Below are 72,089 nucleotides of genomic sequence, written 5' to 3' on the forward strand. Positions count from 1 at the left end.
TAAGCATACATCAACATATTTACAGATGGGGAAAAATAGAAATGCGAGGTAGTGGTGTCTTTTGCCAAGGTATAATTGCATGTGCTAATTATACTGAAACCCCCTTCGTTCACGACAAATTATCAGAACGGTTGAAAAAATAACAAAATAATCAAAAATGACAGAGAATACTGGAATTATTTAATATTTAGTGTGAAGCCCTTTAGCTTCAATCACACTTTGACATCTTCAAACTGCATGAGGAAATTAAATTTCAGTTTTTGCTAGGTGATCTTATCCATTCTTCCTGAAGGGCATCCATAATGCTCGCTTATTTTAGGATTTCTGGCTTTCGAACGTTCCTCTCCTAGAATATTCCACACATTTTCAATAGGATTGAGATCTGGGCTTTGAGCAGGCCAATCCATACTAATAACCTTTTTCAGCCTTGAGGAAGGTTCATGACCACCTTAGCCTTGTGACATGGGGCATTGTCCTGCATGAATATGTTGGTGTCGCTAAGTTGAATTTCTCAGCACAGGCAAGACATGATCTTTTTCAAGTTGTTTATAAACTCCTGCATTTACCTTTCCGTGTAATCGCACCAAAGAGCCCACACCATCTCCAGATATCATCCCTCAAACCATGACACTTCTCCACCGAATTTAACACTGTCTTAAGGCATTTAGGCGCAATTTTTCAACTACTTTTCAACGAACGTACCTTTTCCCATCTGAGCCAAATAACATAAACTTAGAATCATCACTGAAATGCACCATTTGCCATTTTTCTCGAGACCACAACAGTTCGATTGCAAAGGTAAGTCGACACTTTTTATTTTTGGAGCTGATCAGTGGCTTCACTGCAGGTGATCTTGCTTGTAGGTTAGGTTCAAACAAAAATGATGAGACACAGTTTTCGAGATAACGTTTCTTCCGTACATGCTCATTTCCCGAGAAACAGAGCAGACAGTTTAAAATCTGTCCTTTTTAACACTTTACCATAGCACGATCTTCTCTCTTGGTGTTTTTCTTGGCCTTCCTGTAGACTTTCTTGCTTCACTCGAACCACAATCATCGAAGACCTTAAGAAATACCGTGAACAACACTTTTTGACTTGTTAACAATCTTGCAATAGGCCCAATACTAAATTATCCTTCTTTCGAAGCTTAACATCTGCTGATGCCTGGGGCTCCCTCACTTCCCTCTCTCCCCTGATCCTCTCCCCGGTCTATCATCCCCTCTCCTTCTTTACTCCTTCATCCCCTATCCCCTACTTCTCCCCCATCCTCTTCATTCCTCTCCTCTACCCCTTATCAGCCCCCGCTTTTCTCCTCCCTTTCTCTCCCCCTCTTCTCCTACCCCCCTCTTCTCCTCACTACACCACATGACTTGACACATCACATCAACATATGATGTGCCATACCAATACACACACCAACTACTACATACTAATACGTTACTAATACATACTAGTACATACTAAACTACACCAACCCTATACATACACACGTCCAGACCCCGCATACGCACTTATAATCTCTCTCTAACACACACACGACCCTATACATACCAATACGTACTAATACATACTAATACATACTAATACATACACCAAACCCATACATACGCACGTCCAGACCAATCTTACGCACTAATACTCTCTCATACAACACACACACACACACACCACACACACCCTTATACATACTAATACATACACCAAACCTATACATACACACATCCAGACCCTCCCCACACTTTTAGCTGGCCCTCAACCCTTTTATTCAAACCTATTATCTCCCTTATTTCGCTCTCGCGTCTCATGTTTGATCTTTGACCTCTGGCCGAAATCAGATCGCCATGTTGATTCGTTAGCTACTGCACGCATTTTTTTTCTCTCCTTTTGTGTTTTTCTCTCTCTGTGTATCTTTCTGTGAAGAGCGTAGGCTCGAAACGTTAAAGACTTGTTTTATTTTATTTCATGAAGATGTCGATCAAGACAGAAACAATTGTATGGCGGTTTTTTTGACTATTTATTAAAATGTTTATTTTGATTAAGTATTTCCTTGTTGTTTTAAAATAGTGGTTTTGTCTATATATAATATATAATATATATATATATATTATATATATATATATTATATATATATATATATATATATATATATATATATAATACATATACATAGTTAATCCAAACAAGAAAGCACAAAAAAAAACAAACAACGCGAGGATGTGGAACAAATATAGTATTATTGGACGCTCAGGAAAGATCCAGAGAAGGGAAGACAGAGGAAATAAAATCGCCAACGGTACACATGCATATATATATATATATATATACATACATGCATATTGATATAAGTGGACTCTCTTGTCATAAATGAGAGGTAATGATTCTGCAACTGTTTATTGAACAGTCTGCACCGATAATTTGTTTGTAGTGATCAAATGTGTGCTGTTTGATGGCATGAGTTCTCTTTGTCTCTCATACAGAGGGACAGAAGGTTGTAAAAGACGATTAAGCTTTAGAAAAAAACAAAAAGAAAAAAACCAACGAATAATATTGATTGGTTCAGAAGTTGTATTATTTATTTGTTTTAATCATTTGCCATGTTTTAATCATTTGCCACCATGCGGACTTATTTCTTTTGTAAAGCCTAGTACTTATTCTATCGGTCTATTTTGCTGACCTGACAAGCCGTGGGAACATAAACACATCAACACTTGTTATCAAGCGGTGATGGGAAGACAAATACAGACACAAAGACACATACGGCGGGCTTTGGTCAGCCTGACGCTATAGTAGAAGACACTTGCCCGAGGTGCCACGCAACAGGACTGAACCCGGTGCCATGTGGTTGGGAAGCAAGCTTCTTACTACATAGCTACGTCTTCTGTTCTACTATTCGTTCTACTATTATTTCGTCTTTTTGCTGATTTCTCTTAGCTTATGAGAAGATTTGAGGTACAGGGATAGCCAACATCCCATATCATACAGACCTGGTATTACTTAGCTCAATTAGTTATTTATAATAACAACAGTGGTTACCAATGTACTGCATGATCGATATGTTTTACTAGTTCAATAAGATAAAAGAGAAGGAAGAATAGAATCGGAAGCGATCATAACATTAAAAGGCTTTCCTAAATAGGCCAACTTAATGCTATAGATATTCTCATTAGATATGTGACGGGAAAGAGTAAGTAGTGAAGGAAATCCTGTAAGTTTTTTTTAGAGAGGAAGGATTAAGTGTACTTAAGGTTCCCTGAAGTAAGAAAAGAAAACGTGGATGAATCAGATGGATTTGGGCAAGGGTTATTCATCGCTTGATGAGGAGTAAAGGAATGGTCAAGGTGAAAGATCTGAAGAAGGGGTCGAAGTGGCTCTAAAGCAAATCCGGTTATAGGTTCATAGGTAAATACTTACTCGATGTGTTATATCTGGAGACATTTTACTATTGTGATTATTAACCTGTGAAGCAGTCATCACAGCGTATCACAGTTAGTGCTCTTGCTGCAAGTGACCACTCAGAGATGCGGATGTTATGTAAACGATCTGATAGGGCAGATGTAACATCTGTAACTAATGAGCTGACTTAAAGTACGAAGGTATTAGGTAGTATGGTTCAATAAAACGATTAGTATGATGACTGGAGAAAGTCACTTTCATTAGAAAGTATTAATCATATGATCCTATGAGGGGCAGAAATTGCGATAGAAAGAAATCAGGCTTTTGTAAACAAGAGATTACAGTGTTTGTAAGTTGGTGAATCTGTCAAGGATACGAGTAGGTGAGGATATTAATGGATTCTTAATGGTGCAGCCAATTGAAGAGTTTAAATTATTTTGCTCCTGTGGAAGCAGCGTCAATGTGGAAATAGTGTGAACGTCAAAGAGAGTTGTGGATATTAAAGGCACGAAGCCCGATGACTTAAGAGAAAAGTCTTCAATTTTGCACCAATATTCTCAAATAGATGATTGTGGTTGGATGTCTCTGGAGATTAATAGAAAGATGAGATAGATTTAAATATATGAGTAAAAGACATTAAATCATAATAACTGGAAATATTATTATTATTCAAGAGAGAGTTGTCTTGATATCAGATATAAGTTAGGGAGATAGATGTAAAAATTGTCTCTCAAAGTGTAATAACATGAGATATGTCAATAGAAGGTGCTAGATTAAACCAATGTTGATTTGTGGTTGATATATCTTTGTGTAGCGGAAGTAATTATCATTCTTATGGCGTACTTTCACCTTATTTTACGAAAACGAGAAAACATTTACAAGAAAAGCGTCTTTTCCAGAACAACTTTGGTCATAAAAGGACGACCTCTGTCAATTAAACTTTCATTTCTTCCACTAAAGCATCATCTGTACATTTCTCTAAACGCCAACAACAGTAGTACCCAGTAAAGTGTTCAGATACTTAAACTCAGTGATTTTAGAGTTCAATATTAAACAATAACACTGAGGATAGTTAAAGAAAACTTCACACATGAAGTAAGAAAATCCAGTGAAAAATAACGTTTGCATTCAGCTTACTAATCTAAACTTGGACGATCGTAATACATACAGGCTGACCTGTCGAGGAATTTCTTAGATATGACACTCAGAGCTCAGTCAAAATGTCACAATTTATTCATACACTTCTTGTGATTTTGTGTTTGTTTTTGGCTTTGCCAAGCTTTTGATATTTCTACAAAGAACTAGACATTGGTAAAATAAATTATTCCATTGATTAAACAAAGCTTCAGTTACTGGGTGTCCTGTTCCATAGTGCCTTTCTTTTCTTCCTTCCTTTCTTTCTTTCTCCTTTTTTTCTTTCTTTCTTTTTATCTAATTTCTGTTTATCTAATTATCTTAACTATCACAAATATTACTCATGTGATTAGAATATAGTTATAATTAAAAGTACGACAGAGAAAGAAAGAAAAGGAGAAGAAGGTGGACGTTATAACATCCGGGAATTAATATTGTTTCCTTTTATATCTCTACCAGATGAAAGGAACTAAATATCATAAGCGGAAAGTGTAACCTCTCGAAAGAGCTGTTCTTCACTCCTGCTCCAGAGCGTCGGTTGCGGGGTCACTCCGAAAAGCTCTATCTGCGACGATTTCATCTCATTCGAAGGAGAGGGGCTTTCTCTGTCCGGGTTGCGGATCCGTTGAATAAGCTGCCGGACGAGATAGTGAAGATACCGACGACCGCTCGGTTCAAAGTCTCTCTTGACCAGAAATAGCCTGAACTCTTTGCATGAACACCACCCTTTACATAACTCCATGTCCCCCTACATGACCTTGCTTTTTGCTTTTTGTGCCAAAAAATTAACTTAACTAACTTAACCTAACTAAATAGTTGGTTCATTTCTCAGTGAGCGTAAATCACTATTTTTACGGTAGATTTACATATAATCTGTCGCCTGTTTGTTTCTTTTTTATCGTAAGTAGAATCAATGAGATTGTATTTTGTTCATGTTAATATTAATCCCTCGGAATTAGAATTATTTTTCTGCTAAGTACTTTTCATTCAGCGGTCAAAGAAGAATTTTTGTGAGCAGCATTTGTTATTTGTATATTTTAGCATTCTGCTATGTTAAGTTGTCCCGTCATTAATCTGTTAGCTTGGTGCAGATTTTGGGCGTTAGATTAATGTGTTGATTACTAATGTTTTCCTAATATGTTTTTGTCAGGAAGGAATCGATTGTAGGCAGACATGGAGTGGGATGGACACCAACAGGTCTAAGAATATCTACGGCGTTCTCGAACTTTCTAAATTCTTATTACGCCAATAATATGCAACTCTCGCTGATTAGAATAAAGTTTCTAAAATGGATCCCGAAATCTCCAGGGCAGCTTTGGTCCACTGGCAGAATGGCTGTCATGTTTACAAGAAATTTGGTTTCTGTCTTAGGTCAGCTTTCACCTTTTTTTTTATCTAACGTGTATAGCAATTCTCCGGCTTTTGCGTTTTGAGTTCAAATTCCGCCGATGGCAACTTTGCATTTCATCATTTTGGAGTCGATAAAATAAGTACCAGTTGAGTCTTGGGGTCGACGTAATCGACTTACCCCCTACCCCTAAATTACTGGCCTTGTGCCAAAATATGAAATCATTATGTATAGCTTCAGCTGCTTCGAGATTCATTGTTTCCCAAACATTTCTAGATTCTTCAACAATATGTATATTTGAAGGTCCAACGAAGCTGCAAGGTAATAGACAAGCACTCAGCTATGAGTATATTGCATCTTATAGCAGAAAAATCCGTTACTTAATTAAGTGTATTACATAATTTGTTCCATTGTCATCTGCATAATCTCTTATCACGCTCTGTACTCGACTAACACTTTTCTCTGAAGTATATATATATATATATATATATATATATGTATGTATATTGAGTTCTAACACCAGGTTATTGATATCGCTTTTGGTAAGCGAAATATGTATGTCTGTATGTATATATATATAAGACAAATTAGAATAAAAGCAGTAACCTCTCAAGCTGAATGACCACTTATTAGAACCTATCAAATATTGTAGTTATACTAACGTAACAGGAAACGAATGTTAGATAATCTTACAAGTATTCGTTTTTATATTTTTTTCATGCTTTCTAATATGAAACTTTCATTAGTAATAGGCATCTTAAACTCATGAGACTAATTTTATTCTATAAGCATTTTTAAAAACCACTTTATAGAATTTCTCTCCTCGCCTTCATGAAATTTCCAAAGACGACGCTAATTTGGCCATAGGATAAATATTATTACAATTTAACCTAAGGCCAGTTTGATCATACAAACCTACCTTCAAATTCTTCCACATATGAATAGCTCACAGCTTTTTTATATCGGCAATAAACATGTTCAACGGATCTTTATTTAACATGTACAGTGTTTTGATTAGAGGGAGATGTGACTTCCATTTTTAACGTGTCTATTGACTGCATAGATATTCCTTCTTTGACTTGCGTTGTTGAGGATAGTATTTTTAGGAACAAACTGCAACATTTTCGATTTGGATTATGAATTCACGACTTATATGATATAATAAAATGAAATGTGGCACATATGGATTACTTAAATGAGAGCGAGTATATGATTGATTTTCTGTGTTAAATCTAATTAAAAAGATAATATAGAGAGGCTGATCTCTGGTCTGGGACGCGAAGTGCAGCGACGTGTTCTCCAGATCCAACCTTACTACATCGTCTGTAAAACCGGATGTCGCTGCCCGTAATGCAGAGGAGATAAAAATCATTAAATACAAGGACCTAGCCGGCTGCTATCCGTTTGTGCCGGTCGCCGTCGAGACGTCAGATGTTCTAGGACCCCGTACTACCGATTTCTTCCGTAAAATAGAGATAACTGTGGGATGTCGGAGAAATGAACTCCGTGAAGTGGAGTGGCTGCTACAACGAATGTCGCCGAACATTCTCCGCGGTAACTGTGGAATAAGGCTGACCCCACCATTTGTTCTGAGATAAGTGATCCATTGCCCCTTCCATCTTCCGCTGCCTTACTCCGCCATCTTTTTTTCCTTTTCTTTCTTTTCTTTCTCTCCTGTTTCTTTGTATTTAAATGTTCTAATAAAATAAATATGTTTTACAATAATTGTAAGACAAAAAAAAAAAAGAGGATAATGTTTATGCCTTGTTACACCCTAAGTATCAAATGGTCTAGCTCACTTAACTGCAAATAAGGAATAAGAGTATTGTTCAATGAGCATGTGTGTTTTTAGCTTTCAGATATTGCTCAGTTGAAAGGCGGCGAGCTGGCAGAAACGTTAGCACACCGGGCGAAATGCGTAGCCGTATTTCGTCTGCCGTTAAGTTCAGAGTTCAAATTCCACCGAGGTCGACTTTGCCTTTCATCCTTTCGAGGTCGATAAATTAAGTAACAGTTACGCACTATGGTCGATATAACCGACTTAATACGTTTGTCTGTCCTTGTTTGTCCCCTCTGTGTTTAGCCCCTTGTGGGTAGTAAAGAAATAGGTATTTCGTCTGCCGCTACGTTCTGAGTTCAAATTTCGCCGAGGTCGACTTTGCCTTTTATCCTTTCGGGGTCGATTAAATAAGTGGGTATTAAAGAAATAGATATTGTTCAGTTGAAGTTCTACAATCCAATGGAAAATGTAACTCATTCATTCCAACGACTATGGAAGCATAAGTATCATTAAAATCTCTTCATATATTTTCATTTAGACTCACGTCTAATGATCTTTAAATTACCAAAAATATCCGTGAAAACGTGATTCTCTCGTTCTGTATAATTTATATTGCCAAACAATAATATACCTGTTAAGATACGTATGAGTTATTAAAGCGGCTGTAGTAAATGAATTTTTGACATTGCATTGATTATCTCTGTCTTCTGTTTTTCAAATTGTATTTTGCTCTCCGCATTCGTAATAGCTGACTCCGAGCTGTGTGCAAAATTCTTCAAGTTGTGAAATTTCTGAGTTTTATATAATGTTATAAATTTTTGTGTTTATACAAATATGTATGCATGAATATACATATACATGTGTATGTGTGTGTGAATCTCTCTCTCTATTTTCTTTTCTTTCTTTCTTTCTATACATAGATACATACATACATATCTATTATATAAAATCCATTCCGTCTCTGTGTGTGTGTCTTCTAGGATCTCGGGCATCCTCCATCCGATTGCGCTCAAATTTGATATGTAGATACCGACGGTATCAGGGCGTGTATAAGTCTTGAAAAAAATTACAAAATTCGATTCCAGGTGAGAATGCGATCGATAATGCCATGGGAAAGTGCATCGTTTTTGTCCTGCTTTTCTTCCGTCAAACTGTACATAACTGCACCTTCCATTTTTTGTACTGCTTAAAGGCACGTTTCTTTCCTGCCAAGCTTACTGTTTAAACCATGTTTGTGTTCTCCCAGTCAACAGCCTTATCACTACTGATACTTTAAACTCTTCGGTTGCATATTTGTGTGAATAAAATCGTTTTTCTTTGGAATAAAAAAAAGTCTATCGTTATTTCTTCTTTTGCTGGTGTCTCAAATTTAGGCTAAATCAGTGTTTCTCAAAAGGGAGGCCTATGGGACGTTCGGACAAGTTGGTTTGAGAAAATTTGGTTTAAATGTTTGACAACACAGCACCGTCAATTGGACGGGGGTGGGGCTTTTGCTCGCATTATATATAATATAATATTATATTATATGTGGAGGCGCCATGGCCCAGTGGTTAGGGCAGCGGACTCGCGGTCGGAGGATCGCGGTTTTGATTCCCAGACTGGGCGTTGTGTGTGTTTATTGAGCGAAAACATCTAAAGCTCCACGAGGCTCCAGCAGGGGATGGTGGTGACCCCTGTTGTACTCTTTCGCCCCAATTTTCTCTCACTCTTTCTTCCTGTTTCTTGAGTAACGCTGCGATGGACTGGCGTCCCGTCCAGCAGGAGGAACACATACGCCACAGAAACCGGGAAACCGGGCCCATGAGCCTGGCTAGGCTTGAAAAGGGCGCATAAATAAAAAATAAATAAATATTATATATTATATAAAATATAACCCCTACATTCATACATACCTAAATACATGCACAGAGGCTTACAAGAACTCATCATAAAATGACTCTAAACAGATGCTGTGGCAATGTTGCCATGTCCAGGTGGCAAATGTGCAAACTTATTTACATACTAAGAAATCTCGACGTAAGCCAAAATGTTTCCACATTCCAGCCACGATCATCATTTCCCTCTCGCAGGCAATGCGTGTCAAAAACAACGTTTTTTTACGTAGTGGGGTGTAATATGGGAAATTTGGCTGCTAAATCTGGTAGCTGGAAGTACCCTCTAGAAGGTACTTCTAGTAATAGAAGTACCATCAAGAAGGTACTTCTATTACAAGGTAGGTTCCCTTGTAATAAGCTATTAATAGTTGCATCATGGTTAGAAAATTGCTTGTATATTTATTTGAAGTATCTTACACAATATTTGATGTATTGAAGAGGGAAAATATGTGTTCTGGATGAAACACTGATTTTCCATGAATGGGTATGCTGTAAGTAAGAGATATTTCATCTTGTATCTGTGATTTATAATTACTATATTTGATGAGTATGTGTTTGTTACACGCCTGGAGAACCCATACACACACTCGCTCGCGCACAATACAAATTGAATGGGATTGATGGGAAAAAATGAAAAGAAACAAAGACATGCTTATAAAACTATTCTGATAATTTCTTTATTTCGTTTTGATTGCAATAATGATTAGTCTGATCTGAAGAAGGCTCTGTTAAATACGTTAAATACGTATTTGATTTTCACAATTTTATATATATATATTTCTTGCAAATGTTTCCGAAAGAATTATCATGACAGAAAATTATGCATGCGTTATTTTTATTCTAGAATCACAGGAAAAGCATTTTAAATTATTTAGACAAAATCATTTATATATAAACAATGAAATATATATATATATATATATATATATATATATATATATATATATATATATATATATATATATATATATATATATATATATATATAGTGAAAGTGATTGTAGTAGAAAAAAAATATTTATTAATATATTCTCAAATTAAAAATTATCATCGTATGGTGAAATGAAAATTCAGTCTTGATTTTTAGGAAACAGTGGGGATTATAGAAGTTCATTTTAGGTGTATTTATTTTCCAATCTGGCAGTTGGCTTTGAGTGGCCAGTCACACACTTGTAGATTCTTGTTGAAATGCAAGTTTCCGGGACAATCTTTTCTGTAGGAAAGGTTCCAATCGCACTGGTAAAAATGTCTGCAGCTTTGTGGGTCAGGGAAAAGACCGGATGCCTGAGGACACGTGAAGTCTATTGAAAAAGAAAATAAAGAAATATATATATAAACACAATATATATATGTATATATGTATATGCATATACATGTATATATATGTATGTGAATATATATGTATACATGTATGCATGTGTGCGTATATATATACATAATATACATACATACACATAGACATACACGTACATACATACATACACACACACACACACACACACATATATATATATATATACATACATACATATGTGCATACACATACACATATACACACACGTTACACAGACACATATGGATAGAAGCACATTGACACATTTTATTGACTGACTACTTAAATCATACATCTTTTTAAACCGACGATTATTCAAGCATATTTAAATCATTACTTTTATATAATTAAAAGAGACTGACTACATAGCAAGTCTGTAAATCCAATCTTGAAAATTATTCATCGATCTGCTTTGCTGTAAGGAACCTCTAACTTTTTTTATTTATGGCAGTTGGCTTTGAGTGGCCAGTCACACACTTGTAGATCCTTGTTGAAATGTTCGATATTTTTTCACTTAGGTAAAACAATTCAGCCGCACCATTTACATTTATAAATGCTAAGGATAAACTCTCTCTCTTTCTCTATCAGATACACAAACACACACACACACACACAGACACACACACACCACACGCACACACACACACACACACACACACATACACAAAAACACCCCCCCACACACACACACAAACACCCCACCACACACACACAAACAAAAACACGTATATTGTCTAAATTACTGCCAGCACTCCATCCAAACCTTGGGTTTCATGCTGATAGAACTGTTTTGCTGCATTTTCACGTAGTGTAGGAACTAACATTTCCAATACGTGATAAGGATTAGATATGAGTAAATACTGTTGCAGCCTTGTATTCTGAAAATCAGTTAGTCCACATGCTGTTGAATGAAGCATTTGGATACTCTGAAACATATGCCCTTCCCTCGGGTGACTTCCTAGTGTCATCCTGTTATGTCGCACGTTCGGATGACCTCTACTACGCTACTCTGCGGTGCTCTCACCGCTACTCTTCTACGACGTCTAGACTTCTTCCTCTATATCTACGTATTGGGCTAGTCTACTATATCGTCTGGGGGCGTCCACACAACACATCCAATAACACCAGTGTCCTATGAGTAATTGTTAACAACAATCTAAGCTGGAGTTCCCACGTAAACAGCAAGGTTGACTTGGCCTGCAAGATATGCTCCTGGATTCTAAGAACTTTCCGCTCTAGTGATGCCCATCCTTCTTTACTCTACTTTTCCCCGATCCCACCTTGAATACTGTTACCCACTGTGTTCTCCCCACACGAAGCAACTCATTATGAAAGTGGGAGCACTCCAGAAGTCAATAACAAGAAAGATAGACGGCATGACAGCCTATGATTATTGGGGTCAACTAAAAACACTTAATCTCTACTTTCTCCAACGTCGCCGGGATCGCTACATCATATGTGTGATGTGGAAAATATTCCATCAATATTGCACCAATGATGTTGGCATCAATTATGAAATCCACCCAAGACTTGGCCTCCGTGCTATCCGCCCACTACAAAAATCGAACTCAGGACAAATAACAACATTACGCCACAACTGCTTTGCCTTAACCGGTTAAGTTCTTTTTAATACCATACCAATATACGTCATAACGGAAAAGGATTTCATCAAATTCAAAAGTTCACTGGACAAGTTTCTTCAAAAAATCCCGGACCAACCTCCTACAGCCGGATATGTCTCCAACTATAATAACTCTTTGCTAGAGTGGTTCATGGTGCTCCATATATGACTAAAATATTTCGCCAGGTGGTGCTATTAAGTTAGACATGGCCTGGGCCTATACTGGTAAGACCTATAAAAGTTATCAAAGTTAACCGCCCTCATGATATAAACCTGAAATGTTTTACATTTATCGAACAAACCCCATTGTCTGTTGCCTCACTACTCGCACAAAGAAGGGCAGCTTAAATGACCACGAGCTACGTTCTTTTTTTCTGTCCCCGCCCAAGAAATGGAAAATGAAACCCATATATATATGATTATTTAGGCGGTATAATCTCTTTGAGAAATGGAGGATAAAATGATAAGAATAAATTTTAGAAATTTTAACAAATGCTTAAGTGGAGGACTGGCAGAACTGGTTACAGCAATGGACAAAATTCCTTGTGTTGTTTAGTTTACAGGCGCTAGCGTGGTGGTGTGATAAGAAGTTTGCTTCCTAACCACACGTTTCCTAGTTTAGTGCGTGGCACATTCGGCAAATGTTTTGTACTATAGCATCGGACCGATCAAAGCCGTCAAAGCTGTGTAATATTTTATACATATATATATATATATATATATATATATATATATATTGATGCATAGTTGTCTTTGTGTCTGTGTTTGTCCACCACCAGCATTTCTTGACGACCGCTGCTGTGTTTACATCCTCGTAACTTAGCCGTTCGGCAAAAGAACCCGGTAGAATGATTACTACGCTTTAAAAAAATATAACTCCTGGAGTCGATTCCTCAGACTAATATTCTTCAAGGCGGTGTCACAGCATAGCCGAAGTCTAATGTCTGAGACAATTAAAAAAATAAAAATTAAAACCACTAATCGGATTCAGTAGATATATTATCAAATAGGAAATGCAAGAATGAATAAAGTTTCAGTACTTACTCGTTTGGGGGGTGATAACTGCAAAAGAATAAGAAAAATACAAGCACTATTTTAGCAATTGTTTAAGATGTTATGTTCTACGTATTTAAATAAAATAAATGCGCCCTTTTTTAAAACATAGTCAGGCTCATGGACCCGGTTTCCCAGTTTCTATGGCGTATGTGTTCCCCAGTTGAACGGGACACCAGTCTATCGCAGCGTTACTCATTTTTGCCAGCTGAGTGGACAGGAGCAACGTGAAATGAAGTGTTTTGCTCAAGAACACATGTCGCCCGGTCCAGGAATCGAAACCACAATCTTACGATCATGGTGCTGACACCCTAACCACTAGCCACCCGCCTCCACTCTACGTATTAACATTTTATAAATTGCATATACAAGGGGGTGTTAAAAATTTCCTGGTTTGGGAGTAAAAGAAAACACAGGAGGATTTACACATTTATTGCAGCAGGCCTTCAGTTTTTTTTATGCTCAGTAAAAGAACTGGGATCGTTGGGCTGCCAACGAGGCCTGTCGCAACACTTAAAACCAAGAAATTTTCTGCATTCCCATGTATATGCGTGTGTGTCTGTATGCGCGTGGCCATGTGTGTTGCGTGTATAAATATATGTATATACATTTATATAGATACATATACATACGTACGTACATACATACATACATATATACATATATATATATATATATATATATATATATATATATATATATATATATATATATATATATATATACATACATACATATATATATTATTGATATGCATATATGTATATATATATGTATATGCGTGTGTGTCTGTATGCGCGTGGCCATGCGTGTTGTGTGTATAAATATATGTATATACATTTATATAGATACATATACATACGTACGTACGTACATACATACATACATACATACATACATATATATATACATACATACATATATATATATTATTGATATGCATATATGTATATATATATATATATATATATATATATATATGTATGTATGTATGTATGTATGTATGTACACATACACAAACATATACATATATGAAGTATTATTATTAAGTAAGAAAACAGAGAGATTCAATGGATAAAATTGATTTATTAATTAACATTGCCTACAATTGTTACATATGTGTATATATATATGCTTGTGTGTGTGTGTGCGTGTGTGTGTATGTATGTATGCATATATGTATGTATGTATGTATGTATGTATGTATGTGCATGCATGCATATGTATGTATGTATGTATGTATGTATGTATGTATGTATGTATGTATGTATGATGTATGTATGTATGTGTATGTATGTATGTATGTATGTGCATGCATATGTATGTATGTATGTATGTATGTATGTATGTATGTATGTATGTGTATATATGAAAAGATTGATTGCAAAATGCAATAGGCACCAAAATAATGTTTTTGTAGAAGTTGTTATTAATCTATTGTCCATGGAAATGGGAACTTTACTACACAATTAGTTTTTTGCTCTACGAATCATATCTCCAGCTTTTTCGTGTTAAAAAGTAACCTCTTTCGTAAAACGCAATGAACTCTTTCGTCACAGAGCGAAATATATCCAACTGGCCAATCAGAGTGCGCGATTTGTCCAACATTGCATGTTCATGAAATCATTACATACATGTGGGAGTTCAGTCAAAAGTCGAGCCAAATTTGAATATTACAGTAGAATATTGAAAACGGTAAGTAAAGAAGCACCTGGAGGCGCGTGGCTAGTGGTCAGGGTGTCAGCACCATGATCGTAAGATTGTGGTTTCGATTCCTGGACCGGGCGACGCGTTGTGTTCTTGAGCAAAACACTTCATTTCACTTTGCTCCAGTCCACTCAGCTGGCAAAAATGAGTAACGCTGCGATAGACTGGCGTCCCGTCCAGCTGGAGAACACATACCTCATAGAAACTTGGAAACCGGGCCCATGAGCCTGGCTAGGCTTTATAAAGAGTGCATTTATTTATTTTCAGTAAAGAAACAGGATTTTTTTTATTAACCCTTGCATATGAATGTAATCGTAAGCGTTAATATTCTAAGTTGACCTATATATAGTTAAACAGTTGATGGCTAAAACAAAAGTAAAGTATGTGTGAGTGTGTGTGTGCATGAGCGCACGGTACGGCGCGTGTGTGGTATTGGTGTGTGTATATATATATATGTATATATATATATATATATATATATATATATATGCACATGTGCATGCGAGAAAAAAGAGCGTGTGTGGGTGTGTGTGTGTTTATGTGCAATGTTGTATTACATAATGTGTGTGTAAATCCGTCTATTTGCTCCATTGCCCCCAATCTGCATTCTGCGCGCGTGTGTGTGTGTGTGTGAGCGCCCGGCATGACGCGTATGTGGCGTGAGTATGTATATGTCTGTGTTGAGCGTGTGCATGAGAGAGAAAAGAGCGAGTGTGTGTGTGGGTGTGTGCAATGTTGTATTGCATAATATATGTGTTAACCTGTCTCGTTGCTCCATTGTCCACAATCTGCGTTCTGCGTATGTGTGTGTGTATGTGTGTATAAGCGTGCGGCATCACACGTGTGTAGTGTGTGTGTGTGTGTGTGTGTGTGTGCGCGCGCGCGCATGTGCATGAGAGCAAAAAAGGGTGCGCGTGTGAGTGTGTGCAATGTTGTCTTACATAATGTTTGTGTAAATCTGTCTGGTTTTTGTATTTCCCACAATTTTTGCACTGTGTGTGTGTGTGTGTGTGTGTGTCTGCAAGCATGTGTTTGTGTGTGATGTACACTATCTTGTGTACAAATGCCTGTATGATTGTATCTGCATGACCGGTTGCTCTAACCAGTGTGTTAGCGTGTGTGTACGTGTGTGTGTGTGCGTATGTGTGATCTACCTACTGCCCCAAATTACTTATTCACAATGTCAAACTTTAATGAATACCCTTGTATGATGGACAGCTTGGATTTATTGCGTTTTGACCAAAAATCAATAAAATGCAGTGATTTTCCCATGAAATATTGCTTACTTAGATTTTAGCTGAATGTGGGATTTTCATATATATGTATATGTATGTGTGTATATCTGTACGTATGTATTTTTGTGTATTTATATGTGCATATATGTGCGTATATATGTATACACTCACACACATACACATAAATATATCTTTAATTAACTCAATGGCACTCCTAAAACACACTCTTTTTACACTGAAATTGTGTTTGAAACTATTATGGATTGAGGGAAATATTTCCGTCTACTAATACCTTTAATTCATCTCGTACTCCAAACTCAAAGTTGTTCTGAAGTCTATGGTGCGATAGCAATATCTAAACACAATTTGAGTTGTCTCCCGTTCTTTATAAAATGATTAAAATACTGTCATGGAGCTAATGTAGTATTTTCCTCATAGCGTATGATTTTTAATTAGAGTGTTGATACTCATTTAATTTGGCATATCTGTTTCCATACCTTGTACCATTCTTGCTTAAAGAATTTTTATACATTAACGTTAAAGGGAGATAAAATGTTAAAGTTATTTGTATATGAAAAGTTAGTGTATTTACGATAAAATAAATATAATCTATTTTATAAGACCTTTCTATTTTTGTTCGAATCAATCCTTGAGAATGGTGGAAAGGAATTTTTGTTTTGTTTTAGAACTCTGAAGGAAATTCATTGAAGGAATCTAAATTTGAAATATCGAACAAGCTTATCAACACATTAAAGTTACATGCTTTTGGAATATAAGTTTGAAGTTAATTTTTTGATTAGAAAGAATGATAGCAACAGGGCACGGTAAATTTTCCGAACGATACAAACGACATAAGTGAAGCGAAGGGGGGGGGGGGGGGGCTGCAACTTGGAATTGAAGTAATATTTGGATTTTGATTGAATCGGGTCTTAAATCACACACCATCCTGCATCAAATTATGAAACATTCAAAAGTTATACTAACCTTCGCAGTAATTCCCATCAAAACCAGATGGGCATTTGCAAGTGACTGGGTTGGCATTATAAAGGCATGTTCCTCCGTTACGACAAGGGTTTGTTAGGCAATTCACAGCTGGATTCTTTTGATCACAAAGCTTACCAGACCATCCATTAATGCAAGAACAAGTGAAGTCATTCGTTCCATATCTGCTACAGCCGCCGTTGTTAAGACAAGGATTCGGCTTACATGGATCACTTTGAAATTCGCATCTCTGTCCAGTCCAGCCTTGTCGACAAGCACAAACAAAGTTGCTGCCCATAGGAAAGCATTGTCCACCATTTAAACAGGGGTTTGTTGCACAAACCGTTACCAAACTCTCACAATTTTTTCCAGTATATCCAGAGGTACATGTACAGGTGTAATTATATGACTCTTGTACATAACATTGTCCATTATTCAAACATGGTTTTGAAGCACAAGGATTTCTAATCGTACAATCTCGACCCCCAAATTCTGGAGGACAGTCGCATATTCTTGTGTTTAAGTTACATGTTCCACCATTTTGACATTTTGGAAAGCATGGACTTGGAAACTGGCATATATTTCCGTAAAAGCCAGTTGGACATATGCAGTTAATTTGATTGTTTACCACCTGACATGTTCCGCCATTTTGACAGAAATTTGGATTAGAACCACAAGCATCTCTACTTGAACAATCTATTCCTAAAAATCCTTGAGGGCAATTACATCTTCGTGTGACTACGTCACAAATTCCTCCATTTTGACATTGTGGATTGCATTGGTTCGTCATCCGGCACCTGTCTCCGTAAAATCCACTGCGGCATAGGCAGTTAATTTGATTGTTTATCATCTGACAAGTTCCACCATTTTGACAGAAATTTGGATTAGAACCACAAGCATCTCTACTTGAACAATCTATTCCTAAAAATCCTTGAGGGCAATTACATCTTCGTGTGACTGCGTCACAAATTCCTCCATTTTGACATTGTGGATTGCATTGGTACGTCACCTGGCACCTGTCTCCGTAATATTCACTGCGGCATAGGCAACTGATTTGATTGTTTATCATCTGACAAGTTCCACCATTTTGACAAATATTTGGTGGGCAAATTCGTTGGTCACATCGTTGTCCTGTGAATCCAACAGGGCAAAGACAAGTGAATTGAATTCCATTTGGATAGCATGTTCCTCCATTTTGACACGGTGAGGGTTGACAGGAATTAATGGAAATTCCACATCGTGGACCAGTAAATCCAGATGGGCAATTACATTTCGGAACCATGTTAGCTGTAACACATCGACCACCGTTTAGGCAAGTCACTGTGCGACATTTATCTTCAATTTGACAAAGATTACCGTAAAAGTTAGGAGGACATTGGCATACAAATGAGGTACCCGAATTCACACATGTGCCACCGTTGAGGCAAGTTATTGAAGAACATGCTGAAAGAACTAGTTTCAAAAGCAAAAAATAGAAAAAGAAAAAATTAGCAGGTGATCAAATAAAATTGTTAGGAAATAAAAACTGTTTTATGAGAGTTATTAAAGTACCATTACAAAAAGACTTAATTTTGTAAATGAGTTGCAAGTGAACGTGATTTTTTTCATTTTGAATGAATCAAAACTCGAATGTTAAGTTAGCATAGTTATGCCTCAATATAATTTTTACTGAGTGATATATCAGAAGCCAAAGTAAAACTGTCAATGCAAAACTCATATCATCTCATGTAAAACTACTAACTTAACGCACATATCAATAAAACGTTAAAAACATATTAAATTCAAATATGCTTGATATAGCGTCAATTGGTAATATAAATAAAGTTGTATTAATATTATGGTTATATTATTAAGGCGGGGAGCTGAAAATCGTTACTGCGTCGCGCAAAATGATGAGCAGTATTTCTTCCGTTTTTACTTCTGAGTTCAAATTCCGCCACGGTCGACTTACTCCTTCATCCATTTGAGTTCGATAAAACATACACCATTTGAACACTGGGGTTGATGTAACTGACTTAACCCCACCCCCGAAATTGCTGGCTTTGTGTCAAAATTTGAAAGCAATTTTATAGCTGTACTAAAATTAGAGTTATTACTATTCTATTAATATTATAGAAATGAAGTATTAATATTGGATTCAAATTTTGGCACAAGGCCAGCAGTCTTAGAGGAGGTAGTAAGTCGAATGCATCGACTCCAGTGCTCAGCTGGTACTTATTTTATCGATCCCGAAATGATGATGGGCAAATTCAACCTCAGCGGAATTTGAACTCAGAACGTAAAAACGGATGAAATGCCGCTAAGCATTTTTCCCGTGTTCTAAGGAGCCTGCCACTTCGCTGCCTTACAATCAGCTATAATGTTAATACCATTTAAGGCGGCGAGCTGAAGTATCGTTAGCATGCCGGGCAAAATATCAAGCAGTATTTCGTCCGTTTTCACATTCTCAGTTCCGCCGGAGTCGACTTTGCCTTTCATCGTTTCAGGATCAATAAAATAAGTACCAGTTAAGCACTGGGATCGATGTAATTGACTTATCCCCTCCCCTGAAATTGTTGATCTTGTGCCAAAATTTTAAACCTATATTATCGTCGATGACTGTCAACTAATTATCTAAGAGTAGTCGTGTGACTATATTTCCTTAAGTTCTTGTTAAAGATGTGAGCACATTTAAACAGACAAAAATTAAAGCACTTTCGGACCTTTTTACCTAAAGTTGTTATATACACTTTGTAAGTTAACACGAAGTGTTCTAAGTGAAAGTTTAGTTCTGAAGATTCATATGAAATTTTATTGCCTCATGTGCGTCTAATTTTCCTTTGAAAATCAGGTTACAGCGCTCAATTTTATTATAAGCTGATGGTAAACACGTCGAATTCGCCTTGAGTATGAGAACAGATGACATATATTGAATTAAATCTCACGTGCTTCTTAATCAAAAGAAAAATCAACCAATTTTTTTCTCTTAGAATTAGATAGTGTAAAATTCAGAAACGACCTTCTCTCTAAATTACTAGAATCGCGTTATATTACGTCTTCCTAAAAAAACTGTGTGTAAATAATATTGTTAAAGCTCTCAGTTACCACTTTGACATCTGTTTCCGGTAAATCCAGTGGGACATTGGCAAATGAAATCATTGACGCGATTGATACATGTACCTCCATTGAAACATGGCTCTTTTTCGAAGAAGCATGGTCGCATCTCTAGAAAAATAGACAAACATTTAGTGATGTTCCAAGAAATAAAATGAGTATTTCAAAATATATTAAGTTTTTCGCTTTCCTTTATTTTAAATCGGTATCGCGCTATGAGGTTATCTCTTAATAGGAAATAATTGCATTGGTTTAGTCCAAGAAGGGAGTCAAGCTATTTACTTCCTACACCTTTTGTAACGGTGGTGGTGGTAAGAAGTTTGCTTCCCAACCACATGGTTCTGGATTCAGTCCTACTTGCATGGCATGTTGGGTAAAAGTCTTCTACTATAGCCTCGGGCCCACGAAAGCCTTTTAAGTGGATTTTGTAGAAACTGAAAAGAAACTTAAGGAAGGTCATCGTATGTGTGTGTATGTATGTGTTTGTATCTGTTAGTCCCTCACCACCGGTTGACAACCGGTATTAGTGTGTTTAAATTCCCGTAACCTTGAGGTTCGGCAAAAGAGACCAATAGATAGTACCAGGCTTAAAAATAAAATAAGTATTTGGATCAATTAATTCGACTAAAATTCCCTGAGGCGGTCCCACATGCCTCGAGGTACATGGCCACATTCTAAAGACTGGAACAAATAAACTTTAAAAGAAAAAATATAAATGGTCACCCAAAAAAAGACTAGATTCCAACACGAACAAAATACTCCATTTTTCCGTGCTGCTACTAATTATAACTGACTGGGTTATCTAATTCTGTAGTAGTGACATACAATAATTCAAACTGAAGCAGTTACAGTGAAGCTTCATGACTATAAATGAAGACTAGATATCAGGTTACAAAATTCTGAGAACTTAAGAAATATCTTGATACTCTATCGTCACAATATGTTGTTGCTTTCAGAGAGAACGGGCCTCTAACCTTTTCTATTATTTTTATGTTAACGGATACAGTTAGAGGATGTTAATACAGGTAGCGGATCTTTTCAGTTTGGCTGCATTTGATGAAATTTTAAAGTTTAAGGAAAATTTTAAAATTTGGTGTATTGATGTAATTTTCCACGTTGAATCTCAGGAGCTAATTCACTTTTCCAGAAAAATTGTTTTAAAAGCGATGCAGAGTTTGATCATTTTTACACAGTCAGACAACAGTGTTTGGAAGCTATCCAACAGGGTTTGTCAGCTGTAAACAAATGAAATATTGGCGGAATTCTATTTTACGCCTGCCATATAAACCCTCATAATTTTTAAATGGTTTGGAATTTACACACGGGAATTCATAGAATTATACACCCCGCCAAATATTAATGCGTGATTTAAGGCATATTTAGCTATCATTTTCAGCACATCTCACAACTATCTCATATCTCATGTGTTTTGAGCATTTAATATGCGAAAAATGACCACGTGGGTAAGCGGTTTGGCAACAGCTTGGCTTATTACTATGGAAACAGGTTCCTCTATGTGTGTGGCTTTCGATCAACTAAAAGTACCCTAAATTTGGAAAATTTAAAAGCTATTAAATCTTTACTTGTTAATTTATGGCGAAAATGACAATCATACAAAACTACACCAACATACCGAATATGAAATCAATTGGAAAAAAATTTAAGAAATTAAAAAGTCGCAGCCAAACAGAAAGAGTCCCCAGTAAGAGAAAGAGAAAGGATTGGAAGCAATATCTAAACCGAGAAGTCTAAGTGAGAAAAAGAGAGAGAGAAAGAGACAAAGAGACCTGCATAAATGTGCTCAAGTGGAGATTGCAAAGGGCTAGAAATTTTAAAACAGAAGGAATTGTTTTCTCTATTCATTGACTTGTTTGGCCTCTGACTAATGAAATGTTAATTTGATTCATTCTGTTTTCTTCTTCACCTTTATAACAGTCAGAGTAAGGTGGTCATTGAAAGATAGATAAAGACTAGAAAATTTAATAAGTAAAGATTGTTGTTAGGTGAGCAATTTTTATTGGATGCTATCAAGATATTTAAGAGAGTATTGTATCAAACTCGGTATGGAAAGCCGATGAGGAAGGCAGAATTATTTTACGGTTTAGAAAAGAAAACCAGTTTTTGGAATGAAGCATTGATCTGCGTAACTGTAAGTGCATTATTTTTAGAGAGTGAAGTTTTAAGCTGTGCGTTGTTCCAGAGTATGGGGTTCTTAAGAAGTATAGTATGCTTCATGTCACTATCGAAATGCTAACGACATTTCTGTTAATAATAAAAGGAATTACTAAGGTTGTGTGTAAATAAGGCTTTTGTGCGGAAGTCAATCACAGTCTTCAGAGGTAAATATATTTCTTTTTTACAAAGCAAGCAACTTGATGCCGTCTCAATTTTTTTTTATGCTTTTATTAAAGGAAACATTATACCAACTGAATTATCGCAAAGTTTTTTGCCTTTATTTCCTCCTACCGAACGAAAATCTTAGCTCATAAAATTTAATAAATAACTCACTTTTTTGACACTGTTTGCCTGTAAACCCATTCATACAGTTGCAGATATAACCATTAAGATTCGAAGTGCATGTGCCTCCATTGTAGCACGGTTGTGCATCACAGTAATTTATACCTAGAGAAAATATAATATTATACAGTATTTAGAAGCTTTATTTTGTTTGTTTGATACCGAGAACTGAAAACCATAGCATGCGAAATGAACCATCGAAAATGTGCTTCTGTCTGTTGATTATTTTGCTTTCAGACTTTCTTTTCGCTTTCTGTGTTTGATTTTCCTAATAGACTCTTAAGTGGCAAGTTACCATACTGATTTGGTATTAATTTCATGTAAATATAGGTTATATTTCCTGATAGTAATTTGTCAATATCTGACCCAAATATCATCTAAAATTGAATATCTCTGCTATAACCGGTTTGATAGTTTTCCTTTGATTTCTGACTTCTTTGGGCGTCTGAATGGTGTATTCCACATAAATTAAAACTCTTCATCTTAGCACTGATTCTGCTTTCTGTTCTTTTCTTTTCTGTAGCTGAAATATTGAAGTTCTGCTGTTCAGAACTTCCAGTTGAACCTTGCCCCACTCACATCAATACGTTATACACATCTTTATTTTCCTGTCTCACTCTGTTTCTCTTCGTTAAAGCCCCACTGAGCATAAATTGTAGTTATTAAAAAGACCACGTTCCTATCCCTTAAATCTATATTAAGTCCACATTTAGCTCACTTCCTACTATCAAAATTTCACGTTAACAACACTATTCTTTATTCCATTCTTCAAAACTGAGATGGCCGTGTAGCTCTAGCATTCGTCTTCCAACAAATAATTAAAAATGGTTAACATATTTATAAGAAATTTATAAAGAAAAAATCATCTTGTATATTTCCAATGAGATTTTATTGAAAATTCTTGGGATATTCCATATTCCATTTTGCCAGCTGAGTATCTATTTCTAACTTCATGTTTTACTAATATATAAAATAAAAGAATATATTATGAAGTTCACATCGCTTGCCGTTAAAATCCCACATTGTAGCGACACTAGAAGTCCTTGGCGAGATTAGTGCATGGATCGGCATTTAGACATGTATGGGCGCTACACATTTTGTTGGCTTGTTCAAGAGAAGTGGGTATATAGGGAGATTAGTTATCAATAAAACAAATGTAGTCAGTCGCAGAAAGGCGGCGAGCTAGCAGAAATGTTAGCACGCCGGGCGAAATGCGTAGCCGTATTTCGTCTGCCGTTACGTTCTGAGTTCAAATTCTGCTGAGGTCGACTTTGCTTTTCATCCTTTCGGGGTCGATTAAATAAGTACCAGTTACGCACTGGGATCGATATAATCGACTTAATCCGTTTGGCTGTCCTTGTTTGTCTTCTCTGTGTTTAGCCCCTTGTGGGTAATAAAGAAATAGACATTTCGTCCGTCTTTCCGTTCTGAATTCAAATTCCGCCATGATCGACTTAGCCTTTCATTCCTTTCGAGGTCGAATACTGGGGCCGATTTAATTGACTTACCCGCTTCCTCGAACTTACTGGCCTTGTGCCATAATTTGAAATCAATATAGTCTGTCACATATTTTTATTACTAAAGCTGTGGGATTATACAGTTCTATATTTAAGAGAAAGAGAATTATGTACATTATTTACATTTGACAGATATTTGTCCTCATCTTGTTTGTTGTTAACACAACGTTTCGGCTGTCCTCCAGCCTTCATCAGGTTCGAAATTTCCCCAAGACACCTGATGAAGGCTGGAGGGTATATCAATCGAAACGTTGTGTTAACAACAAACAAGATGAGGACAAATATCCATCAGATGTAAATAATGTAAATAATTGGCGGGATATTTCAATAAGGAATACAACAAGGAATCGGCAAGGATATGCTATGTTACAAGGATATGGCAAAATATATTTATTAAATGAATAATATATCTATATGAGAATATATTAAATAGTATATCATGTTAAGAAAATTAGAATGTATTACATCGGATTAAATGAAATTAAGTTAGTAAATTAATGAGTCGTAATAAAGAACCAGCTAAGATTGGTTTTTACAATAAAATAAGATAGTTTCTGTAGACAAAAGAATTCAATGTATACCAATATTTTTTTTATAACTAGACATCTTTAGTGGCCGTTATTATTTCTCAGTTTCCAATGGAGCTTGATGACTAAATCGCTTGTAATACTTACATTTGATGAAACGTTTGCAATACTTTATCATAATAATGTAAATTGAAATAGAAATACTTCATTCTTACCAAATTCACATCTGAATCCACTGTAACCACTCGGACACATACAGGAATAGTTACCAATACCGTCAACGCACGTACCACCATTTAAGCAAGGAGTTGTCGTCAGACTGCATTCGTCGATGCCTAAGATAAATTAATATTAACCCATTCTTTCACTTCGTTAATCTTTGCTTTGAAAACTCATTTTAATTTGGAACAACACCAGAGTTATTGCAATATCGTGCATGTCTTCATTGTTAGTTTTTTAAGGGCCTATTGTTAATATCTTGCTGACTATTGCCCAACATGTAGCTAACAACAAATTGTTCGACCGTTCGATCATATCTACACCTAAATGTTTAATTCTATTTATTTTTAATAATCAAACTAGTACTAGATATTAACTTTTAGCTAGAGTAATAGCTTAACAACTCAACTATGATAAGCTTTTGATTTATCACTCACAATAAATTATTATTGTCCAGTCAAGGAAATGACCAAAATAATCTGCAGTCATTATTTGGAATATTTTTGAGGAGGTATATAACACACAAGCAGGTGGTATATATGTAGAACCAGAGGGCATGTAATATTAAATATATAATGTATTTAAAAGTGTAAATCTGAGTGTACATATGTTAAACATTTCCACGTTAAAAAGAGTTTATTCTATGAAATAGCTTCAATTAACAACATTGTTATAGCTAAAATAAAATACACATTGATAATTTTGCGATTGCTGGGATTATACAGTTTCACGAATTGTTTCAAATAAAGTTTACAAGTTAATAAGAAAAAAATAAATACCTTTATTACAATATTGTCCTGTGTATCCTGGGATGCAGTAGCACTTAAACATAGAACCTTGCACAGTACAAGTCGCACCATTTTTACAGGGTGAGCTACGACATACATCAGCTGAAAAAAATGTTGACGATACATATCATTTACACACATTTTTTTCAAAGTAAATAATGAAATTCGATTAAAGGTAAGTGAATCAAATATACTAATTACAGCAATGTATTTACAATCTCACAGAAAGACAATTTGTTAATATTTGTTGATGAGTTTTAGCAGAGATTTCTATGCTGTCATCAGTCGAGTCGACACCATGTCAGTCTAGAGTTGAAAGCGTCAAAGCATCAATTATTATCACTAGCGCTACATTGAGAATAATGACAAAGATATTCAACTCTCATTTGAATGCCTCGCTGTAAATATGTATTATGTGATGGTGTAGCTTTCTGCCGTTAGGAGCAGGGACCCAGTAATAGTCCTTTCTTCTGTAGGCACAAGGCCTGAAATATTTTTGAGGATGAGGATTTAAGTCGATAACATCGACCCCAGTGCATAACCGGTACGTATTTAATCGACACCGAAAGGATGAAATGTAAAGCCGACCTCGGTGGAATTTCTTTATTACCCACAAGGGGCTAAACACAGAGGGTACAAACAAGGACAGACATAGGTATTAAGTCGGTAACTGGTACTTAATTTATCGACCCCGAAAGGATGAAGGGCAAAGTCGACCTCGGCGGAATTCGAACTCACAACGTAACGCAGACGAAATACCGCTAAGCATTTCGCCCGGCGTGCTAACGTTTCTGCCAGCTCGCCGCCTTTTTGACAGGCAAAATACCGTTAAGTATTTCGTCCAGCGTGGAGCCCTGTAATAATAACGAATGACTACAGCTTAAAGAGACATTCTTTTCAAAAGAGCAAGTCCCACATAGATTTAAGTTTATTTGAAAAAGTCACGAATAATTATAGGATGTATGGGAGAAAAAAAAGAGGTAATTGGTTGATTGATTTAATATTTTTATTCATTAATGGCTGTTTTGGATTATCGGGAATTTAGAATGTAAGGGAAAAAATTCAAGATATTGAGACATTGATGGCTAAATCGTATGAATAGAGTGTAAAAAGTTTTAGAAACAGTTTAGTATATATACGTCATAAAAATCTTATCAAAATTATATTATTCAAAATTATGTTTTTGGCTGCTATTGATTATTCAAGGCGATATGTATTATAAGAGAGGGTAATAAAGCATAATATTTTGAGATACTAAGTGCTTTCCTCCAGGCACTAAAGATTGAGGGAAGTGAACCAACTTCGCCAGAGAACAAAGAGTCGACCCATTATAGCGACTCCTTATTTTCTATTGCAATCTCATACTTCTAACTCTTACTAATACTTATGTTCTATAATATTGTATTGTTAGTATTTGTATGTTTGTGCCACTGGAGTGGCACAAACAGTAGCGTATCTAATTAGATATTGTACTGTGGCTTCGCTCAAATTTCGCCGAAACCAATTTGTATTGTTTTCTACTTTTTCTCAGATTGATAAACTAAAAATGGAAACGAGGCTCTGTGTATGCCTTAAATTACAAACGCCATCTATGAATCATACTAAGTGTATATTCATCGTTAAAAGGTGTGAAGCTGTACAATTGTGTGAAATAAAATCTCTTCATATACTCGATGTGTTATTTCCGCAAATCCAGTGAATATTTAATTCCTGTTTCCGATAAATATCAAGATACGCATTTCGTTTAAGCAGATGGCAATTAGATGCACGTCATTGACAAGCTATTATTGAACCGTACCATAATTCATCGGACTCAGGAATTTAAAAGGCGAAACTGATCGAGGCGAGATTAAACTTCATGATGTAAAGAGACAGAAATAATCTATAATTACCATTGAGGTTACAGAACGAACCAGAGAAACCAGGCTTGCAGACTCTTTTACCGTTGTTATTACACATAAACCTGACTTGCTCAATGATGGGAATTTCACATCTCACCGCGCAGCTAGGACCGTAATAGCCTTGGCTGCAGTAAGTCTGAAATAAAACAATTACACAAATATTCTAAGACTTTAGCAAATGGAACGTTTAAAGATTTATGCTATTTTGGTCGTATATAGATCGTATTGAGGATAAACATGTTTATTGCACAATTTTTGCATCGCTAGAGGTGTGAGTGATATCTAATTCAAGAGCAGATTGGACAGAAAAATAAATACCAGATAATTTCACTGTCACTCAACCATTATTCCAACTGCACGCCAACTGCTGCCTGATACATATACAAGTAGGTCCTAGAATACATTCATGAACTGAAGATCAGAAATGGAGGACCAAAGGTTTGATCAGTAACATTGGGTTTATCAATGTCTCCGAGCAGAGGCTAACAGTGTCCGCAATGCAAGCAGCAATAAAAAGCAACAAGAATACAAATTTGAGTGATGCGAATGATACGCACTGATCAATAAAAGGAGGGCAAGAAATTTCAAGATAATTTCAAAACAGTTCATAACTTAAAGACTTACTCGTATTTGATATGTCAGTTGACTACCAGTTCCATATTGCCCAGGCGTAGTCACCATTTGATAGCTGGCTTCTTCGATGCTCTTGTGGGGCATATTATATCTGCTGTTGTAATCATATTGATCCATCAACTCCTGGTTGTCTTTTGTAGTAAAAGAAATAGTAAATTTCTGAAAAACAGAGGTTAATAGGTATATATTCTACTGGATATAAATACTATTGTAAAAAGTATAGATCACTGAAAATATAAGGTTATCTCTATCAATCTATCTATCTATTTATCTATCTATCTATCTATCTATCTATCTATCTATCTATCTATCTATCTATCTATCTATCTATCTATCTATCTATCTATCTATCTACCTACCTATCTATCCATCTATCTATCTATCTATCTATCTATCTATCTATCTATCTATCTATCTATCTATCTATCTATCTATCTGTCTGTCTGTCTGTCTGTCTGTCTATCTATCTATCTATCTATCTATCTATCTATCTATCTATCTATCTATCTATCTATCTATCTATCTATCTATCTATATATATATATATATATATATATATATAAATTATAATTTAGGGTATCTAAGAGATACCTCCACGCTGGAAATAGCAGCCAAAACTTGACTCTAAAACCACATTAAATGTTCATACAGCATCAGGAGCTGTATGAACATTTAATGAAGTTTTCCGCGAACCAGTCGGCCAAGAGGCGTCCTGTTTGACCGATGTATAGAGAAGGGCAGAGGGAGCAGTAGATGTAGTGGATGACATTGTTAGAAGTGCAGGTCAAGGAGGCAGTGATAGGATTGGGTCGATGATGGGGGCCTGTGAGGAGGGTCGTGTTGGAGATATAAGGGCAAATGCGGCAGCGTGAGCAGGAGCAGGGGAACGAGCTGAGTTGGGAGAATGGGTTTGGGAAGAAGCTCGTTTGATGGAGGCGAGGGGTCGATTAGGGAAGATGTGCAAAATGGGAGGTTCGGACTGGAGTCCCCGGAAGGTTCGAAGGATGGTGCGTTGGAGAGGTAGGGTGGTGGAGTGGCAGGTGAGGGGAAACGGGAGACGGGTGACGGCGGGGCGGGTGCGGGGGGAGATCAGATGCACAGTCGACGGAACGTGCTTTGGCAAGGGCGGTGTGGATAGTGTTGTGGTGATATCCAGGCAGGATGAAGTGGCGAGCCATGGGTCGCAACTGAGTCTCAAAGTCACTGGTGCCAAGCTATATTGGCCTTAGCCTTTCCCTTGGATAACATCGGTGACGTGGAAAGGAAAGGAAAGGCTGGACTTGTGCCTGGGAAGGTAACTTACTAAGTGCAATCCCATGGTCATTCATGACTGAAGGCATTCTTTAATATAGGATCGTGTATATCCTACATATAATTTATTTTATAGTAAAATAAATCGAACAGATATCTATATATATGTATATACGTGTATGTATATATATATATATATATGTATGTGAATGTTTGTGTATATGTATGTATATATATATATATATATATATATATATATATATATATATATATATATATATATATATATATATATATATATACTGTTCTGTCCGGAGAGAGGCATTTTCTTTTTGTGCCTTATAATGTAACAGACTCACCGGTAAAATTTCCGCTTTTTTCTTATTTTTCTAAAATTTTCGTTGCGTCTTGCAACCTTTTCAATAGTTTTGAAAGGCACAAAAGGAAAATGACTCTCCCCAGACACAACAGAATTTGCTTTAACGCACGAACTCATATAAAGAATCTTGCAAACCAAACCCCTATATATATATATATATATATATATATATATATATATATATATATATATATATATATATATATATATATATATTTATGCAGTGTGAAATACTCGAAATACGGGAGAAGAAAACAGTCAACAACGTATGAAGTGTCGTTCTTTTTGTTGTTTGTCTTGTTTTCCATTTATGTCCTTGGCTGTTCGAAAAAATAGTTTATATTCCTGTACTCCTACTTCGTATTTTTTGTTGTTAACGGTTTGTGACATCCTACCTGTTTCGTAAGCATTAGACGTGTTTTGATTTCCTCCGAGAAACAAAAGTTTTTTTCTAGGAGTTCAACTGCTCTGATGCAATATCAGGCAGTAATTCTCATGGTTTTTCATCTTAACTGATTTGAAATGTCAACATGGACATGTCTTTGTGTAAAATATAGGCTACAGCAAATATTCTGCTCAATACCAGAGATTTGCTCCTCAGTTGCTTGACAATAACCAGTTGAACATGTTCCATAATGGCTGACGACATGTGCATCTCTGATCACGAGTAGGAGTTATGGGGCAGCATCATAGCCATGTGTTGAGAGAGAATATCTGGGGTTTGAATAATTTACCTGCGGAAACATTGCTGTTTTGTTCATCATTCTTAAACAACCCTTAATGAAGCACCTTCTGAGAGGGATGGACTACTCAAACTTAAGAAAATTCTAACTGGATATACATGTGCTGTTTATTTTGGTATGATGTCACATGTCGCGCATGTATGGTCGTGATGCATTTCTCTGGTGTACATTTATCAGATGGGTAGTCACGATAGGTATGTTGGGCCTTGTATATTTGTGCCAACGTCGTTTTGATGGCGTAGGTTGCTCTCACATTCAATACTACTACTACTACTACTACTACTACTACTACTACTACTACTACTACTACTACTACTACTATAATAATAATAATAATAATAATAATAATAATAATAATAATTATAATAATAATGATAATAATAGTGTCGTCTTAGTCTGCTGGCTGTGAACAGCTGACACTTTCCATCATATCCCGCAAAATATGGTGTGAGTTTTCATATGATGATGATGATGATGATGATGATGGTGATGATGATGTTGATGATTTTAAAGAAATTATGAAGCCTGGTGATGCGATTATTCGTAGACATTCAGATGTGAATGATTATTGTTTCCGAATGGGATTCAAGCAATGGATCTTTAAATCATTAAAAAGAAATGTTTAATGAGTAAAATGTCTGAAGCGTTTCGCGTTTGGCCTATATATATATATATATATATATATATATATATATATATACATATATGCGCGCGCACACACACACATAAGTAGAGAAAGATTATGATATACTATTGTTATATCGTGATAAACACTTCCCAGTGATATCGAACACTTACCTGAAATGGCTGATTAACCAAAAGTGTGATAGGGTTCCTTATGTGCCAACGTATGACGTATTTAAGTTTATGATGTTATCACCTAAAATTAAATTTTAAAAAATGAAATAAAAATTTATTGTATCAACTGAGTGAAAAGCGATTCATTAGGCTCGACATTTAAAGTAACAAAATATACTCTAAAGAAAGTATTTATAATGGACGAAGTGAATGCTATAATCGATAAGCGTTCAATGCCAAGTGACACTTTTGTTTAACGAAGTTGATTTTTACATTTTCAGTTTCTTTGCTTTTTAGGATGCTAAATTCGAAGAAAATAGTAGAATGTCGAAATATATTCTTTCTCCGTAGCTAATTTGTTTTCTGCATGTTCCTACTTAAAATATCTGTTGGTTCAATACGAGCTTTCGTTCATCCAATGGCTATATTGGTATGGTAGCTGGGAACCAGTTAAGTACTGGTTCATGGCCAAAACGATTAACTCATAACGTGACTATGTAGCTCAGTGATTACACAGTAACATAATGTAACGGTTTCTCATATGGACACAATAGAAAACAGTCAATTGAATTGACTTCGCTTCATGACTGTCACTTTACTGCCGTGGAGGACAGAAAGGCAGTCTCGGAAGGATTTTAACAACAAATAATATAATGCAAAATCATTATGGATTTGACGAGTCGTACGCTGCTTTGTCGAGCAGTGTTCAAATTCTCCTCAAGATAAATCTGATTGCGAAAGGTTAGTATCTTTACCAGTGAATGGAATTAAAAGATTTAGCTTAACGTTACAAAAACCGGAGTTAAAGCATCAAACCCATACATCCTAGTAATTTATGAAAGGATTAGAAAATAAAATATTGACCTTGAGGCAAGGTAAATACACCAATAGACTACTTAAGACAACAGTTAAGCTTCTACAGTGACGTCTCTGCAAGCATCGAGTTGAATTCTAACTCAAGTTATTTCATTTTTTAAAAATGGCATCAAGAGAAACGAGACTGGGTTGCTGAGAAAGTTGCTTTATTTTTCTGCAAAAGTACTGGGAAATGGTATTAAACGAAATATCTTAAAATGTAACGAGCAATACTGATGACGCCTCATAAAAATGTCGGTTAAATAAGCATAAAAGGATTTTGTTATTAAATTGTACAAATAATATATGCTGATTATATTAGTACACATATTTGGGTTAAATATTTATTATTACGGATTCAGTATCTAGCTAATTTCATGGTCTTGGTCAACTGCTAAACATTGTAAACATACAACTATATGCAAATATAACTTTTGTATGGAGGCAAAAATAATTAAAATCACAGTATATAACGCACTGTCGTCAATAACAAAATAAAAATACAATAGTTTGAAACACTTTAGTTTCAGCACGGTGCCGACATTTTAGAGCTTTTTTTCATTTCTCAGAATATTTATCAAACAACTGAAATGATTTTCTAGTAAGCATTATAATACAAAAACCTATTTATTAATGATGGTAAATAAGGTCTTTTGCAAGAGAGAGCTTGAAAACGATCTATAAAATTATACTGATATGATCTGCCTGCAAGTTCTTTCTTTCCTATGCTTGTTAAACAACTTGATTATTTTGGTGGGACCCTTCGAAAGAGATAGTCTCATAGAAACTTTTAATAATGTGGAGAATCTTGAGTGCGCTTGTTTAATGTGAGTTCGCTCTTGCCGATGAGACACGATAGTGTAGCTAGAACATGTATGTATGTATGTATGTATGTATGTATGTATGTATGTATGTATGTATGTATGTATGTATGTATATACGTATTTACCTATCGCATCCTGTATATATATGTATATATTATATATATATATATATATATATATAGTGACAATTTACAAAACGAAGACGGGTGTGTAAACAACGAACAAACGTATTAGTTTAACGCTCGGGAAGTGAGAAAGTCTTTTACGTTTCGAGCCTACGCTTTTCGACAGAAAGGAACACACAAATAAACAGGAAGAGAAAATAGAAAAAAGGTTTAGTGGCTAATACACAGGATGCGATGGGTAAATTGTCGGCGTTATATATTTTAAAATTTCGCGCATGCGCATTTTTATTTGTCGACTACACAGTATAGTAACTCGAATACAAACATTTCTAAGTGTTTTGGTGTCAATCTTAGGACAACGCAATCTGACGACATCTACCGAGAGTGATAAAAATTAAACATCCAGTCACATCATGCTGTTTGGAGTGATCACTACTGATGGTGATGTTATGCCTCCATTCATCTTCTTACACGTCCTTAGACTCAACACGGAGACCTACATCAAGTGCCTGGAGGAGGTAGTACTGCCCTGGAACAAGAGGGAGGCTACTGGAAGACCCTGTGTTTGGCAACAGGACTGTGCACTATGCCACACAAACAGGAGGACCCAGTCTGCAGGCAAGGATTATAGAAATAACACTGACATCTCATTTTAACATGTATTTACTAAAATTACCTAAAAATATTTTGAAATACTAAAGAACAAATTTATTCAATAAAATCGCCATTGGCTTTAACCTCGGCCTCCAGACAACTTCGGAATCTCCTGCAACTCTTCTGGACGGTCTCCTTATTTAAGTTGGTGAATGCTGCCATAATCCTTGCCTTCAGTTCTTCACAATAATCAAGGGGGTTGCAGTCTGGAGAGTTAGGTGGCCAGATGTTAGTGGTGATGTGGTCGCAGAAATTGTCTGACAGTCATGACTATGTTCCCCTGCTTGTGCGGCATGGTGCAGACTCCTGTTGTCAGACATATGGTCTTTCAGCAGCCTCCTTCTTGACCCAGGCAGCACTATCTCCTCCTGGCACTTGATGTAGGTCTCCGTATTGAGTCTGAGGCCGTGTGAGAAGATGAATGGAGGAATAACGTCGCCATTACTAGTGGTCACTCCAAACACCAGGAGGACCCAGTCATGGCTGTCAGACAATTTCTGCGACCACATCACCCCTAACATCTGGCCACCTAACTTCCCAAACTGCCTCCCCTTTGATTATTATACGTTGGGCGCAGTTGAGCGAGAGACCAACAAAACTCCTTGTAACATCCATCTATCAATGAATTACTTAGTAGTATATTTTCTTCACTGTTATCCTCATATGAATGTGTGTGCGTATGTGCGTATACATGTGTGTGTGTGTGTGTGTGTGTGTGTGTGTGTGTGTTTGCGGATGTGATTATATCTATGTTTTAAAGACGGCATGCTATCAATAGTTGCAAAACCTATAAATATAAAAAAAAAAACACTTCCTTGTTCAAACTAAAAAAAATCAGCATGGAAACGAATCCCTTTATATCTATATTAACTCGGCAAGAGAACTGCAACCCATAAGAAAGAAGCAACAAACCAGGGATTAGCAACACACAGATGAGCAATTTGCTGATGTTTGTTGGAAAATCGGCTTTATACAGATGCAGGTGAAAGGTTAGCTTTCTGTAGGAATTTCAACTTTTGGACAAGAACATTCAGCGTCGTTTCCCTGGCCATCGCTAATCTTCTCATGTTCACTCTTATTCTGAATTGTCCTTTACATTGACTTTTAGTCTATCTATTTCTTATTTTCTGTCTGTTTTCCTCTATCTACTGTCGTTTGTTTCCAAAGCGAGATTGTTGACATTATTCAGACATTCGTTGACAGAAAGATTACGAGAAGAAGCTTCAATTTCTACAGAAAACCGCACCAACCGCTGAAACTAATTCTATCTAGCTTTTATAATATTATTTGTCCTCTTTTATAAAAACTAGCTAATGTTGAGGTTCTACATGTGCATAACACATTAGCACATTCTATAGTTGTCTTCTTCAAAAAAGGCAATTCGTGGCATCGCTTTGAGTCAGTAGGTATAAGTTAATGTAGTGAGGAAAGGCAAACAATTAGGCAATGCAGGACAAAGAGATTTAATTTCATTTAATTAAATCTAAAATTTTGCTACGTAACAAAACGTAAAAATAGTACAAAATCGTAAAGATAGTCTCTGACAGTTGTTTCTAGGATATCCCAGCTATTGGAGCAGCGTATCGAGGGAAGACTCTATAAGTTGAAAATACCGCCATCGGAAAAATATAGGTTAGACAGTGGAAAATGTTCCTCAACATATTGGTTGCGATTCATTATGTCCAGGAGGGTAAATACAATTAGATTGTTTCATCTTTAGGTAAATCCATGGTCAGAAAGAATGGTTAAGGGATACAGCATGGTAGGAAGAGGGAAAGAATTGTTATGCAGTACTCTGCACTGAGGGAAAATATTGGCACTGCATATCAATTCTTTCTCTATTCTCACCATTCAATACCACTTAACCATTCTTTCTGATCATGGATTTACTTAAAGAAGACCCAATTTAACTGGATTTAATTGGACCCTCTTGGACATAATGAATCACAACCAATATCATTGATGAGGATCATTCTTCCACTGTCTAACCTATATTTCTCCGATGACGGAATACCTAGCTTACAGAGTCTTCGCTCGATACGATGCACCAAATAGCTAGGATATCCTAGAAACAGGTGTAGAGACTATTCTTGTAGTATGTTGCTAAATTGTAGATTGAATCAAATAAAAAAATGAAATTAAATGTCTTTGTCCTGCATTGCCTTTCCTCGCTATTTTAACACATACACCACACACACACACACACACACACAAACACACACACACATATAAATATACATAGAGAGAAAGAGAGAGAAAGAGAAAGAAAGAGAGAGAGACAGAAAGAAAAAGGGAGAGAGAGCCAAAGTTGACAATGTCGGTTGATCATTTCCCGATAGCTGTATATATATATATGTATATATATATATATATATATATATATATATATATATGTATGTGTGTGTGTGTGTGTGTATGTGTGTGTGTGTGTGTGTGTGTGCATATATAATGTTAAATGTCAAAATAATGCCTAAGCAAATCGTTTGAATACTTCATTTACAATCATTTCATCATAATTTAATATAATCAGCCTTGCATAATGCTGTAATCATACCGCTAACTATTGATTAAATTTCATGTGGCATGTGGGATTTCTTTCATAACACATGTTGATCATGACTCTTTGGAATTTCGTAAAAGGAAATTTTAGGATTCATGTTCAACATTATTAGGTAAGAAATCCTACACAAGAAAATTAATGATTGCAGCATTACGAAAGACCGGTTATTTTGAAATACGATGAAACAATTGTAACCAAAGTATCAAAAGGAGTTGATAACTCCATTTTATTGATATTTATCATTATAAATCCTCAATGGATATCTGTAGATTTCCAGATATGTCAAGTGGTACAGTTAAAAGCTCCTCAATGTTCAAATTTTTGGTAGCCGCTATCAATAGAAGAGCTTCATGTAAACACTAGAGTTTTATATCTCACATAACTTAGAATATACATACACATGTACAGATATATAAATACATATACATCAATATATATCCATGTATATATACATATGTATGCACATATCTGTCTGTCTGTCTGTCTATCTGTTTATCTATCTATCCTTCTATCTATCTATCTATCTATCTATCTATCTATCTATCTATCTATCTATCTATCTATCTATCTATCTATCTATCTATCTATCTATATCTGTATATATATATATGTGTGTGTGTGTGTGTAGATACATAGATGATAGACAGACAGACAGACAGACAGACATATAGATAGATAGATAGATAGATAGATAGATAGAGAGACAGATAGATAGATAGATAGATAGATAGATAGATAGATAGATAGATAGATAGATAGATAGATAGATAGATAGATAGATAGATAGATAGATAGATAGATAGATAGATAGATAGATAGATAGATAGATAGGTAGATATATTTGCGCACACATACATATATATGAATATATACTTATATATGCAAGCATACAGGAATATAAGCTTCTGGGGATGGTCGAAATAAATGAACATATTAAGTAAGAATCATAATATAGAGAGATGGATTCACTCGATTTGTATGTCTCTATGAGTCTAAGAATGGGGGTTTACTTATATTTCTTAAAATAAATAAAGAACTAGTTTGATGTTATTCGTATTCTTTTTATAACTTCTTTTCTGCAGTTGAACTTGTAAAAATAGGCATTCAATTTGATGTTCTTTCTTTTCCACTCTCTCCACTGCTCAAGCATCAGTGTAGATTCATACTCATACGATGTGTGACCAAACAGACACGCAAACTTAGATGATATCAGTTTAAAATCCTCCTTAAGTTTCTGTAAAAAAAAAAGTGTCGTCTATATAGAAGCTCAATACTTTGCATAAAATTTACACTGCAGTTCATGTTAAAAGGCAACAAAAGCATTGCCCTTGGTGTCATGTTAAAGTAATTTCCTTCATAGTACAAACGTTAGAACTTTAAGTAAAGATTCTACATTAGAACAACACCAAGTCCAAACCCTAAAGAATTGTTAAACATTCTAGCAAGTCTCCTGTTGATTATTCATGAAATCATCATGTATACTGTATTGCCAGCATTGCATTGCAAAGACTAATCTTTATTTTCATGTACAGAAACCATCAGTTGCGAACGATCGAAAAAGCTTACACATGTCAAACAGTAGAGTACTGCTCACATATCTGGGATTTCACTCACCTTGCCGCCACAACTAGTGTACTACTACTACTACTACTACTACTACTACTACTACTACTACTACTAATAATAATAATAATAATAATAATAATAATAATAATAATAATAATAATAATAATAGTAGTAGTAGTACACAGACACAAACACAGACAAAGACACACAAGCGTCCTAGGCCAGACGTAAAAGGTGACTACCAGATCTCCCTCATTAGCTCATCAAACCTAATCTATAAGCCAATTTCCTTCCGTCGTTACAAAAACGGCCTCTGTTCTACCGAGTTAGCTGGCGACATACCACTACCTTTAGCAAGCTAGTATATATTTATTTTAGCTATATTATAAAATTTTCAATTACGTGTTATATTTTATCTATATTATGAAGTTTTAAATTACGTGTTATACCGAACTAAAGATAGTGACGCACAAGATTGTTCATTTGATATGAACAATAATTGCGTCTTTGCGATGTTGAAAGTGTGACTGTGATTTCGTACTCCTACACAAAGAGCCCTAACTGAAGATGTATTGAAGCCATCTCGTAAGAAACTTTCAATCCAATGTAAATGCCAATGTAAATCAATAGCCCGAAAACAGGACTGGTGGTAATGTACGAGAATATTACTGGGGAGGAAAAAAACTAACATATTAGAGTGGGGATTGTTAATGATTGATTCCATCCATTTTGAAATCTCAACAATCCAAATAGACCTTTGAATAAAAAGTTGAAGAATTTGGTGAGCACAGGATGCAGTATTATAGCGTAGTGTTCATGCGTAATGGAAGGCATATTGGCAGGTATGAACGCTCGGCTAGCTAGAAGTGATTGGAGGTTTTTTTAATTTGGCGTGTATGCACTCATTATGACAAGGTTGGTAGAACGAAGGAGGAACGAAGTAGGAGTTTTGCCCCATGCGTAAAATGGAATTGAATATAAATCAAAAAGCCAATGCAGAAGGTTTCTCGGAGGGAATGCTGCCCTAAGGGGATTCAACATGGACAAGCGGTGGTTGATAAAGTAAAATTATCGGCTGTGGTTAGATAGACAAGAGATTCCACACAGAGAGGTGCGAAAAAGCATCTTTTAACCCTTACTGTGTCGCTGATACTCTAGAAAATTGTGAGTCTTTTATGATTAGAGATTACTTTGATTTGGATGTCAGCGCGCTTGTTCTTTTATAGAGAGTCCTAAGACTTAAAAAGAACCTAAACTGCCTCTCAAAGAATTAATTATAACACAAAACCATTACACTATTCTTGTGGTAGTTTTGAACTTAAGACCAAGGATCATATTTACTCGACTTTTTTATTTTTATGTATAACGACGTACTTACCGATAACTCCCATATCTCTCGTTCCATATTCACACGTTACTGTGCCACTGTCAGGTCTGGCACAAAGACTGAGACTTGTTTGACATTGTACAGTTCCGAAGTTTGAGCATTGACGTCTGTTAGCCAGTAAACGATTGAAATTTTCAAACTTGATTAGTTTCACATCAATAACATAGTTTGCTACAATTGGCTGCAAAGGAACAATAAGAACACTTTATTAGATATGTTTATCACACTTAACATTTGTGCATTTTATTATTGATTGAAAATAAACTCTCTTTTAACTCTTTACGATCATTTTCATTGTATCCAAAAGGGTATAATAGTTAGCCTGGAGTAATATTCATGCCGGATATATAAATACAAACTATTTAATACTCATTAAATGTTAGATCTACCTTTCTTATGATGGCGCGTTCAAGTTGCAAATGTGATTGATGATGGTAAATCATGTATTTTGTACTTCAATTAATTTATGGGAGAGATATTGTTTCGCATCCCTCTAGATTGATAGCATAAGCTCGGACACAACTACATTAAGCTTGACAACTTAACAGCAAGTTTATAGCAACAATAAGTTTGAGAACACAATTTTGATGGCATGACTGCAATAAGTATGACAATTAAATTTGGGAACATAACTTCAGTGTGTTTAATAGAATAACTACAAAAATGTTATATATTTATTTATTGTTATAACATAAACACAATATATTTGATAACTTAACAACAGGCGATATATATGGTTCCCTTTCAATATACGTGTCATGTTTCGATGTAAGAAATTGATACAAATAATTTATACACACACACACATACACAACACTCACGCCAGTCCACACAAACATACAACCAACCAAACAAACAACCATGCACACATATTTATATAAATGTGTGTCTGCATTGATCCATTCTGTGTAAGGAGAATAGTGCTTTTTTTTTATTTTTCAATATTGATATTTGTTCAATATGAGATTAATAAAAGGTGATTGCGAAGATTAATGCAGATTATAAACAGGTAAATATTTAGTGATACCATTGAGTACAGAAAACCGTATTTATACTCATGAATATTTTAGGTGCACTCACACAGGTCTACGCACAGACGCACGCACACACACACACACGCACACACACATACAAGCACACACACACATGCCTGTGCGTTCGCTAGCAAATATGTGTCAATGAATTTGTTTACATCTGCTTGTATGTTTATATGTCTATACAATTTATTGACATTAAACATTACATACTGGCTACTACGCAGTAGACGGTGATGTTCAGACGATAAAACTAGATGACTAATGTATACGTATATGCACAGCCACTTATACACCCAGCTGCGCATCCATCTACCCATCTATCCATGTATGTATGTATGTATGTATGTATGTATGGATGGATGTATGCATGTATGTATGTATGTGCGTATCTATCTATCTATCTATCTTATATATATATATATATGCATATATGTATATTTGTGTGTATATAAGTATGTATGTATGTATAGATATATATGCATATATATGTATGCATATATATACGTGTGTGTGTGTGTGCATGTGTATCCATGTATGCACACACATCCACTAGCTCACTGCACACACACACACACACATATATATATATACATATACAATAGGGGAATGCTGAATCGTATAGGCATTGGATAAAATAACTTGCAGCATTCTGTTGCGTTCATATATGCTCAAATCCCATTGATGTATTAATGATGTCGATAGAATAAATAGCGAAATTGATGTAACCAACTATATCCAAGAAAGTGCCGCATCGTGGCCAGTCCAGGATGTTGAACAAATAGATAACACTGAATATTATTATTCCCGTCGTAATCTGCTGAGGCGGATTAGTTGAAATTTAACGATGTCTTTCGGGCTTTAAATAATTCCAGCATTTATTTAAACTTACTGAATTTACAGTGTTTCTGTTCTGACCTGGAATAAATGATCTGATGGTCACATAGAACTGAATATAATATCTCTCGCTTAAACAGCATTGATCAGATTATCTGACAAACTATACAACACTGAATAAATTCTCGGGTAGCTCATACAACACTGGAAAAGACATCTAGCAGATATGCAACAATGAAAAAGGCATCTTGAGATAAAAAATTAATATGTTTTGCATGAAATTGCATGTATGTGTGAAATTGCATGTATGTGTGTGTCATCGTGTGACCGTGTGTATGTGTGTGTGTGTGTGTGTGTGTGTGTGTGTGTGGTTCAGCTGTTATTTATGTTAATTTTTAACTTGATTTTGCTTTGCTTTCTAAATATTTTGAAATTTCTCTTATCTTTTTGCATTGTTTTGTTTTGTATTTCATTTAATATTGCAAGGTGACATCTGTGTTACGGCTGTATTTGATCCAATATTGTAATGCGAAACATCTATCTCTCAGTTTATTTGATCTTGCATTGTGACATGATACATCTGTGTTACAGTTACATTTGATCTAGCGTTATAATACGCGACATCTGTACCACAGTTGTATTTAATCTAGCATTGTGACATTTAGCATTTATAGTACGAGACATCTGTATCTCAAATGTAGTTGATCTCAAACGGCAACACGAGATACCTGTGTCTCAATAAGATAATATGTGGCGTATGGCGGGTTTTCATCTAATCATATGCTCAAGAATGAGACACTAGCTAATCATTGGTTTTAAATTTTGGCTCTATTGTGTCGACACCCCCAGACGATGAAGTTGGCTAGCCCAATACGTAGATATAGAGGGAGAAGTCTAGACTTATGAGAGGAGATGAGTAGAGGTCATCCGAACGTGCGATATAACAGTGGCGACGAGGATTTCGTAGCTCACACAGCCACTGCGTAGTATTGCGATATAACAGGCTCAAAGCTAGCGTCTTCGGGGAAGGGTGAGTCGATTACATCGACCCCAGTGCTCAAGTGGCACTTATTTTATCGATCTCCAAAGGGGATGAAAAACAAAGTCGACCTGGGCGGAATTTAAACTCAGAACATAAAGAGGGACGAAATGCGGCTAAGCATTTTACCTGGCGTGGTAAATATTCTGTCAACTCGCAGCTTTACACTTGTTAATTATTGCTTAAAGAAATGAATACGTTGTAGACATGGTCTTTGTTCATTGTTAGTTCAATGTGGCACTCATATTGAGACACGAAGCAGTAGTCCTACACAACCTATCGACTCGTTCTGATATTCTGTCGACACAACTAACATTCAGTCTTTAATTGAGGTTACGTATCTATTTGCGAGAATAAGATAACTGAGTTGATTACTACTTATCGATCTTCAGGAAGAAAATTTCATTGTTCATATGTCCCAAGTGATGTGCTTTGCTTTACCAATAGCAACGACATGTGACAGCGGCCAGACCAGATGAGCTAATTGTAAATAAGGAACAGTACACAACTGGGGGGCAGATGAAACACAATGTAACTGTTATGTTTTGGCTCATTTGATGTAGAGTTGTCAGAAATGGTTGGGCTCCATCAGGAGTCAGGAGGATACACTATACTTGTAGAGTTGAAACAGTGCTATAAGACTCATCTCCACCCAATCCCTCGGCATCTGACGTCTTCGGATCGCCATTTTCAGTGTTGGCAAAATTATGGGGTGGCAGTAGATTGCATCTTTAGTTAGAGACAGAGAGTAAATGGATGGAGGAGATTTTGAGAATGCCACATGTTCATTTCCATCTTAAAGCCTGAGCAATGCAGTCTGTTTTATGTAGTAAGCTATGTAAGGCTGAGAAATAAGCCTCTTTTATATTTGAGCCACGATTCAGCTTCGATTGTATTTCATTTCATTACATTTTTTACATGAAGGTCTTAAAATACAAGAATGTCGCAAAATCCCATTTCCATTCTCTTATCGATGTGACTCGTTGTAAATAATGATATCATGATCTTTATGTGCTGCACGCTAGTGGCGATCCCCAGATTCTCAGATAAAAAGGGAAAATATATTGAGTGAATATTTTCAATCTTAAATAAGCTCAATCAGGGCCCACTCGGGGCTAAACAACATCGATCTTGTTCAGTTTGATTTCTAACACGGGTTTTGTGAAGGTTATTAATATCGATGTTAGTATAATATTGTCGAATATTATACTGATACAGTAGCATGGGAGGTGGTGAGGATGAAGTTGATTCGAGTAGGGTTTTAATTTGGAATGGAGAATGATTAAACCAAATTTAGTCTGGTGCCCTACTAAAATTTCGTGAGGTCCTTTAAACTACATACAAAAGAAAAAAAAATAAACATAATTGTAAGTTATAGGGCGAAAGATTTGCGATTTGTGAAATGTGATGGTTACAAACACGGACTGAACCTAGTCCACTTCGTTACAAGAGAAGTTACGTTTTACTACAGTGCTTTCGCCTAAACAGTTTACAAATAAATTCATTAAATATTGAATTGATTAAATGTCAGTTAAATAATTTTGCACATGAATCTATATTCAAGCTACAGTTTCCATTCATTATTATTATGGTTGTTGTCTATCTACATTGTACATAGTCGGTCAAACGGTGAGGTATGACTACATCTCCATCTACCTGAGGACAATGTTTCACATCATGTTCTGTCTCAAACTATCACAAATAATGTCATTAATTTCATGCAGAAAATGATGTTCTATAGATTTTCATAACAAACCTTTAATCAATATACAAACGTCATTAATGAATACACGTACTCGTAAATTCAAATAGATTTACAGGTATATAAATACGCACACACACATACGTCCATACATAATTACATACATACATACATATTCATAGAATTACGTAATATCAATGCATATGTCATTAGTAACTGAAGTAGTTGTACGAGTATGTATGTGTAATCAGCAATGATTATATACGTCTAGCCATTTTATTACTGTGGCGACAGATTTCTGTGGATTTTGTGTGTGTGAGTGTGTGTGCATGAATAAGAGAGAGAAAGAGTGCGCGTTGTTATGTGTCTTAAAACAAGCGACTTACAAACACACACGCATATAAATACTCCAAATAGTACATTTAATAATATATTCATATAATAATCACCCATGGCTAATTAATAATCATTACATAAACATAAACTGTTGATTTCATTCGCACAAACTTTTATACTCTTGGATGCGTTCCTGCACGTTTACAGGTGTAGTATTAATTTATAAATGTACACAAATAATTAAAGGTGTTTGATGGTCGTATATACATACATACATACGTACATACATACATCCATCCATACATACACATACATACATTCATATATGCGTACATACATGATACATATCTGTGTATGTTTATGAATTTGTACTGTCACTGAAGCGCAGCATAACATCTGTTTATATTGTAATAACGGGAGGTGATGTAATCCATGTGCATGTATTTATGTATATTTGAGTTTGTATATATGTGTATATCCATAAGTGCATTTTTATGTAAATGAAATATGTGTATGTGTTTACTCGTGTGTACATGTACGTATATGTTTACATTTTAAGGAATGTAAAACTTAGGAATAGAATACTTACAGAGATTGTTACAGCAACAAGGGTGCAGAGCAGAAGACTACTAGTTAACTGAAGCATGTTGATTGTCTTATTAGGGATTATCTAATGAGAGCTTAAATATATAGTGTTTATATAAATATCACCAGTCCACTTGCCCCTGCGAAGGCGATGCTAGTCAACGTATTGAATAGCGACTTAATACACACACTCACACTCACAAAGGAGTTTCTGTGTGGAAACGAACTCACTGAATTCTCCGAATAAGTCCGGTGAACAGACAAGGCAAATATGACACACTGTGAGGGAAAGCCCAGTATTTAAAGGTGATCGTCAATAGAAGACAGTGTTATGTTTGTGAATGAGGTCGAGTGTATATGCCAAAGTTTACACAAAGGTATACGAGTTTGAAAGTCGCGCCAGATGACCAATGAAAACGGGTTTCTGTAGCTTTGTTCCTCTAATCGTGCCAATCAGAGACTACATCAGCTGGAATAAGACCGACAGTGTGAGTGCTATTCGCATCTCACGCCTAGTACGAGGCAGTAAACTTGAACATCAACTAACCAACACCTGCTTTCGGTTGTGAAAAGGCAATCTCAAAGGTAGGGCGATATAAAGGTAGGGGTGGGGGAGAGAGGAGGTTGGAAAAGAAGAAAAAAGACCACGACGATGGCGATGATGACGACGACGACGAAGAAGAAATAAGAGCTATAAAAAGCAAGAATGGAAGAAGAAAAAGGAAGAAAAGAAGGATAAAAGAAGAAAGGTGTGGAGTGGCAATGATTAGGAAAAAAGTATTTCTCTAGCAGAGTTAATATATGTAGGAGTTTTATAATTTGAATGTAAACAGAAAGAAAATAAACGAACAAAAGGTTTTTTTGTCCTTAAAGTAAATATAAAAGATAGAAAGACATAATAGAAATCTGACATAGAATTATACAATATTTATTTTGTGAACCGTTTCAAAGAATATAGCTTTATTGAATATAACTTATTTGGAAAAGGATTGTCTACCTATCTATTTCTCTATGTCTGTATCTATCTGTCACTAAGACACAGACACAGACACACACACAGACACACACACACACACACACACACACACACACACACACACATGCACATTCACGCACATGCACGCACACGCTTGCATGTATGGATGCCAGCTTTAATACCTACCTACCTACCTACTTGCCTACGTACCTACTTGCCTACCTACCTACCTTGCTACCTACCTTCCTACCTACCTACCTACCTACCTATCTACCTACCTACATAATTCATACATGCATACATACATACATACATACATACATACATACATACATACATGCATACATACAAGAAAGTACGTACGTAAGTATGCAGTAGGTATGAATTTGTGCGGGTATATACATACTGTGTACATGCATATTTGTGTATATACATACATACATATATATATACATATATACATACACGCACACATAAATATATATATATACATACATATATATATATATATATATATATATATATATATATATATATATATGTATATATATATATATATATATATATATATATATATATATATATATATATATATATATATATATATATATGGGTTATATATATATGACATACATACATATTTACACACAAACATACATATATATATGCATACAAGTATGGTTTAAATTCTATGGTTTAAGTACTACTTAGCACTATAACTATTTTCTTTCCTTTCTTTCCTAGGTCTACCCATGTATATACTGTTTTTGTCTTTACTATTTATTACGTAACTCTTTTCATCCTTTGACAAAAGGCGATCATCAAGCAATACTCACCATTTGTTGTTTAACTCGGAAACAGTTATAGAAAGGACGACAGTATGTATGTATGTGTGTGTGTGAGAGTGAGAGAGAATGAGAGAGAGAGAAAAAGAGAGAGAGAAAGAGAGAGAGAGAGAGAGAGAGAGGAGAGAAAGTGTGTGTGTGTGTGTGTGTGTGTGTGTTACTTCTGTTGTAGCTACATCACTTTGTTCGAGTATTTTTATAATACAATGTTAGGATGGCAAGAAAAGTTCTGTCTTGTTCTACAGGCGAGTCGATTTGCTACAACAAATTTACCAGAGCAAAATCGAAAGATCATTAAGCATTTAATTGCTTAGATTCTCGATGGCGTGCTATTCATTACAAATATACATATATATATATATATATGTACACACATATATATATATATGCACATATATACATATATATACATATTTATGTGTATATATATATGTTTATATATGTGTATGTGTGTGTATATATATATAGAGAGAGAGAGAGAAAGAGAGAGAGAGAGAGAATTCTTTATATATATATAATGAGGGACCAAAGAAGTTGGAATCACAATGTGCCGGTTTTGACGCGAAAACTATTAGAGTTATCAGAATCTGGACTGTAGAAACATTGCATCAGAGCAAGAAGATTACACAACTATTGAAACTATTTGCAGTTGCCTACTTGTCATCCTGAATTTGATATGAAGTGGAAAATCAAGCAAGGAAAAGAGAACAGTAATATGTTCGAGCATACTTGTGAGTCATCCTGATACTAAGTTAAAAGAAACTTATTGCGTTATGTATTTTCACTCAAAGCTTTGTAAAGAACCTCTTCATTCAAGTTTATGCACCGGAGATGAAACGATGCAGAGACATGAGTGTCTTCTACGAGCAACTGCAAGATTCAGCTCTAATGCTATCCCCAGTTATAATAACAAGCTGCTTCAATGTAAAGATTAGAAGGGAACGGCAAGAAGCTAAGCCGTGCACGTTTTCGGGTCACATAGATCTAATAAGGAAACCAGTAAAAAATGAAGGCGTTTGATATTGTTCTGAATCATGAACAGGAACACATATTTTGTGCACAACATAATCCATAAAAGGACATGTAAGAATAACGTGCAAGATGAGAACAGCAAGAAAGAAATTTACTTTTGTCTAATTTAATTTGAAGACCACTTCACATGATGTGTGAGGTGCCGATGTTGGAGCAGATCACAACCTGCTGAAAGTGATAGTGAAGTTCTGTTAAAGAAACGGACGTTATCAGCCTTTACTCGCGAAAAAGCAAAAAGACATCACAACATCAGTGCAGTACTACTTTCCGTCCAAGAATAAACTTCAGCTTCCACAAGATTGAGGAATAGTGAGCAAATAATAGCACTAACAGCTCATAATGTACTATCAATCGTAGAAGTGGAAGGAGACAAGAACATTGTACAGAATAAGGATCACAAAACCTAAATAATTTACGTTGTGCCTTAAAGAACAGATAGAATCAAGAAAAAACCGCAAAGGGGAGAGAACAGACTGTTACAGATATTAGATATCAGACTATCAAGTGAAGTGGAGCCACAAACCTGGAAAAAAAGGGAAGAATGGAAAGAAAAAGGCAAAAATCACCAAAAGACGCAAGAGCAAGAACAATGCAAAAACACTTTATAGTTTTGTTAGAGAGATCATGTTTAAAAAGTAACAGCTGTGTGCATGTCAAGGACAAAACTAGTAACATTTGGTTTATATAAAAAGAACAGATCCTGTTGGTTTGCGCAAATCTCAACTGGCCACCAAGATCCAGCCATACGTTTTGACTTCAACTTAGATCCACCAGCTGAATTTCTGTAAGATCTGATTAGATCAAGGAAGAAATACAAGCGCTGAAGAAACTAAAACGTAACAAAGCTGATGGCTATCATAAAATTTCAGCTGAACTCTTGGGCCACAACAGATTATTATAATACTTTCAAAAATGAAAACCTAATACACTGCAACTATTGTTGAGGAAATAATTTGCTCTCTATATCAGAAAAGCTTTACGAATTACATGATTGAATAAGATTCGACAGAACACTGATTGCTTTTGAGAGGACAAGCAACAAAGTTTAGTTCTTGCTGCATCTTCCACTCAGCGAATTTTCACGCCAACATTATGAGAATAAATTTACATGCTGCACAACTGTGCATTGAGTTCTAGTATTTTTTTCTGGTCTACTCTGTGAATTTTATAGAAGTTTTGACAGCATCTATCGGTAGTCATTATGGAAGATCTCTTCAGCCATGGTATATCCAACAGTCTCCTGGAAGACTAGTTGCTATGTCAGGACGGATACTGGATAAACCGATCTGTAATATCATCAGTGGAATTCGCCAGCTGCAGCCACCCTCCAATTCTCTTTTTCCAGCGGAAGAATTTGAAACAAAGATAACCAATGGGAGAACTGTACGACTTCACTGGAGTATAATGAAAATACTTTGTAATCTGAATTTTGCCGATGATATTACATTGCTGATAAAACCAAGGACTGAACTGCGAAAATTAGCCATCTGGCTCAAATAACAAGCAGTAGGGATAGATGCATAGAAAGTTACGGGGACAGTAGAATTAGCAAGGTATTCCAGTTCACGTAGTAAATCTAGACAATAATAACCATCACTACTAAAATGAAAATCCGACTTTACGTGCAATAGTTTTGCTAACAATGAAACATGAAAATGATGGCGATGGGGCGATTGTGGTGAGGAAGCTAGACACATTCTACCAACGATGCATACGGAATTTCTTCAAATTCGTCTGGCGAACCGACCGAATCACAGATGACGAAATTTTTCTGCTAAGCACAACCCGCCTGCTGCAAGACGTTGTCGTGTTGCATCGATGTTGCCTAGCAGGTCATATTTTGCGCCTAGCAGTAACTGAGCAGGTAAAGCTTACACTAATGTAAACATAAGAAGAAACATATTGGAAAAAGGACCTGCTCAGTACTAGTTCACCTGGCACTGAACGTTCCAGGAAAACCTTAAACACACAAGGAACATTTGAATAGGAGAGAAGAGAATTAAGGTATAATAAATTTGGCGTGCACGTTGTTAGAGACGAACAAGTCATAGTACTTGCCTCTTATGACACGTGTACTCTTTTACTTGTTTCAGTCATTTGACTGCGGCCATGCTGGAGCACAGCTTTTAGTCGAGTAAATCGACTCCAGAACTTATTTTTTGTAAGCCTAGTACTTATTCTATCGGTGTCTTTTTCCGAACCACTATGTTACGGGGACTTAAACACACCAACATCGGTTGTCAAGCAATGTTGGGTGGACAAACATAGACAAACACACACACGCACACACACACACACACACACACACACACACACACACATATATATATATATATACCTACACAATGGGTTTCTTTCAGTTTCCGTCTACCAAATCCATTCACAAAGCTTTGGTCGGCTCGAAGCTATAATAGAAGACACTTGCCCAAGTTACCACACAGTGGACTGAACCCGGAACCATGTGGTTGGTAAGGAAGCTACTTACCACACAGCCACCCCTGCGCCTACATACAATGAACCTAAAGCTGCAGTGAGATACTATGTAAGTTTATAGATACTGATTGTTTGCATGTATATATATATATATATATATATATATATATATATATATATATATATACTCGCGTAAAAGTCAAAGTTTGTAGACCATTTTTTAAAGTCAAATTTATGGGGTTTTCTATTACACGAATACTACTTCTGAGGGGCTGAAATTCAAACCACAATCCGAAGTACCGTATCAGCAGCACAAGTCCAAGTGATCTCCAAGTGAATAAAAGCAAAAACACAATGAGTTTCAGTAATATTATCAAATCTGTTCATCAACACACACGTCCTAGTAAAATATAAAGATAGCATGGGAACCACTGATCTAGTGATTAGTTGAATGTTTTTAGGCTTACCAAAGTCATGACTTTTGTACGAATTCAGACAGTGGCGTTTGCCTGTGTTAACCAACAGTGCTGTCTGTGAAACATGTTTCTCACCATGTAAACAACGAGTGTATGACGCATGAGTTCATTGTACTTGCAGACGTATGCAAGCTTTTAGCATATCCTATGCATACATTTTAGTAATAGTGATGTAGCATGCATCAACAGATGTGTAGTGCTCGCTATTGAATGGTGCGAGCATTCCATTATTAGCACCAAGCATTCCACCTATAGAGCAGGCTATAGTAAGGTAGCCACGCAATCTTATAACAGTGTTATCTCTATCTACAGGATAATACAGTACCTTGACCCACAAATGTGGTGTTGCTCGTGAAATACTGGGGTCGAATTTTATACGGGAGCTATGAAAAACTCTCAAGTTTTAGCCAAAACAAGGGGTCGACTTTTACATGAGACCGACTATAACTCGAGTATATACGATATATATATATATATATTTACATATGCATACATACATGTATGCATGCATACATACATACATATATACATACATACATATGTATATATATATATATATATATATATATATATATATATAGAGAGAGAGAGAGAGAGAGAGAGTGAGAGAGAGAGATAGAGATAGAGAGAGGAGGGGTCCCAAAAGTCACTGATGGGTTTTGATTTTTAATAACGTCCTCAACTTTACAAATATATGCATGAAATTTTCATACAATATAAAGGACATAATTGAAATTAATATACATAATTGTGCAACACCACTACATCACATATGAAAAATGACATCGCTTAAATGGCAACCATTTTCGGCTTCTCACGCCTGTGCTCTTTCCAAAACTTGCACTATAACACCCTCAAAAGTTTCAGACCCAACTTCTCTGATTTCTCTATTGATATTCTACTTCATTTGCACCAGGGTCTCCAGTTTTTGACGTAAACCCTCTCTTCAAAGTATCTCCACACGAAAAAGTCCAGGCTAGTCAAGTCTGGGGAATGTGAAGGCTAGTTGAAATTGCCGTAGTGGGAGAATATTCTCTCTCCAAAGCACTGCCGTAGCCATTGCATTGTTTTTCTTGCGGTAAGAGCAGTTGCCCCATCTTGCTGGAACTATGTGTGAGGTCTACTTTGAATGGCCGGGCGCAAAAAGGTCTCAGTTATAGATACCTGAAAGAGACGGTTTATGCGAAAATGGCTGCAATTTAAGCATGTTATATCTCTAATTCAGTACCATGTTTTTTCGTTCCACTTTCCTTTTTAATCTCCTTCTTGATGAGCGAAAACCGTTCTAAACACCCATTTTCTTCCTTTCATTCCCACCTCAGCGTTATTACATGCATGTACTCTTACAATTTTATTTTTGCTTTTGATCGTGTTTTATCTGGTTGTTAATTAGCACGCCGGCACATGCTTCATCCACATACTTACTGGATTTATTATTTCCTTATAATAATATGACGGCGGGCTAGCAGAATCTTTAACATGCCGGACAAAATGCTTAGCAGCATTTCTCCCAGCTTTACGTTCTGAGACCAAGTTCCGTCGAGATCGACTTTGGCCTATTATTCCTTCGGGGAAGATGAAATAAGCACCAGCTGAGCAGTGAACTAGATGTAATCGAGTAACACGTTCCCTCAAAATTTCAGAAATTATGTCCATAGAAAAGACCGTTTTGTTATAATTATCAAAATTAGGACTCTACAGGCCATCTCAAGCATCTCTTAGTGCTGCTAAGAGTTTCTTAATAGAATGAAGTTCTTTATACAAAAATGCTATTTGGGAAAGGCATTGGGACTTCACAACGTTCCTTTCAGTGACAGAGATACTGTTCAACTATAAGGATGGTTATTTTCTCTGTCAAAATTACTGTTTGAATTAACGAGACACAACCAAAGTATTTTGGATCTAGTTTTCCTCAATTATCCCGACAATATATCAATATTTCAGTTGAAGAAAACTCTTCTCTCAGACTACGATACAGAACACTGTAATCTTAGATAATAACATTCTAAGCACACTCATTTCTTCTTTCTTATCAACAAAGACAAAAGCAAATTACACGTATATAAACAGGAGATACAAATATTACAGGCATTCCCCCCCACACACACACACTAACTAAACATAGACGCACATAGAGATATACGCATGCGCAAATGAAGACACATACAATAGAAATACAAAATGGCTGACGGTTAGTAAGGAAAGACACACAAATAAGAAAGAAGAAAGCAAAGGACCACTGATGCGGTCACAGGAGTGTGACGAAAGAACTCTGGCCGAAATAAGATTAAGATTAATGTAAAAAATAAATAACTCTGAAACAAAGTAACTCCAAATATATAGTGCGTGTGTTTTTATTGGTTAAACTGGCAAAATGACCATTCCTAAATACAACAATATTTTACAGACGACTTTAAGCTTCAGAAAGTTATCAACCAGATAAAACACTCCTCTGATCTGCATCCTGTAATTCAACTAATGAAACAAAACAATATGTATCTGAATGACGAGAATTTGAAGCTCATTCTCTTAAATGGTCACATTTTTTTCAATCAGGAGAACCTCTCATCGTCACATACAACGTTAGATGGACAACCCATATAAACAGTATTGGGGATATGTTTCACAGAAACCTCAGAACGTTTCAGTTCAGAGGTCCAAATCATCCTTATATTCTATTCCTTTTCTTAATCCCACATAGCTTTTGATTTTTGTGGCCATCTCGTAGCAAATATTACTAGAATTGGAGAATATTAAAGGACAAATATTTAAAAAAATGTATTAACTTATTACGAGTCTTGAATCTTTTCTTTTTGAAGGCCAGATTTTCCTAGTTAACTAAACAATTTGAAACTTCGTATACTGGTAGAATGTGTCAAAAGAAAACATTATTGTAAACAAAATTGAAAACAAAATTGTAATTCGTAACTTAAACATAGTTTAATTTTAAGAATTTTAACCAATGAAATCGCAGCATTCGAGCTCAAATTATTTACCTCTTCTTCTGTCTTCTACATGTGCTAGAAATAACAGCTATATCTCTTAAATCGATTAATTTCGTCGCCCAATAAAAATATTAACGATATTTTTTGAATATTTTCTTTATTTTTTTTTTACCGAAAAGGCTTCTCCCATGGTTTTGAACGGCCAGAAGCAACAAAAACAAAACAATGATATGCCTAAATCGGTCTCGAGTTTGCGCGTGGAGTGTGAGTAGTATTGTAAAAATTTGCGAAATATTTTTTCATAAAAGGATGCCCCCAGCTTGTCGGAAGCTGTGATATAAATTGGGAAAAAAATCCTCGACACCAGTGCGTAATTGGTACTTAATTTATCGACCCCGAAACGATGAAACATTGACCCCCCCCTTCTGTGCAAATTTGTTGCGGCAAGTGGCAAAACACAACGTGTATTTTTGCTTGTGTGCGTATGTGTGTGTATGTATATGTCCGTTTGTATGTGTGTGTACGCTTATATATTAATTACTATGTGCTTGTGCAAATGTGTGTGTGTGTGTGTCGTGTGTGTCGTGCGTCTGCTATATTTCTTTATCAATATCGATAACGCAGCAATGTTGGGATTTCATTGGTTAATATTCGTAAAAATTAAACTACGGTTAAGTTACAAATTACAATTTTGTTTTCAATTTTGTTTACAATAATGTTTTCTTTTGACACATTCTACCAGTATACGAAGTTTCAAATTTTTTAGTTAACTAGGAAAATCTGGCCTTCAAAAAGAAAAGATCCCGAGTCTTGATTACTGGGATCGCATGAACACATTCAGATATCATTCTCTTCAACGCTCGTTGAGCTCTATATCATCTGTACTATTTCTGCTGTTTGGAAAATATTGCTGAAGATATATTTTCCAAACAATGGAAATTACTCAGAATCAACGTCGTACCAATTACTCTCTAGAATAGTCGAACACATACTAGATAAACACAGTGCAACACTTTTTATTGCCTTCAATTATTCTGTTCTATTCAACATTATTCTCAAATAAAACAATGACCAAAAGGATCCCATTAACTTCAAAAAGACCCCAGGAAATCCTGGACCAATCTTTTATGAATCTGTAGTGGTTTAAACTCACTAAAGCATTCTGTTCTCTAGATAAGTTTTATTAACATATATTTGTATGTTCATACAAATAATAAATATAAATATAATCAGACAAGATAGCAGTTTTTTTAGCCTGTCTGTACTCCGGTTCTATCATTCATACATACATACAAACACATACATACATACATACGTACGTACATACATGCATACACACATACATACGTATACTTACATATATACACATATATGCGAGTGTGTATGCATGCACGGATGTATCAAAAAGGGGATAGAATTAAAACAAATAAAGCGTATATGCATACCAATTAAATAGCAATATGAAATTACAATAAATGGATATATTTAGGATAAGTTATAAATTACCCCGTGAGTTCACACGGTATTTAGAAGACTACATGCTTATCATAAGCACGTGTAAGTTTGAAAAATTATGTATTGTTCTACCTAAAAGGGACTGAGCATGTATGTTAAAATTTAAATAACACGAAGCGTTGACGTGCAGAGGGTTTGTTTAAAAGAGAATAAGCGCTGTGCTGGTAATTACAATGGGACATCAACAACAATTTGCAGGTTTAAATTGTAAAACGTTGTCACATTTTTATCCTGTTTCAAGATAGTATTTCAGCGCACTAAAACTGTGTTCTCTTCATGGATATGTAAAAATTTTATACTCTCCATGTCGAAAAAAATTTAATCAAAAACAGACGACTGAATAAATAATATATGAAATGTGAGACCTCGCAACAGGCGAAGTTACAGTCTTAAATGCATCAATATTGTCTACTTTTGTATTAACTTCAACCTGCCCAATTCAATATCACCTCCAAATCGACAAAGCAACTAACAGCTTCGAGTAAATTTGAATCTAATTATATTAACATGGTTTTAAGCACCATATTAACCGCCTTTATATGGTGTCAAACAGCAACTAGCATTCTTCGAAAAGAATGACGAATTAGATAATTATTTTTGTAAGTTTCCAATTTAAAAAAAAAATTAGTTTCAATCTTTTAATTTTCTTATGTTAATTTGGATTTCCACTGAAGTTTAATCTTTGTAAATTTAAAAATTTTATTTTACTTCTCATTATTATGTTAAAAGTATAAGGCTTGCAGAATCGTTAGCACGCCAAGCGAAATGCTTTGCGGTACTTCGTCTGCCGCTACAAATTCCGCCGAGGTCGACTTTGCCTTTCATCCTTTCGGGGTCGATTAAATAAGTACCAGTTACGCACTAGGGTCGATATAATCGACTTAATCCGTTTGTCTATCCTTGTTTGTCCTGTGTTTAGCCCCTTGTGGCTAGTAAAGAAATAGGTATTTCTCCATTGCTACATTCTTAGTTCAAATTCCGCCGAGGTCGACTTTCCTTTTTATCCTTTCGAGGTTGATAAATTAAGTATCAGTTACGTAATGGAGTCGATCTAATCAGCTATCCCCGTCCCCCAAATTTTCAGGCCTTGTGTTTATAGTAGAAAATATTACTATGTTAAAAGTATGAAGGTGTAGCAGCCGGCCTAACAGATTAACTTCTCATCCATTCCTCAATTTCATGAAGGCAAGAGAGTTTAGTTATTAGATCTCTCGTGTATTTCCTATACAATCATCATCATCGTTGTCGTCGTCGTCGTCGTCATCACCATCATATCTAACATCTATTTTCCATGTTGCCATGGGTTGAATGGTTTGATAGGATCCTGCAAGCTGATGGGCTACGCCGAGCTCCTGTATCAGCTTTGGCATATTTTCTATGGCTGGATGCCCTTCCTAATGCCATTAAGTTCATATTACTGACTGGGTGCTTTTTTTGTACCACTGTCACTGATGAGGTTAACAAGTAAGTTGCAAGACAGTAAAAGAGTTCCAGAAGAAGCTCTTGATATAAGAAGCTGAGCAGAAGAGAGGATACGGTCAGTGAGTAAGGGGTGCGGAAGGAAAGGGCAGATAGCTTCATAAGAGTGTAAGAACGTAACAAGTAGCAAGAGATGGGGGTAGAAGGGAAAGTGGTGAGCAAGAGTGGAGCTGCGGTTGATGACTTCTCTTATACTGACATTAATCTACTGTTCCATATACTCTAATCTTCCCACACTTTATATTGTCATTAATCTACGATTCCTTGTAGAGTTGCGAGGAAAACGTCACTAGGGCTGAAGTAAAGTTTATTTATACCTTTTGAAATGACTTAAGCTATAAAGCTATGGATTGCAGCATGGTCAATTAATTTTATTTAATGATCTTTGGTTTAGAAAACCAAATATAGAACCTAGGGACCACTGGACTAAAGCAATTCGGGAATAACTTTCACAGATGAACCGCCTTGCAAACTTTCTTTCAAATAGTACGCTTGTGTAGTCTTCATTTACCTTCCTTAAGTAGTTTGGCCATTCAGATATTGAGAGGAATTAATGGATAAATATTGGTACTTCAGACATACATTGAACCTCACAGTTGTGAGTAAACGCAATTATATTACTTACCGCCATACAAAATATAATGGCTCTGTCTTATAATCAAAACAAACATATTTAGCGAATATATTTAATCATTAAAATATTTCAAAATTCAATTAGTTGAAATAAAATTATACAGTGAATGATTTAGCATCTAATATAACAGCTGCGATATAGCCAACTGCTAGAGAACACGGAAAATTATACACATGACGCCTGCGTAGCCACACCTGCAGAAATTGAATTAATTTTGTGAAATGAATTCGTAATTTCTCGAAATTATTTAGTCTTTTGTCTTTGGAATTTCACCTCTAGGTTTTTTTTTTCTCCAACTTTTTCAAACAATTAAGAAGTTTTTGCTTTTAACATTTAGTACTTCACCTCTTAACTTACTCTTATTTAACTGGCATCACCAATATAGATATTTGATGAATTAGTTATTAGAAACTATTAATTAAAATTGAATACTTATGTGGGAGGAAGAGCCTACCAAATAGACTTAAGAGAATCTTAAAGATTATATGCAAAGGAACTGAAACCATAGCACACAGTAAACATAACTAATTGTGATTCTGTTTCTATTATTTACCAGTTCTAAGCAACACGTATCGGCTCGTTGATAACTGAACCGTATCTCTTTACAGTAAGAGAAATGAGATGTTTGGTATTTTATGCATATTTCAAGAACATACATAAAAATAGCGCAATTGAGGTGAAATAACATATAACTAAGAATTAAAACTGCAGGGAACCTATGTTAGTGGATTATCCCATGCTCTTAGAATATTTCTTATCATTGACAATATTAAATAACATAGGGAAAGTACCATAACTAGCAAGCATCTGTCAAACTGAGGCTTAGAACTCATTGAAGCCATTTTAGCTTCAGTTAAAGCCGTTAACGTCACGATAACACATATTCTATACCTTATAGATATCAACAGAGTCCCAGCTGGCGAGATCTATAGGTGGTTATTTATCGACCAAAAAGCTAACATTAATAATTCCATCGCTTGTGTCGTGATTCTTGTCGACGTTTGGTCTATGTCTTATGCTTTTAAAGAAAGGTGGAAGAGTAATATTTCGATCATGCTTATACGAAAGGCAATGGTGGAACAATGATGTTAAATGTCTCCATTCGGTCAATGAAACCCCAAGGGATTGTCAACCGAGTTGCCGTAAGTATAAACACTTTGATACAACATCAAAAATACGATGTGTAAAAATGAAAAAAAAAAGACAAAGGCGGCGAAGTGGAAGAAAGAGAGAAAAGAACAAGAAGAAAAAAAACTTAGAAGGACAATAAACTAATGATAATGATTCTTTCTACTGTAGGTACAAGGCCTGGAGAAATGGTTTCTCACTCAATAATAATAATAATAATAATAATAATAATAATAATAATAATAATAAGGCCCATAATTGGAAATCCCCCGGTAAAGATAGGGTGCCGAATTTCTGGCTCGCATCGCTCCCATGCGCACACGGTAAGCTAGTTCAGTTGCTCAATGGAATTATGAGAGACCCAAAGAAAACACCTGAATGGTTAGCAAGTGGCATTACTTACCTACTCCCGAAGAATAACGAAACCAACCTTCCAAAAAACTATCGGCCTATAACCTGTCTATCCACCACGTATAAAATCCTAACATCTATCCTGGCGGAGAAAACGCTGAACAAAAAGGGTGCCGCCGAGGCTCTTACGGATGCAAAGATCAACTGCTAATCAATCGTATGATCCTTGAGAACTGTCACAACAAGCGCAGAAATCTCAGCACCGCATGGATTGACTATAAAAAGGCCTTCGACAGTATACCGCATCCATGGATCTTGAGATCGCTGGACATCTTCAAAATTTCCCCTGTGATTTCAAACTTCCTGAAGCACAATATGTCGTTGTGGAATACGAATCTCCAATTATACCACTCTAATGGAGTACTTGCCTCAGAAAATATAAACATCAACTGTGGAATTTTTCAAGGTGACTCACTTTCACCTTTAATATTCTGCATAGCCCTAATACCCCTTACAAGTGAATTAAACAGAACAGGGTATGGGTATAAAATTGCCAAAAAAAAATAAGCCATCTATTTTATATGGATGACTTAAAACTTTATGGTAAAGACAATAATGAACTTGAAGGCCTATTGCGCACCGTGAAAGCATTCAGCGATGACATCGGGATGGAGTTTGGACTTGAGAAGTGTGCGAAGGCCACTTTCCAGAAAGGGAAAGTGAAGACCACAAATTCAGTCGTGTTAGATGTTGACACAGTCATAAGAGAGCTTGAGCAAGAACAAACATACAAATATTTAGGAATAAATGAAGTCTCTGGTATTCAGCATGCAAGCATGAAAGAGAAGATCAGGAAGGAATGTTATAGGAGAGTTCGTGCAGTCCTTAAATCTGAACTAAATGCACGTAACAAGGTGTTAGCTATAAATTCCTTAGCAGTTCCAGTTGTTACTTATAGCTACAATGTGTTGAACTGGAATATGAGTGAAGTAAAGAATATAGATAGGAAAATACGCAAGCTGCTGAGTTGTAATAGGATGCACCACCCAAAGGCAGACGTAGATCGCGTTTACCTTCCCAGAGCCCAAGGAGGTCGAGGCCTGATCCAATTTGAACTAGCTTACAAAACAACCACAATTGGACTGGCCAAATATCTCGAAATATCGAATGACCGGATGCTAAAGCTCGTGGAGAGATGAAAGCTCATCGAAAGATGAAAGAAGCTTCATTCTATCATAAAGGAAAGCAAAAAATTTGCTATTGATCTCGTGCAGGATACCCAAACTGAACAACCCGAGGGAAGTACGGCAACTATTGTTGCAAAGAAGGTGAAAATGATGGAATGAAAAAAGCGCACGAGCAATTGGCTGATAGGTGGGAGGAGAAACCTCTGCACGGCAAATATGTGACCCGCAGCAAACAAGCTGATGTTGACCAGAAGCAAACCCATCAGTGGCTACGGAGCTCAGGGCTAAAAGCAGAGAGCGAAGGTTTCATCCTGGCTGCTCAAGATCAAAGCCTATTAACCCGGAACTACCAGGCCAATGTGATGAAAAATGGAGCAGACCCAAAATGCCGATTCTGCAACGACATGATTGAAACAGTGGACCACCTAATCTCTGGATGTAAAGTCTTAGCACCAGTGGAGTATAAATTAAGACATGACAGAGTTGGCCAATATCTCCACTGGCTAATAAGTCGGCATTACAATATCAAAGCTGCCGACAAGTGGTATAATCACCACCCTGAGGCTGTAACTGAAGGAGAAAATGTAACCATTCTGTGGGACTTTCCAGTACATACAGACCGAACCATCAAGGCCAATAAACCAGATATTGTTGTGAAAGACCAAAACAATAAAGTTTGCTTATTGATCGACATGAGCATCCCCTGTGATCATAATATCTCAGCGAAAGAGTTTGACAAGCTCAGAAAATATAAAGACCTACTCATTGAAATTGAGAAAATGTGGCATCTCAAGGCGGTTACAATACCAGTGATCGTAGGAGCACTAGGAATGATCAAGAAGGGAACCGAAAATTATATGAGAATGATCCCTGGCTTACCATCCCTGCAAGAAGTGCAAAAGATTGTCTTAACTGGTACATCACACGTATTGAGAAGAGCATTGTCGATGTGAGAACTGTTGCTGCTCATGTATTTTAATTTAACTTAAAAAAAAAAAATGAACGAACTATTGAGTTTGGTTTAATGGCCTACCAATGTATACTATGAATTTCTTTGCCCTAGGAGTCGGGAAGACACTCGGCAAGAAATGGAAGCAAATTTGAAAGAAGAAAAAAAGAGTAATAATAATAATAATAATAATAATGATGATGTTGATGATATATATATATATATATATATATATATATATATATATATATATATATATATATATATATATATATATATATATAAACTTTTTTCTAATATCATTCACCGTGCTGTATTTTCTCTTATTCCTTTCTGTTGAAGAGCATAGGCTCGAACCGTGAAAGACCTTTTCATTTTCCCGAGCGTCAAAGTAATACACTTGCTTGTTGTTCATACACCTATCTTCGTCTTTTGTTTTTCTATAAATTATATATATATATATATAATATTCCATGGATGAATGGCAGACAGTACTACAGGTACAGACAAAAGAGGGACTCATAAAAACTAAAGTCATTCCCATTAGAAGAGGAATATTCCAGGGAGACACGCTCTCTCCACTTCTTTTCTTCTTAGCACTGACACTTTTACCTGACATGCTAAACAGAGCTGGATGCACATTCAACTGTTACGGTAAAATAATCAGCCATCTCTTGTATATGGATGATCTAAAACTGTACGCTAAAATGATAAACAGCTGGACACCTTACAACAGAGAGTACATGGATTTATCAAAGAAATAAAATATGAAATTTGGCTTAGAAAAATGTGCCAAAGCGACCTTGAAAAGAGAAAGATTAGTTAAGAGTAGTAACATCACACTAGATAAAGCAAATAAAATAAGAGTATTTGTCCAAAGCCAGACATACAAGTATTTAGGAATCAATGAACTAGATACAATACAACACACACAAATGAAAGAGAAGATAAAAAAAAGGAATACTATAGACGAGTGAGATTAATATTGAAAACAGAGTTCAATGCGAAAAACAAGATAATAGATATCAACATCCATAGCCGTCCCAGTTATAAGTTACAGCGACAATATTCTGAACTTGACTCTAAATGAACTTATCAAAATAGACAGGAAAACAGACAGGATTTAGGATGCACCACCCTAAGTCTGACATAGACAGGTTATCGATGATGGCAGAGATCTTATACAGCTAGAAAACTATAACAAAATAAGCATCATAGGACTACAGAAATACAAATAGCCACAAAACACAAACAAAACACAAGCCTGTTTTCAGTCAGTAAGGAAGCTGACAAATACAAAAAAGAAGTCATAGTACCTAACAACTATGAAAAAAAAGAAGAAACAACAAAAAGTATAAAACAACTGAAATCCAAAATCTGGAACGGCAACGGATCATGATAAAACGATGGCAAGAAAGTATTAGGTTAAGCTAAATAGAAAAGAAGTAGACAAAATAAAATCCCATCAATGGATGAGAAGCTCAAGACTCAAAGCAGTGACTGAAGGATTTTAATTGCAGCACAAAGTCAAAACCTTCCCAGTAGAATTCACCAAAAACACGCAATGAAAAGAAATACAAGTAATTGCAGAATATATGATGATGGAGAAGAAGCAGTAAATCATATTGTCTCTGGCTGCCCAGTCCTGGCTATGAAGGAATATATTCACAGACACGACAGAGTTGGGAATTATTTACACTGGAAGCTATGCCAAAACTATGCAATAACAGAAAAAAGATGTTATAGGCATACGCCAGAACAGGTCACAGAAAATGAAAAAGCAATCATAATCTGAGATATGCTAATACACACAGATAAAGAAATTAAGGCCAATAGGCCGGATATAGTTGTCAAAAATCACCAAGAAGAAATTGCTTTCTAATTGACGTAGCAATACCAACAGATGACAATGTTTCTCTGAAAGAAATGGAGAAACTTTCGAAATACAAAGATCTGGAAATTGGGCTGGAAAAGTCGAATGTGGAAACAATTCCTATGAAAGTAGACGCATTGGGTATGATAAAAAGTATTCAAACAAATACATAACAAAAACTCCAGGACTTACAAGTATATATAACATACAGAAAATAGCACTACTAGGACCACGCACATCCTACATAAAATACTTTCAATATAGGGACAATAAAAGCACCACAACAAACCACAGCACATACCCAAGTCACACAGAGCTGCACTCGGTAGTGCAGTGAAAGCATTTGATAAAAATAAGACTACTGAATGATAAATAATAATAATAATAATAATAATAATAATAATAATAATAATAATAATAATAATAATAATAATAATAATAATAATAATAATAATAATAATAATAATAATAATAATAATAATAATAATAATAATAATAACAACAATAATAATGCAGTACCAGGCACTAGCTCCCATGGCTTCTTATCTTAACTGATTGGAAGTTTTATTATGTACATTGTTTTATCTAGGTATAAAAGATGGGCTACGGCAAATGTTCTATTCAGTACTATAGATTCGCTTGTCAGTTGTTTGACTTTAACCAGTCGAGCTTGTCCCTTGATGGTAGACGATATGTGTATCTCTGATCACGAGCAGATGTAGTGGAGGGTCATCATAGCCATGTTTTGAGTGGAATTCTTCAGAATTTGAATAATTCACCTCTGGAAACATAGGTGTTTCGTTTAACATCCTTAAACAACCCTTATTCAAGGATCATTTGAGCAGGATGGGATACTCGACCTTAAGAAAATTCTAACTGGGCCCAACCTGCGAGGTCATGCGCTGTTTATCTTGAAGAGATCATCATGTCGCGCACATATGGTGTGATGCAAGTGCCTGTTGTACCTTTATCAAAAGGGTTGTCATGATGGGTATATTGGGCTTCGTACATTTTACCACAGTGTCACTTTGATGGCACTACTCTCTCACTCAATAACAACAACAAAAACAACAACAAGTACTAGATGATGATGATGAAAAGTAGGAGAATAATATTTTTTTACGAGAATTCGAACAAAGATTATTTAATTATTACCATCCTAATCAAATTGCTTTCTCGATTTTTGCCCAAACCAATGTTAGTTACCATTTCACTCTACAGTAGGAAATGATTCTGATTTTGTTTCTGAAAATGAATCTCAAACGACCATGTAATTAAAATTCTGAATAGCTCACGCTTAAAATTCGAACAGCAGTTTCTTTGTTCATCGTTCGCATTCCTTTGAACACGAAGGAAAGACATTATATAGTGTCTTATTAAAATACAGAGAATGCTGGCGTTCCTTTACGAATATTCAATTAGCAAAACATTTCTGCCGTTCATTCAGTTTTACGTCTCTTCCCGTAGAAAAATCCCACAGTTTCGTGATAGTACAAGCATAGTATATACAATAACATGGTTACATTTACATTCTGGCAGGTACTTTTAGATAATCTAGTTCATAAATAGCTCTCAAAATAAACCACAATTAAGTCAAATCACAAGTTGTATACTAATAGCTTAATAATTCAACAACAATGCATGGTTCTCACATTCTATTTCACATGAACATTGATGAAATTGTTTATGCTGTCAAATAACACTTCACGTTGTTTCGACGCAAATTAGATTTAATACTGTTTATATCTCATCTATGGAAGATGCTTAGATTGATAATCCGAACCGAATGAATATCTGCTGCTGATCCATTCCTATGACTATACACACACACACACACACACACACACAAACACACACACCACACAGAGTCATACATACACACACATACAGTGACACATACACATGCACACAAACATATACTCACAAACACACACACACATATATAGGTATATATAAATATGTGTGTGTGTGTGTGTGTGTGTGTGTGTGTGTGTGTATTCATTGAGCAGTTATCATAAATAAGTTTTCAATTTCAATTTTCAAATTTACAGATCGGAATGTAATTAATCAAAATTAAAACAAGATACAAAATATTCAATATATTCAACATTACTAGCCGATTGGCTAAAAATAGAGCAAACGTAAGAGTAAGTTTTCACAAGGAGAAGCACAAATCTGTACTGGGAAAAAGGGAAGGTATGTGCTAGATGATAGTAGGTGTTACTCTGTATAAAAGAATCGATAGTAATACAACAACGAAACAATCGACTTTACAGACGTACAAAACTATGTATATGAACTTCTTTTTCTATATATGGTAAAAGAAAAAAAACGCCGCTCTTTACTGAAGAATATAAAGATTGAGTGGTTGGATGGCAGAGTTTCTTCCAAAGACTTGAATTTCATGGAACGGATTATCTTCCGATGTGAACAACAACAGAACAGTGGCCGTACCCCTTAACCGGGGAAAGGATACATACTTCTTTAGGCATTATGAGGTGCTCATTAATAAAAATTGTTGACTAGAATGAGATTTGAAGGGACGCAATAAGGTTGTATCTTTGAACAATTGGAAGTGAGGTATAAAGGCCAGCATACCTATTCTGGCAGCATCCTCTGTTTGGTACACACCCACTGGATTTTCAGAATGCACGGTGTTGATTTAGAGCAGCCGAAGTGAGTCATCCTGACCTTATCTATATAGAATATTTGTCAGATAAAGGGATTGAAATAATATAGGCAGCCCACAGTCTCCAACCAGTCAGCTATACAGGTCACAAATCTGTAACTTGGATATTCAGCGTAGACAGAACTTCATACATCCTGTAGTTATATAATGTAATCTACCTTTGGTATTCCTAGTCGGAAAGTATTGGTTCTGTGCTTCAATCAGGATTCAGTCTTAGATTTCAAGCCTAAGCTTTCTAGCCAATTCTACGATTTCCTTTGTCAATTTCCACCTTGTTAAATTTTTTCAGATGTTAAAATTGAGAGGCGGTTTGTCGTCATTTTTAAATATAACTACATTTTTTGCTTAGTTTATAGATTTCTCAAAATTTCTGTTATTTTTTCCCTTTATTTTTTTCTCACAATCATTTCTCTTTTTGACTTCTCTTTTATAATTTTTGACTTTCTTGAAGAAATCTTTCTATGCCTGATTTGGAGTGATGTGCTTTAATCGCAATTATTTTCCTTGCCGCTCTACTCAGTTTGGTTACTACGATTAGCATTCAGGTGAGAATACTATAACTATCTTATTACAGCGACAGCATGAGTATTGATGTTTATTAGCATATTGTTGCCATTGGACTGTTTTAAGTAATAATCTAATGCGTGTAGATGAACTAGATAATGTACTTTGTCTAATTTATGGATTCTTAATTCTTTAGCTCTGGTTCTTTATCTTACATGGTATTATTGTTCCACTCTTCAAATCATGTTGGTTCATTTTTCTCAACCGAATTCCATATTTTCCTTCAGCAAGCTGTGTGTTGTCACCATTAGTGTTTCCATTTATTTATTATCTGCATCCTGCAACTTGAGGTTGTCGAGATATAAACCGATGGCTGTCATGGTGTCAACACTTCTAATATAGAAGAGATCAATACTATACTGCAATAACACTAGGCATGTACATGAGTACGCATAAATCGGAACTGCCCACTTCGTGGTAGTCCCAACACACCATCCTTGATGCTGCACCCACACAGCGTGAAGCAGATGCATGTGTAAAAATTTCGTTTCGCTGCAATGATGTCAATGACGACGACGAAAACGAGAACAAACTAGTTTAGGGGTCTAACGTGCGACACATCTATTTGTAGCTCTTTTCCTTGATCGAGCTGCAATCATGTATTAACCATAGATCAACACTAGTTTGGCATGTAGACCACTGTCAGGCCTTTACAGCTCAGTACCAGCTGGACAAAGCTGTTTGCAGGAAAATAACACAAGACTTCCATAGAGTATCATTTGAGGGTAAGAGCAAAGTTTGATTTGGGATTCATTCTGGATATCGGCGAGAACAGTCTGAGCAGACTCTTCTAGAAGACTTTCAGCTGAGGGTTATAGACAACTTGCAAACGTCCTAGCTCTGACAGTACAACAAGAGAACATAGCCTGTTCCAGCTAACCTCTCCAGGAAATGAAATGTCGATAGAACATATCAGTGATGCATACAGGGGATCAAACTGTTCTACACACTAGCATTCAGTGTTTGTGCATTAGTGATTTGTGGGCTCGTCTCGAACAGCCACGGTCCCGTGTAAGACGATTTCAGGTGTCTGCCGTGTCTACAGTGTAGATCGACGCACTACCTTCCTTTGGCAAGGAAGCGAGACAAACCTTTCTCTACTTGGTTGTTGTGGCGAGAAACTCTGTGTTAGACTCATTGGAATGGTTTGAAGGCTGGCAGTGTCCTATCAGGCAAACCTCTCATCAAGTTCATCTACACGCTACACGCATTAGACTATTACTTAAAACAGTCCAAGTGTTATTGGAAGAAAATATTCCCATTGGGGGATACTTTTACTTGTTGAACTTATTTGATAATTTTGAATTATTTTTTATGTTGTATATTTTGTTATATCTTTATTGTAACTGATTTCTTTTTGATCGATATAAACACCACCTTTTGTGCATTTGCAATTCGTCCTCTGTGTCTTGGGCCTTTGACCAAGAAAAGAAATCATCACCATCATCATCATCATCGTCGTTGTCGACGTCGTCGTCATTATTATTATTATTAATATTATTATTATTATTATTATTATTATTATTATTATTATTATTATTATTATTATTATTATTATTATTTAATATGTCCCACAATATCTAATATCGTAATGTGACTCACATTGTAAGTGCTTGAAGGTTGAAGATATTGTGTCTTCTAGGGGTTTGTACCGTCTGTCAAGACACAACAAGGACCTCAGGCAGACAGTACTTTACGCAATATTCATGCAATTCCAAGTAATGCCGATTTTTGCAATACGTCTATATTATAGCGTATTTCTACGTTTCGCGATGCTTCTTCAGGTTGGGTGGTATTGAACCCAATGCTCCGATGACAATGAAAACAACTTTTAAGTTTAACTCTCGTAGCTGCTACATCTTGGCGATCTCAATTCTCAGGTTTCCATATTTAACAATCTTTTTTCTTTCATGATATGTTGATCTCCTAGCACTGGCATGTCGATTATTAGGCACTCTTGTTTCTCTCTCCTAAAAGTTACTATATTCAGCCTTCGGTACTCTAACACCTAGTCTGTCTGGAAGTCTAAGTCCCAGAGAAGTTTTGCTTTCCCCTCTTCGTCCATTACCTTTTCCGGTGTATGTTGGTATCAAACACCCGTTATCTCGTATCCATACTTCCGGTATAGTAGCCAGTGAAGGCTTTAGGCTATTTTGCCACGTCTGTGTGTGGTGTACTCTTTCTGCGCAAGACTTTCATAAGCACTAACAATGTGAGTCACGCTTTCGAGCTTTTTCCCACACATTCTGCAGAGGTTTGTAGCACTTGTGTGGCATATATCCCTTTTCACAGTGTTGGTATTCAATGCCTGATTCTGGGCAGCGATGAGTAGGCTTTCAGTATTCTCTCTTATGTCACAATAGCTGAACCACCTCCATGATGCTTCCAGGTCCTTTAGGCTGTTAGTTCCACAGTAGAAGTGACCATGTAATTCCATGCTGAGTAGTGTTTCTTCTCTTTTGTTCGCTATTCGTGATCGGAAATTATTTGCACTCTGAAGTCTATCTTTGGTAAATCCTTCTCCATCAGTAGCATGCTGTAGCAGGTCCTGTTTTCTATTTACCAAATATCCTGCTATGTTCCTTCTTTCACTGTTGATGCACACCCGTACACTAATCAGCCCACGTCCACTTTTACACCTCTTCATATAGAGCCTGCGTACGTTCGCCTTATCATTATTAATGTCGAGTGAGAGAGCAGAGCATGCCATCAAAGTGACACTGAGGTAAAATATATGAAGCTCAATATACCTATCATGACCACCCTTTTGATAAAGGTACACCCGGCACATGCATCACAACCATATGTGCGCGACATAGTGATCTCATATCCAGATAAACAGCACATGACCTTGTAGGTGGGGCCCAGTTAGAAATTTCTTCAGGTCGTGTAACCCAACCCGCTCAAAAGGTCCCAGAATGTCGTATGAGGAAAATGAGTGCTCAACACCGCGTTGGTAGATGTGATTTCTTTATTTGTGAATGAAGGCTACCATTGGTTTCATGTAGAAAAAAGTAGGAAAATATTCTAGTGTATTAACAAGTTTTCAAACCGGTCATATGGATCTCCTCTATTTCGGAAAACACAGCCTCGCTTACTTCTCGGAGATTCTCGTGAATTCTCATGAATAAAACAATGGATCAAGGGATGTTACTCTTGAGTGACATCTTTTGAATGTTTGTCTCCCTTGGATTTGTCCTTCGAGTAAACTGTTTGCGGTCAATTTTTCTGCATTATTTTGTTTTTTCGAGGTGTGCTGTTCTTATACTTGTGTACTGAAATAATTCGTCATTGGGGATTATTTCTTCTGTATGTGGAGTTTTATGTGCTATGTATGTTCAAATTTCACGTTCAAGAAAGGGATTACCTACAGGGATTACCGTTACAGATGGTGGCTCTTTGAAGTATTTCACTGTAAAATATTGCTTGTGTATGCAGAGAGAGAAGACTTCTTCCCTAAAGTTTAGGATGTTATTTTGTTGATTGATTAATGGTTGGTTTTCAGTAATACAGAGTTCACATTTGGTATCCCGTCCGCTGTGATTTTGGCTTTAGCAATAATTTTCCATTCTCTCTGGGGGTTGCTTATTTCACCTTCTTTCAATGTCCATATTATATTTGACAGGGATGTTGCACGTTTCTTGTACCTTTGCTTCTGAACCACGCCAGGTGTTGTGTATACCTTTCCATGAACGAGTTACCCGTCAATCTGATATATACGTCTTTGCTACTTCGTTAGGGCCCGAGATCTGGCCTTGTTTACGAGTTCTTTCTCGCTTTTGGGATTTACAGTTGCTCTGTCTTTCGGGGGTGTTTCTGGTGTGTTTATATTTATTGTGATTGAGTATTATTGACCCTATATTGGGTAGGCAACTATAACTAACTTTAACTGTATTTCTATTGAATATCTGGTGGTTTTGCATGAATGTGGAAAGTGGGTGTCTTATAATTTTAAGAATTTCCTAGTAATGTTAATAGCTACTTTCATACTATAAGGTAGGTTAAACGATAAGATTTTCCTCTGCGTCTTCTTGGTCTATTTATATTTGGTTCACTGTAGTATATGCTGTTCTTAAAGTTTGACCCTTCTAATGCAGCATTATAGTATGGAGTGGCTTTTTCAAAAGTGTCTTTGTCGGTGGATAAATTGGAGACGCGCCTGATAATGTTGTTAACTATTTGATTTATTACTGCGGGTGGGTGGCCGGAACCTATATCTATGTACGAGGCTTCCTCGTTTGGATTGTAGTAGTGCTTACATTTTCCTGTGTTAAAGTTCATGTTAATGTCTAGGAAGTTTGGTACTAATTGTGGTTATTAGGCCTAATTGGCTAAATATTTTCCATAATCCTTTCCTTTTTTCTATTCAATTTATGTCCGTTTTTATTGTATACTACTCCCAGGCCATCGTCCCTATATAAACCTATGGTAGCTTCTTTAATTTCTTTTTTAAGGATATCTAGGATATAATGGCCAACAAGTTCAGCTCTCTCTGCTCTGAAGTAGCTCCCCATTACTACATCAAATAATTCGTCTCCATTCTTTTTTACCCAATAGGAATTATCATGAAAGAACAACGACATCCTTACGTTCATGATTATATCTATACCAGTATTTATTATAGTGATGTATGCGTTACTAAATTCAAGTGCCTTATGAAGCAAGCTTTTAGAGATCGAGGGGTAGAGCTCTACGATGTCGAATTGTATAAATTTGCATTTGGATTTATCTTCTATTTTCTTAAACCATTCAATAGTTGCATTACTGCATATCCATTGAGTAAGATTGAGTGTGCTTTGATATGTCGTATAATATTATCTAATATGGATTTACTTGTAATTCCTACTTTGCTTTCTGTGGGATTTATTAATCTACAGGTAGAATTCTGTGTGAAGTTATTTTTATGGTCTTTCAGGGTTATAAAAGGATTTCGTGGGATAAGCTTTTCTACATTGTCTCCTATTTTAAACTTTGTAGTGAATTTTTTTGCTTCTACATAAATTGAATTGTAAGTGGTGGGGCTTGTTTTCTTGTATGTTTTAGTTATGTTGTCTGATACTAATTTGTTGTGTCAAGACACTGGGATTACTTTTCTTAACATGAAACCAAATGGTAGCCTTAATTCACAAATAGACATGTATACACGCACACACAAGCGCACACACACATACATATATATATATATATAAACCATGGTCTTCTCTCAGTTTCCACTCATGTCACGAGGCTTAGTAGAAGACGCTTGATCAAGGTACCACGCGGTGGGACTGAACCTAGAACTATGTAGTTGGGAAGCAAACTTCTTACCACACAGCCACCCTATTTGCTACATTGTCTTCGGCCTTGAAATGTGAGTGACTTATCTTCGCTTGCTACATTGTCTTTACTCTTAATTCGGTTAGAAGTATTAGAGCGTTTCGTCCATATAACAGAATATCTTTTCTACAATATTTTCTATTGTACGTGCTTATAGCAAAGTAAACCGCAATCAACTTTTCCAGTCATGATATTCATTTCATCTTCAGGATGTATATCTTTAGGATGTACGTAGGCATATGTATATATATATATATATATATATATATATATATAATGTAAAAATTTACCGTTAACATGGCGCTCAATTATTAAATTAAGAAAATATACGTTAAGGATAGGACATCACCAACTAGCGAAAAATACGT

At 35.9% G+C, this 72,089-nt stretch overlaps 1 protein-coding gene across 3 annotated transcripts; it reads right to left on the reverse strand.

Annotated features, from left to right (window-relative positions):
* Window positions 1-10,532: 10,532 nt before the first annotated feature.
* LOC115216307 (neurogenic locus Notch protein) lies at window positions 10,533-45,859 on the reverse strand. 3 transcript variants are annotated; one of them, XM_036506669.1, is made up of 13 exons: window positions 45,334-45,858; window positions 39,788-39,977; window positions 31,826-31,907; window positions 28,646-28,813; window positions 28,013-28,157; window positions 26,112-26,222; window positions 25,329-25,448; window positions 23,061-23,174; window positions 20,544-20,663; window positions 18,543-18,911; window positions 17,463-18,323; window positions 13,528-13,545; window positions 10,533-10,830 (listed from the first exon to the last, which is right to left on the reverse strand). In XM_036506669.1, exons 4-13 carry the CDS (start codon window positions 28,769-28,771, stop codon window positions 10,655-10,657), a joined length of 2,160 nt encoding a protein of 719 aa, XP_036362562.1. In that variant the 5' UTR covers window positions 28,772-28,813; window positions 31,826-31,907; window positions 39,788-39,977; window positions 45,334-45,858; the 3' UTR covers window positions 10,533-10,654. The 3 variants fall into 3 exon arrangements, with proteins under 3 accessions (XP_036362562.1, XP_029641370.1, XP_029641371.1); XM_029785510.2 differs by having other exon boundaries at window positions 17,463-18,911; XM_029785511.2 differs by lacking the exon at window positions 25,329-25,448 and having other exon boundaries at window positions 17,463-18,911; window positions 45,334-45,859.
* Between the last annotated feature and the right edge of the window lie 26,230 nt (window positions 45,860-72,089).

Source organism: Octopus sinensis, linkage group LG10 (assembly GCF_006345805.1).
Source record: "Octopus sinensis linkage group LG10, ASM634580v1, whole genome shotgun sequence".
In the NCBI taxonomy this organism is placed as follows: domain Eukaryota; kingdom Metazoa; phylum Mollusca; class Cephalopoda; order Octopoda; family Octopodidae; genus Octopus; species Octopus sinensis.

Bases quoted from the DNA above. Each gene is read 5' to 3' on its own strand.
- LOC115216307 (XM_029785510.2), bottom strand. From the start codon at position 28,771: ATGGATCAATATGATTACAACAGCAGATATAATATGCCCCACAAGAGC. The intron at 23,175-25,328 runs GTAAGAATGAAG...TATTTTCTCTAG, and splicing joins TGGATTCAGATGTGAATTTG to GTATAAATTACTGTGATGCA. The intron at 20,664-23,060 runs GTGAGTTATTTA...CTATTTTTCTAG, and splicing joins AGGCAAACAGTGTCAAAAAA to AGATGCGACCATGCTTCTTC.